Source organism: Marmota flaviventris, chromosome X (genome assembly GCF_047511675.1).
Source record: "Marmota flaviventris isolate mMarFla1 chromosome X, mMarFla1.hap1, whole genome shotgun sequence".
NCBI lineage: Eukaryota > Metazoa > Chordata > Mammalia > Rodentia > Sciuridae > Marmota > Marmota flaviventris.
In genome coordinates, this window is record NC_092518.1 from 91,016,891 (window position 1) to 91,078,030 (window position 61,140).

General features: G+C 34.7%; 1 pseudogene; it reads left to right on the forward strand.

Annotated features, from left to right (window-relative positions):
• Window positions 1–50,785: 50,785 nt before the first annotated feature.
• On the forward strand, window positions 50,786–51,226 carry LOC114090904 (ragulator complex protein LAMTOR5 pseudogene; annotated as a pseudogene).
• Window positions 51,227–61,140: the final 9,914 nt, after the last annotated feature.

The following is a 61,140-nucleotide window of genomic DNA, read 5'->3' on the forward strand; positions in this document are numbered from 1 at the left end:
AATTAAATCCAACATCTCTAAACATTGTCTCCCAACACAAAGGAGAGATATTGGAACTATAAAAACCAAAACAAATTTAAAGGAGAAAACAGAAACACAGCAGTCAAACAGAGTTGGAAAGTAATGTGAGCACCATGAAAAAACAAGGGAAAAAAGGATTACAAACAATTCAGGACAACTTAAATTTACAGGAGAACCTAGAGGCATCAGAAAAATGGACAGAGAAAGAACTCAAGGCATACCTAACTCAGATGGAATGGAATCTTAGAGAAGATATTAGACAGCAAGTCCAAACAATGAAAGAATACTTTGAAAACGAATTACATAAGCAAATTCAAATGGCAAAGAATGAACTCTACCAGGAGATAGAGATTTAAAAAAAAAGTCAAACAGTAATCCTAGAAATGCAGGAAACCATATACCAAATTAAAAACTCAAACGAGAATATTACAAATAGGCTAGATCAAATAGAAGTCAGAACATCAGTTAATGAAGACAAAGTTTATCAACTTGAAAAGAATATAGTCAACACAGAAAGGATGCTAAGAAATCACGAGCAATCCATCCAAGAGATATGGGATGTAATAAAAAAAACAAACTTGAGAGTCTTTGGGATAGAAGAAGGTATAGAGGTTCAAACCAAAGGAATGAACAATCTATTGAATGAAATAATCATAGAAAACTTCCCAGATATGAAAGATGGAATTGATTGCCAAATCCTGGAAGCCTACAGGACCCAACCATACAAAACCATAATAGACCAACTCCAAGACACATAATTATGAAGGTATCCAACATACAGAACAAGGAGAGAATAATAAAAGCTACGAGAGAAAGGAGGCAGATTACATTCAGGGGTAAACCAATTAGGTTAACAGCTGATTTTTCATCACAGACTTTGAAAGCGAGAAGATCCTGGAACAACGTATTTCAAACACTGAAAAATAATGGATTCCAAACAAGAATACTGTATCCAGCAAAATTAAGCTTCAAATTTGACAATGAAATTAAAATATTTCACGATAAACAAAAGTTAAAAGAATTCGCAGCCAGAAAACCAGCACTGCAAGGCATTTTGAGCAAAACACTACAAGAAGAGGAATTGAAAAACAGCACCCAAAACTAACAGTGGGAGGTAACTCAGTAAAGGGGGGAAAAATAACCAAAGAGGAAAAACTAGCCATATTAAAATAAATAAATAAATAAATAAGCATGACTGGAAGTACAAACCATATCTCAATAGTAACCCTAAACGTTAATGGCTTAAATTCACCAATCAAGAGACATAGGCTAGTAACCTGGATTAAAAAAACAAATCCAACAATATGCTGCCTTCAGGAGACTCATATGATAGGAAAAGACATACACAGGCTGAAGGTGAAAGGTTGGGAAAAATCATACCACTCACATGGTACTCGAAAGCAAGCAGGAGTGGCCATACTCATATCGAATAAAATCAAGTTCGAACCTAAGTTAATCAAAAGGGATAAAGAAGGACAATATATACTGTTAAAAGGAACCATTCACCAACAAAACATAACAATTATCAATATGTATGCACCAAACAATGGTGCTGCAACGTTCATAAAACAAACTCTCCTCAAGTTCAAGAGTCAAATAGAAAACAACACAATAATTATGGGTGACTTCAACACACCGCTTTCTCCATTGGACGGATCCTCCAGACAAAAGCTGAATAAAGAAACTATAGAACTCAATAACACAATCAATAACCTAGACTTAACCGACACATATAGAATATATCAACCATCATCAAGTGGATACACGTTCTTCTCAGCAGCACATGGATCCTACTCAAAGATAGACCATATATTATGCCATAGGGCAACTCTTAGTAAATATAAAGGTGTGGAGATAATACCATGCATCTTATCTGATCATAATGGAATGAAACTGGAAATCAATGATAAAAGAAAGAAGGAAAAATCCTACATCACCTGGAAAGTGAACAATATGTTACTGAATGATCAATGGGTTACAGAAGACATAAAGGAGGAAGTCAAAAAATTCTTAGAGATAAATGAAAATACAGACACAACATATCGGAATCTATGGGACACAATGAAAGCAGTTTTAAGAGGGAAATTCATTGCCTGGAGTTCATTCCTAAAAAAAAAAAAAAAAAAAAAAAACCAACAAATAAATGAACTCACACTTCATCTCAAAACCCTAGAAAAGGAAGAGCAAAACAACAGCAAATGTAGTAGAAGGCAAGAAATAATTAAAATCAGAGCGGAAATCAACGAAATTGAAACAAAAAAAACATTGAAAAAATTGATAAAACTAAAAGTTGGTTCTTCGAAAAAATAAATAAGATCGAAAGACCCTTAGCCATGCTAACGAACAGAAGAAGAGAGAGAACTCAAATTACTAACATACAGGATGAAAAAGGCAATATAACAATGGACACTACAGAAATACAGAAGATAATTAGAAAGTATTTTGAAACCCTATATTCCAATAAAATAGAAGATAGTGAAGATATCGATAAATTTCTTAAGTCATATGATTTGCCCAGATTGAGTCAGGAAGGTACACACAATTTAAACAGACCAATAACAAAGGAGGAAATAGAAGAAGCCATTAAAGACTACCAACCGAGAAAAGCCCTGGACCAGATGGGTATACAGCGGAGTTTTACAAAACCTTCAAAGAAAAATTAATACCAATACTTTTCAAGTTATTTCAAGAAATAGAAAAAGAAGGAGCTCTTTCAAATTCATTCTATGAGGCCAACATCTCCCTGATCCTGAAACCAGACAAAGACACTTCAAAGAAAGAAAACTACAGACCAATATCTCTAATGAACTTAGATGCAAAAATCCTCAATAAAATCCTGGCGAATCAAATACAAAAGCATATCAAAAAAATTGTGCACCATGATCAAGTAGGATTCATCCCTGGGATGCAAGGCTGGTTCAATATATGGAAATCAATAAATGTAATTCACCCCAACAATAGACTTAGTGATAAGAACCACATGATCATCTCGATAGATGCAGAAAAAGCATTTGACAAAGTACAGCATCCCTTTATGTTCAAAACAATAGAAAAACTAGGGATAACAGGAACTTACCTCAATATGGTAAAAGCTATATATGCTAAGCCTCAGGCTAGCATCATTCTAAATGGAGAAAAACTGAAGGCATTCCCTCTAAAATCTGGAACAAGACAGGGATGCCCTCTCTCACCACTTCTATTCAATTTAGTCCTCGAAACACTGGCCAGAGCAATTAGACAGACAAAAGAAATTAAAGGCATAAAAATAGGAAAAGAAGAACTTAAATTCTCACTATTTGCAGGTGACATGATTCTATACCTAGCAGACCCAAAAGGGTCTACAAAGAAACTATTAGAGCTAATAAATGAATTCAGCAAAGTGGCAGGATATAAAATCAACACGCATAAATCAAAGGCATTCCTGTATATCAGCGACAAATCCTCTGAAATGGAAATGAGGAATAGGAAAAGAAGAACTTAAATTCTCACTATTTGCAGATGATATGACACTATATCTAACAGACCCAAAAGGGTTTACAAAGAAACTACTAGAGCTAATAAATGAATTCAGCAATGTGTCAGGATATAAAATCAACACGCATAAATCAAAGGCATTTCTGTATATCAGCGACAAATCTTCTGAAATGGAAATGAGGACAACCACCCCATTCACAATATCCTCAAAAAAATAAAATAAAATACTTGGGAATCAACCTAACAAAAGAGGTGAAAGATTTATACAATGAAAACTACAGAACCCTAAAGAGAGAAATAGAAGATCTTAGAAGATGGAAAAATATACCCTATTCATGGATAGGAAGAAATAACATCATCAAAATGGCAATATTACCCAAAGTTCTCTATAGGTTTAATGCAATGCCAATCAAAATCCCAACGGCATTTCTTGTAGAAATAGATAAAGCAATCATGAAATTCATATGGAAAAACAAAAGACTCAGAATAGCAAAAGCAATTCTAAGCAGGAAGTGTGAATCAGGCGGTATAGCGATACCAGATTTTAAACTGTACTACAGAGCAATAGTAACAAAAACAGCATGGTACTGGTACCAAAACAGGCAGGTGGACCAATGTTACAGAATAGAGGACACAGAGACCAATCCACAAAATTACAACTAGCATGCAATGGAGGAAGGATAGCATCTTCAACAAATGGTGCTGGGAAAACTGGAAATCCATATGCAACAAAATGAAACTGAATCCCTTTCTCTCGCCATGCACAAAAATTAACTCAAAATGGATCAAAGAGCTTGATATCAAATCAGAGACTCTGCACCTGATAGAAGAAAAAGTTGGCTCCGATCTACATATTGTGGGGTCAGGCTCCAAATTCCTTAATAGGACGCCCATAGCACAAGAGTTAATAACTAGAATCAACAAATGGGACTTACTCAAACTAAAAAGTTTTTTCTCAGCAAGAGAAACAATAAGAGAGGTAAATAGGGAGCCTACATCCTGGGAACAAATTTTTACTCCTCATACTTCAGATAGAGCCCTAATCCAGAGTATACAAAGAACTCAAAAAATTAAACAATAAGATAACAAATAACCCAATCAACAAATGGGCCAAAGACCTGAACAGACACTTCTCAGAGGAGGATATACAATCAATCAACAACAAGTGCTGGAGAGTATGTGGGGAAAAGGGTACTCTTGTACATTGCTGGTGGGACTGCAAATCGGTGTGGCCAATTTGGACAGCAGTATGGAGATTCCTGGGAGAGCTGGGAATGGAACCACCATTTGACCCAGCTATTGCCCTTCTTGGACTATTCCCCGAAGACCTTAAAAGAGCGTACTACAGGGATACTGCCACATCGATGTTCATAGCAGCACAATTCACAATAGCTAGACTGTGGAACCAACCCAGGTGTCCTTCAATAGATGAATGGATAAAAAAAAATGTGGCATTTATACACAATGGAGTATTATGCAGCACTAAAAAATGACAAAATCATGGAATTTGCAGGGAAATGGATGGCATTAGAGCAGATTATGCTAAGTGAAGCTAGCCAATCCCTAAAAAACAAATGCCAAATGTCTTCTTTGATATAATGAGAGCAACTAAGAACAGAGCAGGGAGGAAGAGCATGAGGAAAAGATTAACATTAAACAGAGACAAGAGGTGGGAGGGAAAGGGAGAGAGAAGGGAAATTGCATGGAAATGGAAGGAGACCCTCATTGTTATACAAAATTACATACAAGAGGAAGTGAGGGGAAAGGAAAAAAAAACAAGGGAGAGAATCAAATTACAGCAGATGGGGTAGAGAGAGAAGATGGGAGGGGAGGGGAGGGAGGATAGTAGGGGATAGGAAAGGTAGCAGAATACAACAGTTACTAACATGGCATTATGTAAAAACGTGGATGTGTAACCGATGTGATTCTGCAATCTGTATTTGGGGTAAAAATGGGAGTTCATAACCCACTTGAATCTAATGTATGAAATATGATATGTCAAGAGCTTTGTAAAGTTTTGAACAACCAGTGATAAAAAAAGAAAACACCTGCATTACAGAGCATTTTTAGCAAAATATTCCAGAAGGAATAAATGAAAAAAAAAATGAAAATCAGCAGAAGGAGGCATTATAGTAAAGGAAAAACTAATCAAAGAGAAATCAAGTTAAGTTAAAAACCAAAATGTCTGGGAATACAAATCATGTCTTAATAATAACCCTGAATGTGAATAACCTAAACTCATCAATCAAAAGACATAAACTGGCAGATTGTATTTTAAAAAAGGGCGAACAATATGCTGCCTTCAAGTGACTCATCTCATAGAAAAAGACATACACAGACTGAAGGTGAAAGGTTGGGAAAAATCATACCCACTGATGTGGACTATGGAAGCAAGCAGAGGTTTCCATCCTCATATCAAATAAAGTAGACTTCAAGCTAAAGTTAATCAAAAGGGATAAACAAGGACATTTCATACTGCAGAAGGGAATCATTCACCAACAAGATATAACAATTATAAATGTATATGCCACAAACAATGGAGCATCTATGTTCATCAAACAAACTTCTCAAGTTCAAGAGTCAAAATGACCACAACACAGTAATTTTGGGTGGTTTTAACACACCTCTTTCACCACTGGATAGATCTTCCAAACAAAAGCTGAACAAAGAAACTATAGACCTCAATAATACAATCAATAACTTAGACTTAACTGACATATAGTATATCACATCCTTCAATGAGTAAGTACACTTTCTTCTCAGCAACACATGGGTTCTTCTCTAAAATAGACCATATATTATGTCACAAAGCAACTCTTAGCTAATACAAAACTGCCTTGCATTCTATCAGATCATAATGGAATGAAAGTAGAAATTAATAATAAAATAAAAAATAGAAGCTACTCTGACTCCTGGAGACTAAATAATATGCTATTGAATGAACAATGGATTACAGAAAACATTAAAGAAGAGATTAAAAATTCATAGAGGTAAATGAGAACACTGATACAACATATCAAAATCTCTGGGACACTATGAAGGCAGTACTAAGAAGAAAGTTCACTGAGTGGACTTCAGTCCTTAAAAGAATAAGAAGTAAACAAACAAATGACCTAACATTACATCTCAATGTCCTAGAGAAAGATGGATAGACCAACACCAAAAGCAGTAGAAGACAGGAAACAATTAAAATTAGAGCTGAAATCAATCAAATTGAAACAAAATAAACAATTGAAAAAATTCACAAAGCAAAAAGTTGATTCTTTAAAAAACATAAATAAAATTGATAAACCCTTAACTATGCTAATGAACAGAAAGAGAGAGAAAACTCAAATTATGAATATCCATAATGAAAAAGGAAATATCAGAATGGATACTATAGAAATACCAAAGATAATTAGAAATTATTTTGAAAACTTGTTCTCCAATAAAATAGAAAATATCAAGGGCATTGACAAATTTCTAGAGTCACATGATTTTACCAAATTGAATCAGGATAATATACACATGTTAAATAGATCAATTTGAAGTAATGAAATAGAAGACATCATCAGAAGCCTACCAACCAAGAAAAGCCCAGGACCAGATTGATACATAGCTGAGTTCTACAAGACCTTCAAAGAAGAACTAATACCAATATTCCTCAAATTATTCCATGAAATAGAAAAAAAGAGTGACCACATCCAAACTCATTCTATGAGGCCAATATCACCCTGATCCAAAACCAGACAAACAAACATCAAAGAAAGAAAACTTCATACCAATACTTCTAATGAACATAGATGCAAAAATTCTTAATAAAATTATGGAAAATTAAATACAAAAACATAACAAAAAGATAGTGCACCATTATCAAGTGCGGTTCATCCCAGGGAAGCAAGGATGGTTCAACATAAGAAAATCAATAAATGTAATTCATCAAATCAATAGACTTAAAGATAAGAATCATATGATCATCTCAATAGATGCAGAAAATGCATCTGACAAAATACAACACCCTTTTTCTAGTGTTCAAAACACTAGAAAAACTAGGGATAACAGGAGCGTATCTCAACATTGTAAAAGTTATCTATGCTAAACTCCAGGCTAACATCATTCTAAATGGAGAAAAATTGAAAGCATTCCCTCTAAAAACTGGAACTAGACAGGGATGCTCTCTTTCACCACTTCTATTTAACAGTTCTTGAAACTCTAGCCAGAGAAATCAGACAGATGAAAGAAATTAAAGGGATATGGATAGGAAAAGAAAAACTGAAACTATCACTATTGGCCAACATGATTCTATACCTAGAGGATCCAAAAAGTCTCATCAGAAAACTTCTAGAACTAATAAATGAATTCAGCAAAATGGCAGGATATAAAATCAAAACACACAAATTAAAGGCATTTCTGTACATCTGTGAGAAATCCTCTGAATGAGAAACTAGGAAAACTACCCATTTACAATAAATAAAAAATAAAAATACCTGGGAATCAATGAAAACTTGTACTCCAATAATCAATGAAAACTAGGGAATATTAAAGAAAGAAATTAAAGAAGACATTAGAAGATGGAAAGATCTCCTTTGTTCTTGTATAGGTAGAATTAATATTGTCAAAATTACCATGCTACCAAAAGCACTATACAGATTTAATGCAATTCCAATCAAAATCCCAATGACATTCCTCATAGAAATAGAAAAAGCAATCATGAAATTCATCTGGAAAAATAATGGACCCAGAATAGCCAAAGAAATCCTTAACAAGAAGAGTGAAGCAGGTGGCATCACTATAGCAGACCTTAAACTATACTTCAGAACAATAGTAACAAAAAATGCATGGTATTGGCACCAAAATAGACTGGTAGACCAATGGTACAGAATAGAAGACATAGAGAAAAACCCACATAAATACAGTTATCTCATGCTAGACAAAGGCACCAAAAAACATCTATTGGAGAAACCACAGCCTCTTCAATAAATGGTGCTGGGAAAACTGGAAATTCATATACAGCAAAATGAAATTAAGCCCCTATCTCTCTCCATGCACAAAACTCAATTAAATGTGGATCAAGGACCTAGGAAATAAACCAGATATCCTGTGCCTAATACAAGAAAAAGTAGGCCCAAATCTTTATCATGTTGGATTAGGCTCCAACTCCCTTAACAAGACTCCTATAGTGCAAGAAAAAAAAATTAAGAATCAATAAATGCATGGATTCACACTGAAAAGCTTCTTCTCTGCAAAAGTAATAATCAGTGAGGTGAAAAGAGAGCCTATAGAATGGGAGCAAATTTTTACCACCCACACATTAGATAGAGTAATAATCTCTAGGATATATAAAGAACTCAAAAAATTTAACATCAAAAAATCCCAAATAACCCAATCAATAAATGGGCCAAGGAACTGAACAGACACTTCTCAGAAGATGATATACAATCAATAAACATATGAAAAAATGTTCAAGATCTCTAGCAATTAGAGAAATACAAATCAAAATTAAGATTTGGGGCTGGGGATGTGGCTCAAGTGGTAGTGTGCTCGACTGGCATGCATGCAGCCCGGGTTCGATCCTCAGCAGCACATACAAACAAAGATGTTGTGTGTGCTGAAAACTAAAAAATAAATATTAAAAAAATTCTCTCTCTCTCTCTCTTTAAAAAAACTAAGATTTTATCTCACTGCAGTCAGAATGGCAGCTGTTAAGAATACAAACAACAATAAATGTTGGCGAGGATGTGGTGTGGGGGGAACAATTTGCTGTGGAACTTCAAATTGGTGCAACCAACCTGGAAAGTAGTATGGATATTCCTTAGAAAACTGGGAATAGAACCACCATTTGACCTAGCTATTACACTCCTTGATCTATTCCCATAGGAATTAAAAATAGCGTACTACAGGGACACAGCCACATCAATGTTTATAGCAGCAGAATTCACAATAGCTAAATTGTGGAACCAACCTAGATGCCCTTTAATAGATGAATGGATAAAAAAAACTGTGGTATATATACACAACTGAATATTACTCAGTATTAAAATAGAATAAAATCATGGCATTTGCAGGTAAATGAGTGGAGTTGGAGAATATCATGCTAAGTGAAGTGAGAACATCCCCAAAAAACCAAAGATCAAATTTTTTTCTCTGATATGTGGATGCTGATCCATAATAGGGGTTGGGAGGAGCAAGGGAGGAATGGAGAAACTTTAGATAGGGAAAAGGGAGGAAGGGGATGGGAGGGAGTATGGGGGTAGGAAAAATGGTGGAGTGAGATAAACATCATTACCCCAAGTACATGTATGAAGACATGAATGGTGTGACTCTACTTTTTGTACAACCAGAGACATTAAAAATTGTGCTTTATATGTGTACTATGAATTGAAATGCATTCTGCTGTCATGTATAACAAATTAGAGTAAATAAAATTTAAGAAAGAAGAGAATCTTTAAGAAAGAAAATACCAAATGAGAAATTAATAATACTTTGAGATAATATCCCAATACAATTTTATTGTATCATTCCCAAAATACTTTGTAATACCACCTCTCCCTTACACTGTCCATTTCCTCAGCAAAACTTAAATCTAACTCAGGTCAATGTTTTATCACAGGAATAAATCCAATTTGGTCATGGCATATCTTTTTGGCATGCCACTGAATTTTGTTTGCTAGTATTTTTTTTCTTTTTTAAAATTATCTTGCTTTTTTATTTTTTATTTTTATTATTTGTTTTAATTAGTTACACACGACAGTACAGTGATCTTGACATATCATACATTTGAATCAAATGGGGTATAATTTCTCATTTTTTTTGATTGTACAGGTGGCAGAATCACATTGGTCGTACAGTCACATATACACATACAGCAATAGTAGTGTCTATTTTATTCTGCTGCCCTTCCTATCCCCTCTCTCCTCCCCCCCACTTCTCTCTACCCAATCTAATGTGTCACACTTCTTTTTTTACCCCCTCACATCGTCATACATGTAATCTGTATAACGATGAGGGTCTCCTTCCATCTTCCATGCAATTCCCATTCTCCCTCCCTTTCCTCCCACCTCTCTTTCCTATCTAGAGGTAATCTTCTTCTTGTGTTCTTCCTCCCTACCTCATTTTGAGTCACCCCCCTTATATCAGAGAAGACATTGGGCATCTGTTTTGGGGGGATTGGCTGACTTCACTTAGCATAATCTGCTCTAATGCCATCCATTTCCCTGCAAATGCCATGATCTTGTTATTTTTTAGTGCTGAGTAATATTCCATTGTGTATAAATGTCACATTTTTTATCCATTCATCCATTGAAGGTCATCTAGGTTGGCTCCACAGTCTAGCTATTGTGAATTGTGCTGCTATAAACATTGATGTGGCTGTGTCCCTGTAGTATGCCATTTTCATGTCTTTTGAGTATAGTCTGAGAAGAGGAATAGCTGGGTCAAATGGTGGTTCCATTCCCAGTTTTCCAAGGAATCTTCATACTGCTTTCCAAATTGGCTGCACCAATTTGCAGTCCCACCATCAATGTATGAGTGTACCTTTTTCCCCCGCATCCTCGCCAGCACTTGTTGTTATTTGACTTCATAATGGCTGCCATTCTTACTGGAGTGAGATGGTATCTTAGAGTAGTTTTAATGTGCATTTCTCTAATTGCTAGAGATGGTAAGCATTTTTTCATGTATTTGTTGATTGATTATATATCCTCTTCTGAAAAGTGTTCAGGTCCTTGGCCCATTTGTTGATTGGGTTATTTGTGGGGTTTTTTTTGTTTTGTTTTGTTTAACTTTTTGAGTTCTTTGTATATCCTAGAGATTAGAGCTCTATCTGTTATGTGAGGGGTAAAAATTTGTTCCCAGGATGTAGGCTCCCTATTCACTTCACATATTATTTCTCTTTCTGAGAAAAAAACTTTTTAGTTTGAATTCGTCCCATTTGTTGATTCTTGGTTTTAATTCTTGTGCTATAGGCGTCTTATTAAGGAACATGGGGCCTAACACTACGTGATGGAGATTAAGGCCTACTTTTTCTTCTATTAGATGCCGAGTCTCTGATTTGATTCCTAAATCCTTGATCTATTTTGAGTTAACTTTTGTGCATGGTGAGAGATAGGGATTCAATTTCATTTTGTTGTATATGGATTTCCAGTTCTCCCAACACCATTTGTTGAAGATACTATCCTTTCTCCATTGCATGCTTTTAGCACCTTTGTCTAATATAAGGTAGTTGTAATTTTGTGGGTTGGTCTTTGTGTCCCCTATTCTGTACCATTGGTCTACCAGCCTGTTTTGGTGCCAGTACCATGCTGTTTTTGTTACTATTGCTCTGTAGCATAGTTTAAGATCTGGTATAGCGATACCACCTGTTTCACTCTTCCTGCTTAGAATTGCTTTAGCTATTCTGGGTCTCTTATTTTTCCAGATGAATTTCATAATTGCTTTTTCTATTTCTACAAGGAATGCCATTGGGATTTTGATTGGAATTGCATTGAATCTGTAAAGTGCTTTTGGTAATATAAGCCATTTTAATAATATTAATTCTGCCTATCCATGAGCAAGGTATCTTTCCATCTTCTAAGGTCTTCTTCTATTTCTCTCTTTAGGGTTCTGTAATTTTCATTGTATAAATCTTTCACCTCTTATGTTAAGTTGATTCCCAAGTATTTTTTTTTTGAGGATATTGTGAATGGAGTCATTGTTCTCATTACGATTTTAGAGGATTTGTCATTGATATACAGGAATGCCTTTGATTTATGGGTGTTGATTTTATATCCTGCCACTTTGCTGAATTCATTTACTAGTTCTAGAAGTTTCTTGGTAGAACCTTTTGGGTCTGATATATATAGGGTCATGTCAGCAGCAAATAGTGCTTTTTTTCCTATAGTTATACGTTTAATTTCTTTCATCTGTCTAATTGCTCTGGCTAGTGCTTCCAGAACTATGTTGAATAGAAATGGTGAGAGAGGGCATCCCTGTCTTGTTCCAGACTTTAGAGGGAATGCCTTCAGTTTTTCTCTGTTTAGAATGATGCTGAACTGTGGCTTAGCATAGATAGCTTTTACAATGTTGAGGTATGTTCCTGTTATCCCTAGTTTTTCTAGTGTTTTGAACATAAAAGGATGCTGTATTTTGTTGAATGCTTTTTCTACATCTATCGAGATGATCATATGGTTCTTAACTTTAAGTCTATTGATGTGGTGAATTACATTTATTGATTTCCGTATATTGAACCAGCCTTGCATCCCAGGGATGAATCCCACTTGATCATGGTGCACGATCTTTTTGATATGTTTTTGTATCCAATTTGCCAGAATTTTATTGAGGATTTTTGCATCTATATTCATTAGAGATATTGTTCTGTAGTTTTCTTTCTTTGAAGTGTCTTTGTCTGGTTTGGGAATCAGGGTGATGTTGGCCTCATAGAATGAATTTGGAAGTACTCCCTCTTTTTTGATTTCCTGGAATAGATTGAAGAGTATTGGTATTAGTTCTTCTTTAAAGGTTTTGTAAAACTCTGCTGTGTATCCGTACTGTCCTGGGCTTTTCTTGGTTGGTAATCTTTTGATGGCTTCTTCTGTTTCTTCACTTGATATTGGTCTGTTTAAGTTGTGTATTTCCTCCTGACTCAATCTGGGCAAGTCATATGACTTAATAAATTTATCAATGCCTTTACTATCTTCTATTTTATTGGAGTATAAGGTTTCAAAATAATTTCTAATTATCTTCTGTATTTCTGTAGTGTCAGTTTTGATATTGCCTTTTTCATCCCATATGCTAGTAATTTGGGTTCTCTCTCTTCTTCTCCTCACTAGCATGTCTAAGGGTCTGTCGATCTTATTTATTTTTTCAAAGAACCAACTTTTAGTTTTGTCAATTTTTTCAATTGTTTCTTTTATTTCGATTTCATTGATTTCAGCTCTGATTTTAATTATTTCTTGCCTTCTTCTGCATTTGCTGTTGATTTGCTCTTCTTTTTCTAGGGCTTTGAGATGTAGTGTGAGGTCATTTATTTGTTGGCTTTTTCTTTTTCTTTTTTTTTTTTTTTTTGAGGAATGAACTGCATGCAATGAATTTTCCTCTTAGTACTGCTTTCATAGTGTCCCATAGATTTCAATATGTTGTGTCTGCATTTTCATTTATCTCTAAGAATTTTTAAATTTCCTCTTTGATGTCTTCTGTAACCCATTGTTCACTCAGTAGCATATTATTCATTCTCCAAGTGATGTAGAAAATTTTCTTCCTTATTTTATTGTTGATTTCTGATTTCATTCCATTATGATCGGATAAAATTCATGGTATTATTTCTATTCCTTTATATTTATATTTGCTAAGAGTTGCCCTATGGTATAATATATGGTCTATGTTTGAGAAGGATCCATGTGCTGCTAATAAAAAAGTGTATCCACTTGATGATGGTTGATATTCTGTATATGTCAATTAAGTCTAGGTTATTAGTTGTGTTATTGAGTTCTATAGTTTCTTTATTTAACTTTTGTTTGGAAGATCTGTCCAGTGGTGAGAGAGGTGTGTTAAAATCACTCATGATTATTGTGTTGTGGTCTATCTGTCTCTTGAACTTGAGAAGAGTTTGTTTGATGAACATAGCTGCACCATTGTTTGGGGCATATATATTGATGATTGTTATGTCTTGTTGGTGAATGATTCCCTTTAGCAGTATATAGTCCTTCTTTATCCCTTTTGATTAACTTTGGCTTGAAGTGAATTTTATTTGATATATGTATGGACACCCCTGCTTGCTTCTGAGGTCCATGTGAGTGGTATGATTTTTCCCAACCTTTCACCTTCAGCTTGTGTATGTCTTTTCCTATCAGATGAGTCTCCTGGAGGCAGCATATTGTTGGATATGTTTTCTTAATCCAGTCTACTAGCCTATGTCTTTTGATTGGTGAGTTTAAGCCATTAACATTTAGGGTTACTATTGAGATATGGTTTATGCTTCCAGCCATATTTATTTTTTTTTTACTTGTTTTTTTTTTTGATTAGTTTTTCCCTTTACTGTGCTACCTCCCATTGTTGATTTTCATTGTTGTTTTTCATTTCCTCTTCATGTAGTGTTTTTGAGCAAAATGCTTTGCAGTGCTGGTTTTCTAGCTGCGAGTTCTTTTAACTTTTGTTTATCGTGGAAGGTTTTTATTTCATTGTCAAACATGAAGCTTAATTTTGCTGGATACAAAATTCTTGGTTGGAACCCATTATCATTCAGCGTTTAAAATATGTTGTTCCAGGATCTTCCAGCTTTCAGCATCTGTGTTGAAAAAGCAGCCGTTAACATAATTGGTTTACCTCTAAATGTAATCTGCCTCCTTTCTCTCTCTCTCTTTTTTTTTTGAGAGAGAGAGAGAGAGAATTTTAATATTTATTCTTTAGTTTTTGGCGGACACATCATCTTTGTATGTGGTGCTGAGGATCGAACCCGGGCCGCACGCATGCCAGGCGAGCATGCTACCGCTTGAGCCACTGCAGTAGCCCTGCCTCCTTTCTCTTGTGGCCTTTAAAATTCTCTCCTTTTTCTGTATGATGGACATTTTCATTATAATATGTCTTGGTGTGTGTCTCTTGTGGTTTTGTACATTTGGCATCCTGTAGGCTTCTAGGATTTGGATTTTTGTTTCATTCTTCATGTCTGGAAAGTTTTCCAAAATTATTTCATTGAACAGATTGCTCATTCCTTTGGTTTAGATCTCTATACCTTCCTCTATCCCAATGACTCTTAAGTTTTTTTTTTTGTTTGTTTGTTTTTTTTATGTTATCCCAAATCTCTTGTATGTTCTGCTCATGGTTTCTTACCAGTCTTTCTGAGTTGACTAGACTCTTTTTGAGATGATATATTTTGTTTTCGTTGTCTGATGTTCCGACTTCTAATTGGTCTACTCTATTGGTGATACTCTCATTTGAATTTTTAATTAGGTTTATAGTTTCTTTCATTTCCAGGATTTCTGTTTGTTTTATTTTATTATTATTATTATTTTTTTTTGTATAACCTCTAACTCCCTGTAGAGTTGCTCTTTTGCTTCTTGGATTTGTTTATGTAATTCATTGTCAAAGTGATCTTTCATTGTCTGCATTTGCTGTATAAGGTCTTCTTTGAGACTCCATAACATCTGAAGCATGAATATCTTGAAATCTTTATCTGACATTTTCTCTGCTGTGCCTACCAACTCTTCTATTGTTGATTTGTCCTGCATTGTTTGTGTTCCTTTTTTTCCTTGTTTTTTCATGATGCTCATGTTTCTTTCCAGCTCTGTGTGAGTGCTGTGTTCTTATTTTCTCCTATAAATTTGTTTTGCTTTTGTATAGCTCCGAGATCTCTCCTTTGTGATGGGAGACAATGTCCAGAGATGTTGGGTTCAATTGTGATTTAAAGTAAATTCATTAGTTTCATAAAAGGCATACAGATTCTGGTGGCATACAGAGAACTGAAGGTTGGTCATAGGACTTTATGTTTAGCAGGAAATATGTGAGGATATGGGGGTTAATATATCTTAGCTACCTAGGAGGAGAGCTCTAATGAAGGAGGTTATTAACAGGAGAATAGACAGGAGTATTTTGGGGTAGCTAATTACTTGGAAGGAATATAAAAACATAGAAACATTCACCTATTTGCATTTAGGAAATTACACGAAGTAGAAGTAGTAACGCTTGGGAGGTTGGGAGGGGAAGTGAAGGAGGAAAAAAAGTACAAAGAAAAGAAGAAGAAAGAGTGAAAGAAAAAAGAAAAAAAATGCACTCTTAGTATTCTGTTTTCTTCTCTTCCTGAAGGTGACGCTGTGCATTCTAGGTTGAGTCCCTGCCCTCAGGATGTAGGAAGCAATCTGTGTGGGTCTGCTCTCCCTCCCCTGCCGGGTGCCTCTCCAATCCCGGTCACTCTGGGTTGCTCCCAGTCTCTGTCCCCCACACTTCTCCTGCCTGCCAGGCCCCAATTACTGGGACTCTTTTCCCCAGCTCTGGGTTCAGTCTGGGCGTCCCTGCGCTCGTGATCAACTGAGCACTCTCTTTGTTGGGTAGTCACACAGTCATCACAGCTTTGGGGTAGAGGAATTGGAAATCAGGCACCTTTTCAGTTTCACCACACTCCGCTGCTCTACTGCTCGGCCTCTTGCTAGTTTTTTATTGAGGATTTTTGCATCTGTGTTCACCAGTAATATTCGCTAGCATTTTACTTTTTATTTGGTATCTTTTTCTCAGTTTTATATCAGAGGGATTTTGGCCCCAAAAATGAGTTTAGAAGACGTTCTTCCATTTTTTTGAAATGTGTAAGGATCAGTATTAAGTCTTCTTTAAATGTTTGGTAGAATTTAGGTGTGAAGTCATCTGCTCCTAAACTTTTCTTTATTGGGAGATTTCTAATTGCTATTTCAATCTTTCTATCTATAATATTAATAAATGAAAAGAATAAATAAAACAAAATAAAAAATGCTGTTTTCCTTTGTGTATATACCAAAAGGAAATGAATCAACATTCTGTTAATATCTCTATTTCTTCTTGATCCAGTCTTGATAGGTTGTATGTTTCCAGGAATTCATTCATTTCCACTAGGTTTTCCAATTTGTTGGCATACGATTGATTTTTTAAAAATTTCTGAGTATTGGGATATTATCTCAAAGTTTTATTAATTTCTCATTGTAATGTCTTCTCTTTCATTTCTAACTTTGAATCTTCATTTTTACTTAGTCAATATAAGTGTTTGTTGGTTATATTTTTTCAAAAACATAATTTTATTTTTGTCAATTTTTCCTATCGCCAAATTTTTCTATTTTATATATATCTGCTTTTTTATTTTTTATAGCATTATAATTATACATAGAATTTTGGTTCATTTTGACAAAAACATATCCATTTTGTTGCAAATGATAGGATATCATTCTTTTTGTGGCTGAACAATACTCCATTATTTATATATATCATATTTTATTTATCTATTCACTTATTGATGGCCATCTAGGTTGATTCCACATCTTAGCTCTTTTGAGTAGTGCAGCAACAAACATGGGTATATAGATATCTCTTTGATATTATATCATTTCCTTTGGATGTACATACCCAGAGGTGGGATAGCAAAATCAAATGGGATAGCAAAATCATATGGTATTTTTAATTTTCTAACCCTAACTTCTTACTGTTCTACATAGTGGCTTTACAAATATACATTCATATCAAGAGTACATGACTTCCCTTTTCTTCTTTTTACACTTCCTTTCCAGTATTAATTTTTACCTATTTAAAGTAGACATACTAATAGATGAGATGATATCTAATTGTAGTTTTGATTTGCCTTTCCCTGGCAACTAATGATGTTATGCATTTTTCATAAATATATTAGCCATTTGAACTTCATCCTTTGAGAAATGTTACATTATCTTGGTGAGTTTACCATTTTTCATAATGTAATGGCCTTCATTGTCTCTAGAGACTATTTTTTTACTTTAAGACTTCTTTGAATAATATACATATAGCCACTCCTGCTTTCTTTTGTTAATCATGTGAATGTATTCACTTTCAGCCTTTCCTTAAATATAAATAGAGTTAATTATAAACAGCATACATTTGGATCTTTTTAAAATCCATTTGACTTCTCTTTTTTATTGGGGAGTTTAATCCATTTACATTTAAAGTAATTTTTGATAAGGAGGATTTTTTTCTTCCCATTTTGTTAACTCTCTTCTGTTTGTCTTTTAGTTGGTTTTTCTCCTTCTATCCTTCTTTTGTATTTCATATATTTTGTTTTTATTTTTCTTATTTGGATGTGTATGTTTTGATTTCTTTCTCTTCTTTTGTGGATCATCTCCTCCTCCTCCTCCTCCTCCTCCTCCTCCTCCTCCTCCTCCTCCTCCTCCTTCATTGAACCCAAGGACACTTTTATTGAGCTACATTCCTAGACCTTTAGACCTTCTAATTTTTTATTTTGAGACAGGGTCTCACTAAGTTGCTTAGGTCTTGCTAAATTGCTGACACTGCCCTCAAATGTGTGATCCTCCTGCTTCAGTCTCCCAAGTTGCTGGAATTGTAGGCATGTGCCACCATATAACTTTATAGGTTTTTTAATTATTATTGTTAACAAGGGGCATTGCTATAATTTGGATCTGGAATGTATTCCAAAGTCCTATGTGTGAAAAGATTGATCCCCAGCTTGATTACTATTGGGAGGTAGTGGAAACTTCAAGAGATGGGGCCTATTGAAAGGATTTTATGTCATTGGGGTTATACCCTTGAAAGGAATAGTGAGACCCCAGTCATGTATCTCCCTCTTTTTTTTCTTGACCATAGTTGAGTGGTTTTGCTCCACCACATAATCCTGCCATGATGCGCCACCACAAGCCCAAAGCAATGGAGTCAACTGATCATTGGCTGAAACCTCCTGAACTATTAGCCAAAATAAGTGTTCTCCCTTATTAAATTCATTGTCTCAGGCATTTTGTTATAGTAACAGAAAGTTAACAAAGGCATGCATAAAATATAACAAGCTACTCTAAGCTGATCACTTCCCTAAATGTAAAAACTCTCCCTTTACCTCTCCTCCCTTCACCTTATATGCTACTGATATTCCAGTTTACATCTATTTACATGTTTTTACATAATTGACTTTTATAGTAGAATTAGAATCGATTTACCTACCATGGTAATACTAATACTGGTTTTGTCTATCTCTTTACTTTGCTAACAAGTTTCAAATTTATTATGTTCTCATGTTGTGTCTAGTGTCTTTTTGTTCTCTGTTTTTTTTTTTTTTGTTGTTGTTGTTGTTATGTTCTTGGATGAGTATTGAACACACGGCCTTGCATTTGCTAGGCAAACACTCTACCACTGGGCTATATTCCCAGCCCTGTTCTTTTGTTTTGACTCAAAGAACTCCCTTTATTGTTTCTTAGACTACAGATCTAGAGGTGATAAAGTCCCTCAGCTTTTGTTTGTCTGAGAAAGTCTTTATTTCCCCTTCATTTATATAAGGAGAGTTTTGCTGAATATAGATTTCTTGGATGGTAGTTTTTAATGTTTTTAAAAATTTCAGCTCTTTGTATATATCAGTTCTCTTCTGCTAACCTGCAAAGTTTCTACTGAAAAATCTGCTAATACTCTTATGGAGGTTTTCTTGAATGCAACAGCTTGCTTTTCTCTTGCGGCTTCCAAAATTATATTTGGTCTTTAACTTTTTTTAAAAAATATTTTTTTAGTTTTCAATGGATCTCTTTATTTTATTTATTTACTTGGTGCTGAGGATTGAGCCCAGGGCCTCATGCATGCCAGGCAACCACTCTACCACTGAGCCACAACTCCAGCCCTTGATTATAATATGTCCTGGAATGTTCAGTTAAGATTCATCTTATTTGGTGTCATTTAGGTTTCCTTATGCATATTTCTATTTCTTTTCATGGGTTTGCAATGTTTTCAGCCACAATTTCTTTGAGTAACTTTTCTGTTTCCCATAGACTCTAATAAGGAATATATTGGTCCAATAGAGGTTTCCAATAAGTTACTTAAGTATCTTAACTCTTTCACTGTGTTTTCCCTCCTCTGATTTGATGAATTCTGGTGATCCATTAAAATTTGCTTATACTTCATTCATTTGATCTAGTCTGCCCTCTCTATTGGATTTTTTTTCAGCTCACTTATTTTATTCTTCATTTCTATGATTTCTGTTTGATGCTTCTTAATATTTACTACATAATTTTTGAAATTCTCATTTTGTTTTTATATTGCTCTCCTGACCCCCGTGACCATCTTTGATTGTTATTATATATTCTCTATTGTATAAATCACTTATGTCTATGTCATTAGTGACAGTTTATGGAGATTTAACTTGTTATTTTTGTTTGGAACATATTTCCCTATTGCTTCATTTTCCTTGACTCTCTCTGTTGGTTTCTGAATTAGATATGACAATCCCCATTCCAGACTTGACAGGTTAACCTCATGTAAGAGATAAATCTCATCAATCTGCCTTGCCAGAGATTCTAGATGCCTCTAAAATCTTGTGCTTTCTAAGTTGTTATCTTTGTTCTTATTGGCTTCCATTGCCAAGTCCTGTTAGTGCCCTAGGACAGGCAAGATAGAAGCCACATCCTGGAGAGCAGCTGGAAAAGTTAGAAGCCACACCTGGAGAGCAGTTGGAAAACTTAAGGTGTAAGTTTGTGTTCCAGTTTCTTCTGTTCTCAGGAAAAGCTGGGATCTGGAGTTTCTCTCCCATTTGTTCCTCATTAAGCCAGGCAAAGCAACTGTGGCAAACACCTGAAGTCACATTCAGACCCTACACTCTTTCAACCCTTTGCTTTACCCTCTCATCCCTAAGAATCTAGCAAGTGCTGATATCCATCTTCTCTGAGAAGTTAGCTAGGGCAAGTTAGCTGAAAGCTTGGCTTTATTTCTGGAGTGACGCAGCAGATATGTGGGAAATAGCACACACTCATTCAGTTTCCCAGAGGACTAAATTGCCCTAGCCTGACAGCAGCCAGATACAGGCTAATTGAAGACCTAACCTATAAGCAGCAGCTCAGAAAGTCAGGATGTTAGGTTTAAAGTCAAGTCTCCTCCAGGGAAAAACCTGTGGTTTTGCCTGTTTTTGTTTTTTTTTTTTTCTGTGCTGAGCCATAGAAGTCTCATATGCCTATTTAAAACCACCTCTCTGTTCTTTGTGGTGCAGGGAAACTCAGGAATACAGAGTACCATCAACTCCCAGAGCTAGGTGATTTAGATGACAGCCCCGTAAGTGGGAGCTATAAAGTTACAGCACTCAGTGTATGGACAAACTTCTTCCAGGAAGAAACTTTGCAAGTAAGTTGGGATGGGAAGTCGGTGTGGGAAAATGCCCATGGTGCCCATTCAGGCTCCTGAAAGTCTATTGTTTTTCCTGTCCCATTGACTTCCCAATTCAGAAGATTGAGAAACTCAGTCCTCAGGTACCAATTGAGAAAAATGTTTAATCACACCCATCCTAGGGAATAACTTGGAGCTGGGTATGTTTGCTTGCTTGCTTTGCACTGAAATTGGGAACTTTTATTCCTTTCTTATTTGCTTCCTTTATCATTTATTTTCCATTTGTCCCTGCTAGAGTACTAAAAAGTGACACTAAACTCTTTTGTGTCTTCTTAGAAGAGAGAGAAGATATTGAATGCATTTTTTATATAACAGGTGATTGAATGTTACATGGCATGGTATAAATAAAAATTATTAGGTGAAATTTTGATGCTATTAAAACAAGTAAGTTGAATTCCATATATGAATACACACATATAAAAAACACTATGGAATTAGCAATGGATGTGTCAGTGAATAGGATTATGGATATTTTCACTATTAATTTGTTATTATTTTATGATTTATCTTTAATGACTATGCATTGTGTTGGTATTATAAAATAACTTAATATTAAAGTAATAATTTTAAAACCAAGTAGGTTAAACTTTATTAAATGACATGACATGATATCATCTTTTATAATTTTTTAAATTGCAAAAATGCACATATGTAATGAATCTTTTGAACAAAAGTCACTACTTTAAAATAACATTATGCCCTAATTAAAGTACATACCCCTTCTTCTCTTGACCTAAGAATACTGAAATTTACTGTACATGCAAGAAGTTTTGCATACAGGCATGGTAGCTATAGCTGAGTAATGATACAGAATTTAAATTCTTACAAACTAGGAATGCAGGATAAAGTTATTTATTTCCCTACATGATTGTATGTTATATGTTTTTTAGAGAGAAATTAAGAGGTGGGGCAGGCTTCTTATTGGACACTATGGAGCATGATTATGACTTCCCACCTCTTTTTAAAGAGAGTCAAGATTCCAACTCCATGAGGCAGTGATGACTGGTAGAAAGAGTATAGTCACTTTCTATGGAGGCAGACAAACCCGGGTTTATATTTTGCCTTCACAGCTCCCTAGTCATGTATCCCATTTCCTCACACTCCTGCCAATTTTGTGTTATTTTATTTTTCTTTAAGTCTGTAACTTTGAGCTGGTGAAAAAGATAGAATTTCATCATTGTTTATATTTATTTTTTTTAAAAATATTTTTTAGCTATTGATGGGCCTTTATTTTATTTATTTATATGTTGTGCTGAGAATCAAACCCAGTGCCTCACACATGCTAGACAAGCAGATGCTCTACCATTGAGCCAAAACCCCAGCCCTATATTTGTCCTTTTATTATTTGTATTATTGTACATTTTATCAGGCACTTTACTACTCTGATATGTTGGAGATATGAGTAGGCCCAATAAATACCATCGTACCTCCACTATAGTCATAAACACATTTAGATATACCATAATGTATGGCCATTAGCTGCCATATTATTTAGTCCAAATAATAATGCATCAATAGACCATATGAAATTTTGGATCCTCTGAGGTAAGCTTTGATTTCTTTGATTCTATCTCCCATCCTTCCAATGTTTCCATGTTTCTCTTGCTATAAACTTAAAATGATGCCAAACTAACTTGCCTATAATATTTTTATTTGTTCTAATTAGTTATACATGACAGTAGAATGCACTTTGATGTATCATACATAAATGGAATATAACTTCTCATTCTTCTGGTTGTACAAGATGTAGAACCACACCAGTCATGTATCATATATGCACATAGGGTAATAATGTCTGGCTCATATTACTATCATTACTAACCCCATAGCCCTCTCCTCCATTCACTTCCCTCTGTCCAATCCAAAGAACATCTGTTATTCCCTAGCCCCCTTATTGTGAATTGGCATCTGCATATCAGAGTTAACATTCAGCCTTTATTTTGGGGGGGGGGGGTATTGCATTATTTTGCTTAGAATTATATTCTCCAGTTCCATCCATTTACCTGCAAATGCCATAATTTCATTCTTCTTTAAGGCTGAGTCATATTCCATTGTGTATATATGCCACATTTTCTTTATCCATTCATCAGTTGAAGGGTACCTATATACCTATAATATTTTTATGTATTATAGTGCTGATCTTCTCACTTTAAATGAGTGTAATGTGGTCTCTTTTCATGTGTTTATTGAACTATTGTGTGATGTGTGTTTGTTCCTTTTATAACTTATGTGGAAGGCTTTACTACGGTCCCTATTTGCCATATGAAATTATAACACAGACTATTTAGAAAAGTTCTTATATTTGTATAGTAAGGAAGTGAATGGCAGGACTTGGATTCAAAACCAGACATATCTTTCTGAATGTGATCTGACAGAAAGCACAAATAAAAGGATATTCCGTTTTATTTTCTGCATGACATACAAAGGCTAGAAACTTAGGTCTGGAGATATGATACCACAGTCACCACTCCCTAGTAGGAAAAGGATGGAAGTCTTTATTTAGAGTGATGACAAAAATGATTTATAGCCACTGGATCCTATGATAATTTTAGGTGGCTTTATCTTCCTTTAGAGTGGCCCAATCAGACCACAGAGTGACTTACTCTGCTTTTTAATCCCTGGATAAACTGTTTCATATTGCATCTGTATTCTCAGACAAATCTTAGTGTACAATGTGGTGATGCTCTTGGGAGGTTCTCCTTATCCTTATTTAAAAATCACTTTCTTAACCTTAATTTTACACTTTCCTAAAAGAGATAATTTCTACCATCCTTTTTGAAGATGTATCAATTTAGAATTGTACTTCATATCATTATATATTTGCCATAAAATGATGCACAAAAATCTCAAAGACCTCAATGTCATTGATTGAGAACCACGTAGAACATGATTTTGCAGGTGAGTGTTTTAATCTAGTTTAATTGGGCTAATTTCCTGGATGTGGCTGGGTTTATTTGGTTGTATGTGTGACGCTTGGCTGTTGGCTAATCTGGATATTCCTCCTCCCAGATGCCTAAGGTGACTTTATTATGATCCATTTGTCTTTTGTTCTCCATTGTATTAGTCATGGCATATTCCAATGGTGATATAGTGTGGAAATTGAAGCTGAAATGCCAAAAGTTCTTCTTCATGCCTCTGATTTTACCACCATCACTAATATTCCATTATCCAATGAAATTATGTGGACAGACTCAAAATCATTGAGTAAGAAAAATATAGTCCATCTTCTGTTAAAAACTGCTAGGTCAAGAGGCAAAGAGTATATGTAAAAAAATATCTATAGGAGCTGGGGTTGTGGCTCAATAGAGCACTTGCCTAACGTGTGAGGCACTGGGTTTGATTCTCAGCATCACATATAAATAAATGAACAAAATAAAGGCCTATCAATGTCTAAAAAATATTTTTTTTAAAAAAATCTATAATTAGGGGAATTTCAGGAAGAAGAAGCTATCTCACATACCATGTAATACATAAAAGGTCCAGGCTAGACTAAAATTAAACCTATAGTGGAACTTAATTCAGTGAAGAAGCACCAGAAATCAGATGTCCAAGCACATTCTGTACATGCTATTATTTTTCACATTGCCATATAGTGGGGTAGTTCCATGTTTGAGCTTTACATTAGAAAATATAAAGATTAATTTACCCTATGACTCACAAATTTCACTCTTTGGTATGTAAATCCAAGAAAAAAAAAAGAAATTGATACAAAGACTCTTACATGAACATATACAAAAAGTTTAACTATCATGAACAAAACTAGAAATGAACAAAATTCTCATAAGTTGGTGGGTAAATATATTATGCCATAGCTAGCAATAAATCTATCAATAAAATAATAAAATACCAATCTATGCAACAATATCTCAAAACATTATGCTGAGTGAAAGAAAGCGACCCGCCGGCGTTATAGTCACGTCACCCCAATTGGATTAGGGGCAGAGCAGAGCCGCCGCCCGCATCTGGAACAGGCCCAACAACCTGCTGGCGTGGTAGTCACGTCACCCCAATTGGAGTAGGGGCAGATCAGAGCCGCCGCCCGCATCCGGAACAGGCCTAGCGACCCGCCGGCATGGTAGTCACGTCACCCCAATTGGAGTAGGGGCAGAGCAGAGCCGCCGCCCGCATCCGGAACAGGCCCAACAACCTGCTGGCGTGGTAGTCACGTCACCCCAATTGGAGTAGGGGCAGAGCAGAGCCTTCGCCCGCACCCTGAACAGGCCCAGTGACCTGCAGGCATGGTAGACATGTCACCCCAATTGGAGTAGGGGCAGAGCAGAGCCTTCGCCCGCACCCGGAACAGGCCCAGCGGCCCACCTGCGTGGTAGTCACGTCACCCCAATTGGAGTAGGGGCAGAGCAGAGCCGCCACCCGCGCCTGCAAGGTAGGCAGCCCTGCGACCGACCGGTGGAACAGGCCCAGCGGCCTGCTGGCGTGGCAGACACGTCACCCCAATTGGAGTAGGGGCAGAGCAGAGCCGCCGCCCGTGCCCGCAAGGTAGGCAGACCTGCGACCGACCAGCAGAACAGGCCCAGAGGCCTGCCAGCATGGTAGACACGTCACCCCAATTGGAGTAGGGGAAGAGCAGAGCCGCCGCCCGCACCCAGAACAGGCCCAGCAGCCTGCTGGCGTGGTAGTCACGTCACCCCAATTGGAGTAGGGGCAGAGCAGAGCCGCCGCCCACGCCCAGAACAGGCCCAGCGACCTGCCGGCGTGGTAGTCACGTCACCCCAATTGGAGTTAGGGCAGAGCAGAGCTGCCGCCCGCGCCTGCAAGGTAGGCAGACCTGCGACCGACTGGCAGGACAGGCCCAGCGGTCCGCGGGCGTGGTAGACACGTCACACCGAGTGGAGGAGGGGCAGAGCAGAGCCTCTGCCCGCGCCTGCAAGGTAGGCAGACCTGCGACCGACTGGCAGAACAGGCCCAGCAGCCCGTCAGCGTGGTACACGGATCACCCCAATTGGAGAAGGAGTACAGCTGCCACCCGCCCCTGCAAGGGAGACTTTTCAACTATACAAGAGCAATATAAATATATAGGGGGAAAATTTCAATAACACAACAGTTTCACCAAGCAGAAAGAAACGCGAGCAGTATGAAAAGACAAGGAAAGAAAAGACCACAAGCAATGCAGTTCAACTCAACTTTAGAAGAGGTAATAGCTGCAGCAGATGGAATGTCAGATAAAGAATTCAGGATATACATGCTTGAGATGATCTGGAGTCTCAAGGAAGACATTAGACAGCAAAATGAGACAAAGAAATATCACTTCGACAATGAATTACATAAACAAATCCAGGAAGCAAAAGATCAACTATACAGGGAGATAGAGGTTATAAAAAACAAACAAACAGAAATCCTAGAAATGCAGGAAGCAATAAACCAACTTAAAAACTCAATTGAGAATACTACCAGCAGAGTAGAACACTTAGAAGATAGAACATCAGACAATGAAGACAAAGTATTTCAACTTGAAAAGAACATAGACAGCTCAGCAAGACTGTTAAGAAACCATGAGCAGAACATCCAAGAAATATGGGATAACATAAAGAGACCAAACTTAAGAGTCATTGGGATACAGGAAGGTATAGAGGTCCAAACCAAAGGAATGAGCAATCTATTCAATGAAATAATACGAGAAAACTTCCCAGACTTGAAGAATGAGACAGAATCCCAAATCCTAGAAGCCTACAGGACGCCGAATGTGCAAAATCATAAGAGATCCACACCTAGACACATTATAATGAAGATGCCCAACATACAGAATAAGGAGAGAATTTTAAAAGCTACAAGAGAAAGGAAGCAGATTACATTTAGGGGTAAGCCAATCAGGATAACAGCTGATCTTTCAACACAGACTCTGAAAGCTAGAAGATCCTGGAATAACATATTTCAAACACTGAAAGAAAATGGGTTCCAACCAAGAATTGTGTATCCAGCGAAATTAAGCTTCAGGATGGAAGATGAAATTAAAACCTTCCACGATAAACAAAAGTTAAAAGAATTTGCAGCTAGAAAACCATCTCTTCAAAACATCTTTGGAAAACATTACAGGAAGAGGAAATGGAAAATAACAATGAAAACCAACAGTGGGAGGTAGTACAGTAAAGGGGGGAAAATAATCAAAGAGGAAAACAAACCATGTTTAGTAACAGAAATAAACAAATATGGCTGGAAGAACAACCCATATCTCAATAATAACCCTAAATGTTAATAGCTTAAACTCACCAATTAAGAGACACAGGCTAGTAGAATGGATCACAAAACATGACCCAACAATATGCTGCCTAGAAGAGACACATTTGATAGGAAAAGACATACATAGACTGAAGGTGAAAGGTTGGGAAAAATCATATCACTCATATGGACTTCGGAAACAAGCAGGAGTGTCCATACTCATATCAAATAAAATAGATTTCAAGCCAAAGTTAATCAAAGTGATAAAGAGAGACACTACATACTGCTCAAGGGAACCATACACCAACAAGACATACAATCATAAATATATATGCCCCAAACAATGGTGCAGCTATGTTCATCAAACAAACTCTTCTCAAGTTCAAGAGTCTAATAGACCACCATACAATAATCATGGGAGACTTCAACACACCTCTCTCGCCACTGGACAGATCTTCCAAACAAAAGTGGAATAAGGAAACTATAGAACTCAATAACACAATTAATAACCTAGACTTAATTGACATATATAGAATATACCACCCAACATCAAGCAGTTACACTTTTTTCTCAGCAGCACATGGATCCTTCTCAAAAATAGATCATATATTATGTCACAGGGCAACTCTTAGACAATATAAAGGAGTAGAGATAATACCATGCATCTTATCTGATCATAATGGAATGAAAATGGAAATCAACCATAAAACAAGGAAGAAAAAATCATGCGTCACTTGGAGAATGAACAATAGGTTACTGAATGATCAATGGGTTATGGAAGACATCAAGGAGGAAATTAAAAAATTCTTAGAGATAAATGAAAACACAGACACAACATATCGGAATCTATGGGACATATTGAAAGCAGTTCTAAGAGGAAAATTCATTGCTTGGAGTTCATTCCTTAAAAAAAGAAAAAACCAACAAATAAATGATCTCATACTTCATCTCAAAATCCTACAAAAAGAAGAGCAAAACAACAGCAAAAGAAGTAGAAGGCAAGAAATAATTAAAATCAGAGCTGAAATTAATGAAATCGAAACAAAAGAAACAATTGAAAAAATTGACAAAACTAAAAGTTGGTTCTTTGAAAAAATAAATAAAATCGACAGATCCTTAGCCATGCTAACGAAGAGAAGAAGAGAGAGAACTCAAATTACTAGCATACTGGATGAAAAAGGCAATATCACAACAGACACTTCAGAAATACAGAAGATAATCAGAAATTATTTTGAATCCTTATACTCCAATAAAATAGAAGATAGTGAAGGCATCGATAAATTTCTTAAGTCATATGATCTGCCCAGATTGAGTCAGGAGGATATAGACAACCTAAACAGACTAATATCAATTGAGGAAATAGAAGAAACCATCAAAAGACTACCAACTAAGAAAAGCCCAGGACCGGATGGGTATACAGCAGAGTTTTACAAAACCTTTAAAGAGGAACTAATACCAATACTTTTCAAGCTACTTCAGGAAATAGAAAAAGAGGGAGAACTTCCAAATTCATTGTACGAGGCCAACATCACCCTGATTCCTAAACCAGACAAAGACACTTCAAAGAAAGAAAACTACAGACCAATATCTCTAATGAACCTAGATGCAAAAATCCTCAATAAAATTCTGGCGAATCGGATACAAAAACATATCAAAAAAATTGTGCACCATGATCAAGTAGGCTTCATCCCTGGGATGCAAGGCTGGTTCAATATACGGAAATCAATAAATGTTATTCACCACATCTATAGACTTAAAAATAAGAACCGAATGATCATCTCAATAGATGCAGAAAAAGCATTCGACAAAATACAGCATCCCTTTATGTTCAAAACTCTAGAAAAACTAGGGATAACAGGAACATACCTCAATATTGTAAAAGCAATCTATGCTAAGCCTCAGGCTAGCATCATTCTGAATGGAGAAAAATTGAAGGCATTCCCTCTAAAATCTGGAACAAGACAGGGATGCCCTCTCTCACCACTTCTGTTCAACATAGTTCTTGAAACACTGGCCAGAGCAATTAGACAGACAAAAGAAATTAAAGGCATAAAAATAGGAAAAGAAGAACTTAAATTCTCACTATTTGCAGGTGACATGATTCTATACCTAGCAGACCCAAAAGGGTCTACAAAGAAACTATTAGAGCTAATAAATGAATTCAGCAAAGTGGCAGGATATAAAATCAACACGCATAAATCAAAGGCATTCCTGTATATCAGCGACAAATCCTCTGAAATGGAAATGAGGACAACCACTCCATTCACAATATCCTCAAAAAAAATAAAATACTTGGGAATCAACCTAACAAAAGAGGTGAAAGACTTATACAATGAAAACTACAGAACCCTAAAGAGAGAAATAGAAGAAGATCTTAGAAGATGGAAAAATATACCCTGTTCATGGATAGGCAGAACTAACATCATCAAAATGGCGATATTACCAAAAGTTCTCTATAGGTTTAATGCAATGCCAATCAAAATCCCAACGGCATTTCTTGTAGAAATAGAGAAAGCAATCATGAAATTCATATGGAAAAATAAAAGACCCAGAATAGCAAATACAATGCTAAGCAGGAAGTGTGAATCAGGTGGTATAGCGATACCAGATTTCAAACTATACTACAGAGCAATAGTAACAAAAACAGCATGGTACTGGTACCAAAACAGGCGGGTGGACCAATGGTACAGAATAGAGGACACAGAAACCAATCCACAAAACTACAACTATCTTATATTTGATAAAGGGGCTAAAAGCATGCAATGGAGGAAAGATAGCATCTTCAACAAATGGTGCTGGGAAAACTGGAAATCCATATGCAACAAAATGAAACTGAATCCCTTTTTCTCGCCATGCACAAAAATTAACTCAAAATGGATCAAGGAGCTAGATATCAAATCAGAGACACAGCGTCTGATAGAAGAAAAAGTTGGCTACGATCTACATACTGTGAGGTCGGGCTCCACATTCCTCAATAGGACACCCATAGCACAAGAGTTAATAACTAGAATCAACAAATGGGACTTACTCAAACTAAAAAGTTTTTTCTCAGCAAAAGAAACAATAAGAGAGGTAAATAGGGAGCCTACATCCTGGGAACAAATCTTTACTCCTCACACTTCAGATAGAGCCCTAATATCCAGAGTATACAAAGAACTCAAAAAATTAAACAATAAGATAACAAATAACCCAATCAACAAATGGGCCAAGGACCTGAACAGACACTTCTCAGAGGAGGACATACAATCAATCAACAAGTACATGAAAAAATGCTCACCATCTCTAGCAGTCAGAGAAATGCAAATCAAAACCACCCTAAGATACCATCTCACTCCAGTAAGATTGGCAGCCATTAGGAAGTCAAACAACAAGAAGTGCTGGCGAGGATGTGGGGAAAAGAGTATACTTGTACATTGCTGGTGGGACTGCAAATTGGTGCGGCCAATTTGGAAAGCAGTATGGAGATGTCTTGGAAAGCTGGGAATGGAACCACCATTCGACCCAGCTATTCCCCTTCTCGGTCTATTCCCTAAAGACCTAAAAAGAGCATGCTACAGGGACACTGCTACATCGATGTTCATAGCAGCACAATTCACAATAGCAAGACTGTGGAACCAACCTAGATGCCCTTCAATAGACGAATGGATAAAAAAAAAATGTGGCATTTATACACAATGGAGTATTACTCTGCATTAAAAAATGACAAAATCATAGAATTTGCAGGGAAATGGATGGCATTAGAGCAGATTATGCTAAGTGAAGCTAGCCAATCCCTAAAAAACAAATGCCAAATGTCTTCTTTGATATAAGGAGAGTAACTAAGAACAGAGTAGGGACGAAGAGCAGGAGAAGAAGATTAACATTAAACAGGGATGAGAGGTGGGAGGGAAAGGGAGAGAGAAGGGAAATTGCATGGAAATGGAAGGAGACCCTCAGGGTTATACAAAATTACATACAAGAGGAAGTGAGGGGAAAGGAAAAAAAATACAAGGGGGAGAAATGAATTACAGTAGAGGGGGTAGAGAGAGAATAGGGGATGGTAGGGGAGGGGAGGGGGGATAGTAGAGGATAGGAAAGGCAGCAGAATACAACAGACACTAGTATGGCAATATGTAAATCAATGGATGTGTAACTGATGTGATTCTGCAATCTGTATATGGGGTAAAAATGGGAGCTCATAACCCACTTGAATCAAAGTGTGAAATATGATATATCAAGAACTATGTAATGTTTTGAACAACCAACAATAAAAATTAAAAAAAAGAAATGATAAATATTTGAGTAGATAGATATGTATAATATGACATATATGACACAATGTATGCAGGTATTGAAGTATTACATTGTGTCCCATTAATATGTACAGTTTATTTTTTTCATGTATCAGTTTTAAAAAGGCAGAGAGGCTGAATGAATAAAATGTAAGATCCAACTATTTGCTATGTACAAGAGACTCACTTTAGCTTAAGGACGCACATGGGCTGAAAACAAGGGGTGAAAAAGTGTCACACCAATGGTAACCAAAAGAGAGCAGGTGTGTCACAGAGAGAGAAATAAGGTCATTATAATGATAAAGAGACCATTTCATCAAGAATATATAACAACTGTAAATATTTGTGCATCCAAATTGGAGTACCCAAATATATAAAACAAAGACTAACAGAACTTAAAGAAGAAATAAACACTAATAAGGCAATATTAGAGGGATTTAATACTCTGCTGTCAATAAGAACAGAATATGCAGGGAATAAACAGATAATTTGGACAACACTATAGACCAAGTGGACTTATAAAATATAAACAGAACATTCCATATAACAATAGCAGAATACACATTCTTCTCATATGTATAGTAACATTTGCCAATAGATTACATATTAGGGCATAAAACTAATCTCCTTCAAGAATATTGAAATCATATCACATGTATTCTGAATGAAATGGTATAAAATTATAAATGAGTAACAAAAGGAAAATTCACAAATACATGAAAATTAAACAACACACTTACACTTAAGTGAATTTTAGTAGGTCAATGAATAACTGAAAAGAAAAATTTTAAAATCTTGGGACAAAAATGGAAACACAACCTAACAAAATACTAAGATGCAGCAAAAGCAGTTCTAGTAGGAAACTTTATAGCTATAAAAGCCTATATTTAAAAAATATAAAGATAGCAAATACATAACTTAAGGATAATCTTAAGGAACTAGAAAAAGAACAAACTAAGATCCAATTTAGAAGAAGGAAGGAAATAATAAAGATTAGAGCAGAAATAAATGAAAAACAATAGAAAGAGCAACAAAAGTAAGATATGGTTCTTTGAAAATATGAATGAATTTGACAAACCTTTAGACTAAGAAAAAGAGGAAAGGCTTAAATGAATTAAATCAGAGATGAAAACTGAAGCATTAGAACTGACAACATAGAAATACAAAGGATCACAGGAGAATATTCTGAATAAGTATATGCCAACAAATTGGATAACCAGAATAAATGTGCAAATTCTTTGACACATGCAATCTACCAAATCTGAATTATGGGGAAACAGAAAATCTGAACAGACCAATCACAAGTAAGTGGGCTGAGTCAGCAATATAAAGTTTCCCCTCAAAAAAAGCACAGGGATAGATGGCTTGTCTGCTGAATTCTGTGAAACATTTAAGGATGAACTAATATTAATTCGCAAACTCTTCCCAAAAGTTGAAGAGAAATAAGTACTTTTAAACTCACTTTACAAAGCCAGTACTACCCTAATACCAAAACCGGATAAGGACACAATGAAAAAAGTAAACAACAGGTCAATATTCCAGATGAACATTGATATAAAAATCCTCAACAGAATAATAGCATATGGAGTTTAAGAGCACATTGAAAAAGATTATTTCCCATGACCAAATGGTATCCATCTTAGGTATACAAATATGGCTCAACATATGCAAATCTGTAAATGTGATACAACAACACTAAGAGAATAAAGGACTAAAAACATAGGATCATTTAAATGGATGCAGGAAAAGCATTTGACAAAGTTAAACATCCTTTTGTGATAGAAACTCTCAATAAATTATGTATAAAGGAAAATACCTCAACACAATAAAGGCCATGTTTGACAAGGGCACAGCTAATATCATACTCAATGGGGAAAATTGAAAGATTTTCCTCTACGATTAGGAACAAAAACAGAGGATACCCATTCTCATCACTTCTATTTGACATAGTACTGAAAGCCCTAGTCAGAGAAGCTAAGCAAGAAAAACAAATAAAAATCAACTAAATAGGATAGGGAGAAAATGCAGAGATAATAAACAAATTCAGCAAAGATGAAGGACATAAAATCAAAATAAAAAATCAGTAGCCTTTCTACACACTAATAGCAAACTTTTGGAAAGGGAAATCAAGATTTTAAAAATCTCATTTATAGTAACTACAAAAATAAAATATTTAGGAATAAATATAGCCAAGGAGGTGAAATATCTCCACAATGAAAACTATAAAACATTGATGAAAGAATTTGAAGAAGACACAAATAAATGGAAATATAGCCTGTGTAAATGGACTGAAAGAATTAATATTGTAAAAATATCCTTATTACCCAAGGTCATCTACAGATTAAATGCAATCTCTATCAAAATTTCAATGACTTCTTTTCACAAATAGAAAAAAAAAACAATATTTACACAGAACTACAAAAGACTCCAAATTGTTTTAGCTGTTTTGAGCAGACATCACAAAGCTGGAGGTAGTACAACACCTTACTTCAAAATATGCTACAAAGATATAGTAACCAAATCAGTATGGTATTAACATAAATACAGACACATAGACCAGTGGTAGAGAATACAGAAATAAACTCATGATTTTTCTGCCAACAAATGGATGGCAAAGTCACCAAGAACACACAGTAGGGAAACGACAGTCTTTTCAATAAATGGTTTTCACTGAATAGCCACCTGCAAAGGAATGAAATTAGACACTTATTTGTCACCACACACACACAAAAAAAATCAACTCAAAGAGAATAAAATACTTAAATGTTTGATCCCAAAGTGAATATACTAAGAGAATACATAAGGAAAAAACTCCATGATATTGGTCTGGGGATTTTTTTTTAAATATGACCTCAAAACACAGGCAACAAAGGCAAAAATAGACAAATTAAAAAAGGAATGATCAATAAACTAAATAGATAAGCTACAGAATAAGAGAATATTTGTGTGCTATACATCTGATAAGGAGAAAATAAATAAACTATATAAGGAAATATAACAACTTAACAGCAAGAACACAAATAACCTTGTTTTAAAATGAAGGACCTAAATAGACAGCACTCAAAATAAAGCATACAAATAGTCATCAGGTATATGGAAAAAAACATTACATCACCAATAATTGGGGAAATGCAAATTAAAGCCTCACTCATGTTAGAATGATTATTATCATAAAGCAAAACTTCTGAAACACTGGTGAAGATGTGGAGAAAAGGGAACACTTGCATGTATACAGTTGATGGTAATATGAATTTGTACAGCCATTATGGAAAACAATTCCTTAAAAAATATAACAATAGAAGTGCCATATGATCCAGCATTCCCATTACAGGTTATATATCCAAAGGAATCAATATTAGTGAGTCAAAGAGATATCTGCACTCCCATGTTTTTTGGAGCACTATTCACATTAGCCAATGTATGGAATCAATGCAAGTGTCTATTACAGTTTAAATATGAGGTGTCCCCTAAAATTTCATGTGTGAGATAATGAAAGAAAATTTAGAGGTGAAATTATTGGATTATAAGAGCTTTAACACAATCAGTGCATTAATCCCCTAATACGGATTAACTGGGTGGTAACCATAGGCAGTTAGGGTATGGCTGGAGGAGGCAGGTCATTGGGAGGGGTGCCTTTGGGGTATGCATTTTGTTTTTGGTGAGTGGAATTCTCTCTCTCTACTTCCTGGGGTACTGTGCTGAACTATTTTTCTCTGCCACACACTTCTGCCATGGTGTTCTGCTTCACTTTGGGCCCAGATCAATGAGTGCCAAATAAATTCTCCTCCTCTAAAATTGTTCTTATGAAGTCTTTTGGTTGCAGCAGTAAAAAAGCTGACTAAAACAGTGTCCATCAATGGATACATGGATAAATAAAATGTGGTATATATATAGTTATGTGGAGGATATTATGCTAAGTGAAATAAACCAGAAGCAGACAGACACATACTATATGATCTCACTCATGTATAATTTAAAAGTGTTGATCTTATAAAAGTCAAGTAAAATGGTGGTCATCAGAAGCTAGGAAGGGGCAAGGAAGGGATTGCAGAGATGTTGGTGAAAAGATAAAATATTTTACTTAGAAGAAATAAGTAAAAATAAATATTTTTTATCAAATATTTATGCACCTAAACTTAAAATCTATAAAGTAAATCTGAGAGAACTATAAAAAATTTCAAATTCAAATTGAGTTCTAGAAATAAAAAGAAGAGTTAATGAAATTAAGAATATTTTGGAAAAAAATAGTTGTAGATGGACACACTACCTTTATTTATTTATTTATTTATTTTTATATGATGCTGAAGATTGAGCCGAGTGCCTTACCCATGCTAGGCAAGTGCTCTACCATTGTGCTACTACCACAACCCCTTAAGAAGTTTTTAATTGAATAATAGTGAATTAAACATAGGAAATATAAAATAACTGAACTGGCAGTTAATCAAAGTAGAAGATGTACAGCTAAAGCAAGAAGAGAAAATATGGAAGTAGCAGCATAAATAAATAAATAAATAAATAAAATTCTATGAGTGAAAACAACCATCAGATATGACTTGGAAGTTCCAATAAAAAAAAAATGGAATCCAGAACTCTAAGGAAAAAAAGTCATTTTCCTGCTACTGTTGTGCTACCCCTGGACTGAGGAGATGACACAGATAACTATTTCTGGAGATAAAAAAAAACAAAAATCGTAAAGGGGATTATCCTCTGTCCCTACAGAAATTACACAGCCTTGCTAAAGTGAAGGACTTTTATTGGGTGATATTTTGAAGAACTTCTTTTCTGTTCTGCAGAATTCCTGTCTCACTACTGTACCTATTAGGGAGCTAGCTGATAAAGCAAAATAAGGTTGGTAGTGTCTGACCCTCTGCATAGCAGAATGTGAATGTGCAAATGAAGCTTATATATGTATCCCTTACTGACTCCCTCTTTATCCTAAAGCATAGATTGTGATAGGAAAAGAATAATAATGCTTTAGATGCTTTGTATTTCTTTTGTTTTATTTTTTCTTCTGCTAACAATCAATTATGTTGAAGCTTTTGTTTACTTATTAATTATTTTAATTTTTATTTTAATTAGCATATACACATTTGTGGGATTCCAGGTGATATATATATATATATATATATATATATGCATTTATATAAGTGTGTGTATACACACATTTATATGTATACACACACATACTATATGTATTTGAGATATGATATACCTTGGCCCATAACATTCCCCCCCTTTCTAGAAAAAATCAAATCTTTGATTTATCTTTTAAATTAGGTAATGGATTGTAATAGCCAAGCATATACATTAATTTGACTGATAAAATATATTGTTTTACTAGCTCAGGCCTTATAACAGTGCAAGCAAGAGAAAAAAAAACATGAATAACTTTTTTTTAGACCCAAAGCCATTTTGCAATTTGACCCGATTACCTATCTACACTGTCTTTAATTTTCCCCTCAAATTTTAGGGATCTCCTACTGTTGTAAGAAAAAGGATGACAACTGCTCTTGCTGTTTCAAGCTGAAGGGGGCAACATGCAGTGGAGCAAGCAGTTTGGAGTCCTGTTTTAGAAATTGGGTCAGTGGAGGGGTCCATGGTAAAAAATCTGGTTCAGGAAGAACAGGTTGTAAAGTCACCTGGGGGTGGGTGCTTCTATGAGAGGGGGGAAAAAAAGACATGAGCACTGAAATACGATTAATACAATAGCAGTTGAAGCATCTGGAACCTGTCAATGAATATTATGAAGATGATAAAATCAATAATCTCTCACCAAGAGGTGTAAGAACTGAGAATTTGTCCCCATAACAAGGCCTAACAAGGTCTAAGAAGACTTTATTTGGGGATGTAAATCTTTAACATTGTCAGAGTTATTAGGAATGTAAACACAACATTTAGTTAAGCTACTTAATGTCATCTAATTTTTGTGAAATACCCTTTTATTGGCATGACCTCTGTGTTCAGTAGAGATCCCTTTGTTAGTTAGGGCTAGATAGTTATACTAGCAAACACTGATTAAATCTACCTGTGTAGGAGGTTAGGAAGATCTGTAGGCCTTAAACTGACTAAAAACTTCTGGCTCTGGCAGTTTCTCTTGATAGTTATCCGGCATTCCTGCCTATGAATCTCTTTTCTGTTGCCTCCAATCTTACTTATTCTTGGGGGCTAACACAAATGTACATCTTAAGTTACATTAAAATAACTATTATTTCTTTTTTTAAATGACCAAGAATGTCTGTGCTTTGTTTTTAACTGTTTTTGCTCGCTGTTTAAGATCAAGCTGGTCAAACTGACCTTGCTCCTATCTATTGTTAAGGTCAGCTGAATTCCCTTGGAAGACATTCTTGGGGAACTTGTGAGCAGCCTTTTAGCTCTGCTAGTGCCATCTGCACTAGAATGGGTCAAGGTCTTCTGATCATGTGGCTTTCCTTGGAAGCATGGGGGATATTTCCCCTTTCCAATTGACCATCCTCTTTTGCAGCATGTGCAAGGTTTAGCTTTCCATTCTCCAGTGTTCTCATTAATTTCCCTGATCGGGAGGTTATGTGGCCCAGAGTTGCAAAATTTGTCCTTTTTTCCCTGGGTTCAGGCTGACTCATAGGGCAAGAGCCAAATATTAGTTTTCTTGGCCCCTTTATTTTAATCTTTTATGTCTTGGTCTTAAACATCTTACCAGTAAAAGTACTGGGTTTTAACTTACCAGTAAAAGTACCTGGTTTTAATTTTAATGCTTATAACTTTATACTTAATTTTATCCCCTTTAATTACTATTTGTCTATAGATGATGGCTTAATATCTCAAATTAGCTTAGGTTGTGTGTTCTCGAAGCAGTACCTCTGCAAAACATTAACAGGCAACAGTTATAAAGAAAATACAGAGAAATTACAAGAGTAAAAACTTATTTAGTTTGTACATAGTTTTGTACCTTGGCTAAGTTGTACATTATATCCTCTGTTTGAGATCACAGTAATCTCTACAATAAAATCAATCTTTTGAATACAACTTTAAATGAACTGAAATCTGACCTAATTTGGAAGCATTTTAACAAGTAGTAAGATGGGAGGCAGAACCTTATTTCACAAATCTTAGGTAAAGTGTTCTAGTTCTGAAGTTGATCTTTGCCTCCTTTTTTAGATATCATTTTATAAAGTTTACATATATTGTTTCCTGAGTTTATATGAATGTTAGCTAACATAATGTGACATTATATGTAAAACATGAATCAAACAAAGTCTGAGAGGTTTGAACTTTCCTTTTGCACAAGAAAGTGGCAAAATATTTTTTATATTTTATATTATTAACCTTTAAATAGATCAGGCTCTCATTATCTTTTAAAAATACCTTTAAATTTTTATATCCCAATTTAAAAGGTAACCCAAGGTTTGGTTGCAAACTATCAAATGAAATAAATAAATAAATCTCCAATAAAATTTGCCATCTTTATAAGTCTAAAATTACAGTTTCAGACAACTTTAGTTTTGGAGAACACCAGCTTGATAAAATGCTCCTTTAAACCTTTCACTTTAAAGACTTGTATATCTGAAAGATATGAATACATTTAATATGTAAAGAAGAGTAATAGTACCACAATCACATTGATGTTTTTATGTTAACCAAGTCTAGCTTTTAAAGAAAAAATCTAGACTCTGTAATATAGTACAATACTCTAAAACAACAGCTGCTATTTAACCAGAGTTGTACAAACCTTAATTTAAGACTGGTTGCTCTAGAGAATAAAACTTAACAGATGCAATATAAATAGCAAATTGATGTTTTAAGAAATCCTTATAATTTTAACATATATATCAAACTTTGATTTATATCAATACATAAATATTTGACTTTAGGAAAAAACCTTTAATAGCTTTAACTGTTTGTGTTACTTATATATAACCAACTTAGTTACACAAACCTTTTAAAATTTACCCTTCATTTACATAGACCTTTTTATTACTTAATTAGTTCCTCTTGTTGTTTAATTAGATGTATTACAATTTTACTTTACTACAAGACCTTTTTTAACCTAGAATTACAAAATATATTTTATAGTTTATTTAATCTGTTGACTTCTCTTTTTGTTTATACTCTGAAATAACTCTTATAATTTTTAAATTTAGATAAATTGCTCTATTTTAATAAGATTAAATATTTTATGTTATTTATAGTACTTTAATTGAAATGCAGTTGAATCCTTGGACCCCTTGCATATAGAATTATACCTGTTGGGACTTTAAACTCTTAGTAACCTTGTTTTTAGTGATGACACAAAGTAATTTTAATTTTTTTTCATTTACCAATTTATGAAAACACCATTTAATGTTTATGTATGTTAACCTATGGAATTTAAGGAGTTAAGAATACTTGGTGTTATATTTAACAATTAGCATTTTAACTTTGTAAACCAATTAGATGTTTCTAGCAAACACATTTATGATTAATCCCATATATGTTAAATCCAATTTACTTATTTTTAAAAACCAAGATATCAGAGAAATGCACTGAACAACATTAATCTTTTTTTCTGTTGAAGAAAAATCCTAGAAACAATGGATATTAGATATTTTATAGACATTAATATTTTATCAACAACTGTTTGAACACCTGGAAACAAAACTGTGCATTAGTAACTTTAAAGACATTTTTACTTTTTCTTTTTTGTTTCTTTACCCAATTTAAATTGAACTTTTAAATCACGTGAACAAAAGGTATTTGGATCCATTTTTTTAAATTTTAATTTATGAGCTCATATGCCAATTTCAGCATCAAACATATGTAGTAACAATAAAACATGTAGACTGACAATACACCAGTGTACACAAAGCAAATAGACAAACAAAAATCTTGTAGCTTATTTTAAAACCTGTTAAATTGAAAGCTATCCCTTGTAAATTGGCCTCTAAACAAAGAGGAGTGTAAAAAAACCTTTATAGTTGGATAAAATAACTCTGATCAGAAAAACATATTAACTTAGCATGCCTGATCCAAATCATAAATCAAAAAATATAGAATTTTAAAAGCTTTCCTGGCTTCCTTCCTGAAGTGGTCCCACTCATCAGCGGTGAAAAGAGTTAAGGGGACACAGATAAAACCCGGGGCCTTATTCCTCCTTGTAGGAACTTCCCCAAAAGGTAGCTCCATTCTAAACAGGTTTTTCTGGTCTCTTGGATAGTGGCCACCAAAATCTTAGTCTGGGATTTGGAAAGACATTTATCAGCTGGACTGTCATGGTTTAAAAAACTTTTGGGTCACCTCCAATAGTTGGAAGTTATTCTGTGAAGCCTTTAAGGTTTTTTTTTTTTTTTTTTTTTTTGTATGTGTGTGTGTGTGTGTGTGTGTGTGTGTGTGTGTGAATATCTAGGGCTGAGAGACAAAAGCCAAATTTCCTAGACAAAATTATACTTTTACATATCTTAGAAATGGTAATCCTATAAAACTGTCTAGTTATAATCTGCCCTCTATAGGAACTGACATTGTCTACTCTGGTAGCCACTTTCCCAGTTCCTAAATGAAGGCAATCTCTAGAATGCCTTTACTACCTTTAGCTTTTACTTTTAACATCTGTTGGCAGCCTTTTACATTTCAATGCAAGCTTTAGTAGTCACAGTTAAAAAACTTTTAAACCATTTTTTTCTAGGCAGATAATCAGGCCAGGTTTGATTAGGTTTCCCATGACAAGGCTAACAATTAAAACAATAGGCAGAAATAAAAGGAAGGTGAGAGACAAAAGTCTAACAAGGCATGAGTCCAAAGGTGGTGGCTCTGCCAGTCACTGTCCAATTTCACTAAGGCAAACAGTTGATAAAAACGTTACAAGCAAACTGAAATGGTTATTAACATAAACAAAATGGGAACAAACAATAACAAACAACAAATAGGCCAAGACAAAAACATAAGACAGGCACTCTCTCCTCCACATAATCCTAGCCTCCAGATCATCATCAGAAGCTTTGCTGAGTGGGACTTGACAGAGACCACAAGGTCACTTGATACACCTTTGGGCTTTACAATCAAGCACCTGAAACACATTGAAATATTTATAATTAAATGCTTGCTATCCCTCAGAGGAGAGCCCCTGATATTATTCGAAAGATTTACTATCAGGCACTTAGAACTTCTAAGGCTTTACAATCAAGTCAAACGGAGAGAATAAATGAGGTACCTCCCAACACATGCAGTTCCATCCTCCTTCAAAGCCTCTGCATTTACACATGTGCCTCACACCAGAGCTTTCATGGACAGGCCCAAATTGGTAACCACAGGAAGTCCAGACCCTCGCAAAACAGAGTTCCCAAATCTAGAAATGGAGGGCCCCTCTCTCTACTTCAGAGGATCCAGGATTCCTGCGTTCGAGAGCTACAGCCTTGACTGCAATGATCATCCCTCTGGGGCATCCAAAATGTTGAGGCAAGATGGCAATAAATCACCAAGTTGGTTTTAAAGCAGGGGACAGAAACTTTATTTACCAGTTGGCTGTCCAAATATACCAGCTGGTAGGCCAAGGGGTAGGCTGCAAGTCTATACCCTTTGACCCCCTCCTGGGGTTTGAATACACCTTTTATATTAAAGCATAAGTGGCTGTTGCTATGATTCAAAACCATAAACAAATGTCATGAGATCTAAAATTATAAGCAGAAAAGAGAGTGGGCCAAAATGTCCCTAGTTGAGTACAAGTTAAAAAATGATTACTAACATGTAGACAATCAATTATCTAGACAGGGTACATTGTCCAAGAAAAATGGAAACCAAAAAGAGAACTCTTTTACGTTGTGTAAGAATTGCCATTTTTGGTTGCCAAACATGCTATATACTAAGCAACCGTTGATGGGTACAGAGGTGAGGCATTCTATGGAGAAGCATTTCTTACATGAGGGGAGTCTCAGGGAAAAATGGAGTCTATTTAGTGGCCCATAACAACATTAAAATTTATGATCTGTATCTAGATTAATTATTACTGCATTTGGGTGTCCCATTCTCGCACCATTTGCCGAAAGACTACATTTTCTCCACTGAATTGCCTTTGTCCTTTTGTAAAAAAATCAGTTGACTTTATTTATGTGAATCGATTTCTCAGCTCTATTCTCTGTTCTTTGATCTATTTGTCTATTCTTTTCACCAATATCACACAGTCTTGGTTAATGTAGATTTATAGTTAAGACTTGAAGTCAAGTAGTGTCAGTCCTCTAACTTTGTTGCTTCTCCCCCCATCTTGTGTTGACTTTTGGGTGGATGTCAGTTTATCCACACAGTTATTTGCTAAGGTTTTGCTTGGGGTACAGTGTATTATTCATCTCAAATTTGATCATTTTTATTAGAACTATAGAACTTTAATTTTGATTTTTTTTGAGAGAGAGAATTTTTTTAATATTTATTTTTTAGTTCTCAGCATACACAACATCTTTGTTTGTATGTGGTGCTGAGGATCGAACCCAGACGGCACGCAAGCCAGGGCGAGCGCGCTACCACTTGAGCCACATTCCCAGCCCTAATTTTGATCTTTTAAAAATTATCTTTCATTTCACTCTCTAATTTTGAACATATGGAATATAGTAACAAAAAAATCTTCTTATGTCACTTCTGAGTCAGTTTTGATAGATTGATCATTCTCATTATGTATATTGTGTTTTCCCACTTCATTGAATGCCCATGAATCATTAAGTAGATTTATAGTTCAGCTGTGAATTCTCCTTTGTTAGGTGTTGAATATTTTTGTATTTCCATACATATTCTGGATTTTTTTCTGAAATATATTTAAGTTACTTGAAAATAATTTTACTTGGGTATTACTTTTGTAATTTTGGCAGGTAGGTTTCAAGTTACAGTCTGTCCAAGGTTAATTATTCCTTGTTACTGAGACAAATTTCTCATGTGTATTTAACCAAACAGCAAGTGAATTATGAGTTTTCCAGTCTCCTTGATGGGAACAGGCACTATTGCTTTTCCTACGTGAGTACTAGGTATTGTTCTCTAATAATTTCAAATTTTTCCTTTTTGTTTTCATAAGCCAGGGGTAGTTCCTCATGTGCTTATACTGATTAATATTCTTAATACTCAGTGGGACTCTTTACAGACCTAGGAAGTTATCTCTGTGAAGATTCTTCCTCTTTAGTTTTCTGTCTTATAATCTCTAGTTATATTGATTTCCTCAGATGATTACTACATCTTTCCTACTCAGGGAGTCCACTAGGCTCCAACTTAGTTCTTTCTCCCAGGAAACTCTCCATAGCCAATAAATTGGGACAACAAAGACTTACCTTGTTGGTTTCTAACCTCTCCTTTATCACTGTCCTGTGTTACTTTATGTACAGTGTGTTGAAGATCAACCATGGTTTCCTATTTTTTTTCTGATTGTTTTGGTTTTTGCACAGGAAGGTGTGACAGATAGAGTTATAGACCATCTCAAATATCTTCACATCCCAATGCCCAGAATCTATGAATGTATCTTCTTATATTACAAAAGGCCATTTATTGTTGTGAATAAGTTAAGGATCTTGAATGGGGAGATTACCCTATAATATCAGCATTGGCCCAATATAATTACAAGGGTCCTTGTAAGAAAGAAGGCAAGGTGAAAATAAAAGCAAAAGATTTGAAGATGCTACCTCCTGGATTTGAAGATAGAGGAAGAAGCTGGTCCTGCTGAAACCTTGTGTGTTTTTTACCTAGTGAAACCCATTTCAGAATTTTGATCTCCAGAACTGTAAAATGATTTATGTGTGTTGTTTCAAGCCATAAAATCTGTGGCAATATTTTATAGCAAATATAACACTGAGAGAGAGGGTAAATTTTGTTCTTGTTCTTGTACCATAGGTAGAAACAGAAGGCAATAACATTTATTCTACACAAATTATTAGGAAAAAAAGGAGGTTATGATCCCCAACTCATTAAATGAGTCTAGCATTACACTGAAATCAAAAAAGAAAAATTATCATATGAAATGAAAACTAGAGCCCAATATGCCTCATTATTTCAAAAATATTTCAGCAGATAAAACTAGCAGTATAACTGTGATCAAGTGGAATTCATCCCTAGAATGTGTGATTGATTTGCTTCCCTTCCTACAGATTCATATAGGACATGAGTTGCATCAGAAAGGAGGAAACCTAACTTGCTGGCTGCTACCTGCTTCCAGGTCCTGGGGCCACATGTGGCTAAGATAGCGACTGGCGATCAGCCAGAAGGCATTACCATGGGTTGTGACAACAAAATTGGACCACCCCTAGGATAGGCTCAGAACCTTTACGCCCTCCTGGACAGCTAGTGTCACCCATTACTGCTTGTAAGATGGGTGTACACGTGAACTCTCCCCACCCTGCTGACCTTTATCCTAATTGGCTCCTGTACATTATATTAGCTGTGTGTGTTTTCTCATTAAACGAGATCCTGCTTTGACTGGTCTCCCTGATATGTCTGATTGTCCTCCAGTGAGCCAAGAAAGGAGAGGGCCAATGCCCGACGAAGGGACGTTCACAGCAAGACTCTCCTCCCGCTGGCTCACACACACGGATACCCTTTCTAGAAGCAGGATCAGCCATCTGCTCTTGGCTCATTCTGGTCGGGGCGGGTTATCCCCATCTCTCCTGCAGATCAGGAGGGAACGAGGGCTAAAAACCTGGACAGATTCATGTCCCTGAGGCATTCCCTATGAGTGCAGCCTAACAGTGAATCAGGTGACAAAGCAGAAACAGGGTTAGCAGATACCAAGTCTCAATATCACAGAGCATATTCAGGAATGTGAAACTGAGATTAAGGTATACCTTATTTATTAACTGATTACTAAAACAGTTTTCCTTCAAAGAATCAATAAGTATAGTCACATGCCACATAAAGACATCACATAATGGACCACATATACAACAGTGGGCCTGTGTGATTGTAATGGAGCTGAAAATTCCTATTACATAGTCACAGCCATAGTAACATCATAGAACAATGTATTACTTATGTGTTTGTGGTGATACTGTTAAAAACTTACCTACCACACTTTGGTTGTATTAAAGTATAGCATGTACAATTTATGTATAGTGTACAAAACCTGATAATGATTATAAATTACTGCTACTAGTTTATGTATTCACTACAATATAATTGTATTCACTTGAGTGCACTCCTACTAATTGAAAAAATAGTGTTAAACAGTATGTCATGTTACAGTGGCACATCCTCATTCATTTCATGTTTGCCTCCTCTCTTGATTACTGTATTTTATCTTGTGTTTGATTTAATCTCCTGCTCTTTTTTCATCATGACAATGAGCAATAGGCTATACTATATGTATATGTGCATAAATACACACATATATATACATACATACACAGATATACACAGATAGACTTATATATTAGTCTAAGTGTATAATAGGCTACACTATCTATATCTTTATAAGTAGATTTTATGGTGTTCACACAATGACAAAATCCACTAATGATACATTTCTCAGAACATGCCTCCATTGTTAGGACATGCATAACTGTACTTTAAAGAATTTGCCTTCTTTTTGAAACCTAAATAGTGAATAGGAAAAATGTTGTATCAACAAAAATCACAACCAAAATCAATTACTGAGAACTGAGACTTCATTTAGGATCTTGTACTTTATGCCTGCAGTAACAGGAAGCCATTTACAGCTTTTTATTAATGATGCAATAAGTAAAAATATTTCCCTTTAGAGCAGCAATTTCTAAAGTGGTGTTCAGATGAATAGGAAGTATGCAAATGATCCACAGGTGACCAGAAAAAAAGCATTGGTACTTCTACATTATATTCATTATATCTCACATTTAATTTGCTTCAAAAAACTTCAAATATATTTTTATTTTTTGTTTTTAGATATATATGACAATAGGGCGGAAAGACAGTAGAATGAATCAGACATAACTTTCCTATGCTTGTATATGAATACACAACCAGTGTAACTCCACATCATGTTTAACCACAACAATGGGATCCAAATCATAATGGGTTGCACTTCATTTGTTTCAAAATTTGTACATTCATAACATACTTTCCCCAAATTTCCGTGACATATGTAGATGTATTACAAATGAAGCTATGTATTTTAGAGGTAGTACAAAATGTTTCTTGGAGAGGTGTGCATAGATTAAAAAGTTTGTGAACTTGCTTTACAAAATCTGAGATCACAGAGCCTCACATTACAGATGTCATCTGAGGACACAGAAACAAGGAAGCAGACAGACTAAGTGGTGACTCAGCCACTTCAATATCCTCTCAGTAGTGGCTGTCCGCCTCCCCCCACAAGAGGAGTAATCATCCCCTAGATTTGCAAAATATAGTCAATGATTCCCTTAAGCATCACATACACACACATTCACAAGCAAGGTAGACATCCTAATGATCTTATTTTAGTGCATGTATCACACACTTGCTGCCTGTAAATATACAAGTTAAATGTTTCTCCTCCCAGGGTAAGATGGCATAGTCCAGTTGTCATAGAAACCAGAAGTACATCATGTTATTATGGGTGATGCTGGTTTTCTATGACAACCAGATAGTGCAAATTCATTCTCAGAGGCCAAATTTTAACCCCTACTTCAGAAACTTGAATTCACACCCCCAATTCAATGGATAAATGAATATATATTATAGGAAGTACCAGACACACATGAAGAGATATGCATTAGAGAGAAAGCCTTCCTATCTTCCTATACAATGGTTTAAGGAATCACTTTATATAGACATGTCAACAATTTAGACTTTCTTGTCAGACACTCATCTGTGTTCCATTCCCAGTTCAGTATACCTTTTTGAGACTACCATAGCATCTTCTGGGTCTGAAAGAGATCTCAAAGACCACTGAATCCTAACTGCACTCTCACTTCCACATGATGTATAATGACACCAAATCCCAGGGAAGGGGAAAATGCAGACATATCTGAGACATTGCCATATACTCTGAATAAGTGCCTTAGGTGTGAATCACATGGCAGAATGGGTTAGAATTTCTCTACCTGCATCCAGAATCTCTGCCCACAAATTCACAAAGACATACGTCACTTGGGACTTCAGTTACCAGAAGCTAACTTTCAAATGTTCATATTAGAGCATGCTTTTACTGAACTCTGCCTCTGTGGAATATGTGGTCTATCTCAGCCAGCATAGAAAATAGATTTTTCACATAATTCATAAGATTAACTTCTCCTTCCTTTGATACCTTAAAATGATCCATAGATTAGAGCCTGAAACCAAAATCCTGTCATTCAAAAAAAGTCTGTATTCATAAGGAAGCATTTACATATTTTTTATTATTTTAAATTATGTCATGACAAAAAACACAAAGTCAAAGCTAACAAAAAGGGTAAGAATAACAAAAATAAACAATGTTCTAGTCAGAAATTAAATATTCTATATACATTTACAATGAGGCATATGCAAATTTACTAACAGAAAAATAATAAAATAAAATCAAGTTATGAGCTAATCAGTAAAACAGTATGTCATGTAATATAAAACATGTATATTAAAAAGATGTTATATATTTCTTCTTAAGACATAATTACAAGATGATCAAAAAACCCTTAAAAGATATACACAAACCTGTTGAAATAAATAGTTGCATATGGAAATGAGGGAGTAGCATTATGGGAGGTTTGGTGAAGTAAAGTTCTAGAGTTTCTTTAATTTTAAAATGTTTTATGAGGATAAATAATTGATTATTTATTTATTTATTTATTTATTTAGTACTGAGGATTGAACTCAGGGGAACTCAACCACTGAGCCACTTCAGCAGCCCTATTTTGTATTTTATTTAGAGACATGGTCTCATTGAGTTGCTTAGCACCTCACTTTTGCAGAGGCTGGCTTTGAACTCATGATCCTCTTGCCTCAGCCAGTCTGAGCCACTGGGATTATAGGTGTGCACTTACCACACTCCGCCAATAATTGATATGTTAAATTGCCTCAGTCTGGCTGGGCACAAATCACGAGCCAATCAAGCAGGAACAAACTTTATTTCCGAACTCACGAGAACGCCACCCACGAGGCCCTCTCAGGAACACCACACACCAACCGGAACTCCCACCACCAGAACTTCACCAACCAATGCGAACTCTTCAGGAATCCCCGCAAGAGCTCAACTGGAACTCAACGGGAACTCCGTGAGAACTCAAAAGTCATCATCTTAATGGCTCGCTGGCGTCACCTCTCAAGACTACTTCTGGCAAAAATGCCATGCGTCATCCCGACTCGGCTGTGGCCCTCAACATTAAATATTGCAACTAGATATTACTTTAAAAATAGTATACAAAGATGGGAATATATATATCTGGCACATGTCAAACAATTATCAAATAAGGGTAGCAATTTTAATAATAATATAAAATTCAAGGAAAATAGCTTTATAGACACTTAATAGTTTATTTCATAATAATGCTCCAGAAATCAAGGTAATTGGTTGGGGAGATAGTGAATAAAAAGAAAAACATACAGGAAGACACAAACTTCCAGTCTCTCTAGTAAACTTCTAGTCTCCTCACAACCATTAATGTCAGAGTTAATCAGTGAGCCAGCTGGAAAAGCAAAGGTATAGAAACAATAACAAAATAAAGAGACTAGAATATTGAAGCTTCAAGAAAATAGTTTCATAAATAATTCAGACCGCCTTTTTACCTGCTAATAATATCACATAATAGTACCCCCTATATACATTTTAACAAACTTTTGAACTTCCATACAACTATAAAATTCAGTTATTACTTTTGGCTAACAAGATAACTGTGTTTCATACAAACAAAATTGTCTCACCCTCTCCCCTAACAAGGACAAACAAAGTACCAATAGTAACCTCATCTAAATATGGGTGCCAATCATCATACACTTCTTGAACTAATATCAATCACTTCTCAAAAATTCATTTGCTATTTGAGCTGAATATTACAAATATTAAGGTCTGTATTCCAAATTTAACCACAAAAAATGAGATAGAAGAAAGTAGTTAACCTACTTCTTCCCATCATCCTAGATGTGAAACACATATAAAAACTTATAGTATATAATATATACTATACTTGTATAACAGTATAATTATAGAATTACAATAAGAATATCATAATTATTATATAATATTAATATAATAATATGTAAGATCTAGATTATTATTTACGACCTATTTTAGTGAATCTGACAATTTTATTGAAATATTTGCAGAATTGAAAACCTGGTACTTAATATGCACATAAAAAATACATAATAAGCAAAAGAGAAAAATACATTGCTACTGACTTCCTTATTTCTTTAGTTATACACAAGGCCATAATTAATATTTATATAACTTAATGTTCATATATTAATAAATTCCTTATTGTACACACCATTCCCTATTTCTTTTTTAAAAATGTTTTTAAGTTGTAGTTGTACACAATACCTTTGTTTTATTTATTTATTTTTATGTAGTGCTGATGATCGAATGCTGGTGCTCACATGTGCTATGTGAGCACTCTACCACTGAGCCATAACCCCAGCCCCCCAATTCCCTATTTCTTTTGCCTTCAGACAAGACTCCATCTCCTCAATGTTCTTTACCCAGGGGATAACCCATTCATTCCTGAAGGATTAGAATCCTCATTAAACTTCCCTTATTTTTGTTACAGTATCTTTGCATTAATATTTATTACTAGATATATAATTACTAAGCATTATTCCAGACAATCTTGTGGCTTATTTACATAGCCCTTCATGCTACCACCATGAAACTACAGTTTCTCCTTGATAAACAATATCAGTCACACTCAAAAGAGTGACTTCCATTATTTTCCTGTTGATTCAGTAGCATAAAGAATCTTCAATAGCCAGGGGGCCCAGAATCTACTTCATTATAACTAATATAAGCATAAAACAATATTTTCAAAAGAGAGACAGTAAGTCACCAGTATGACTCAAAAGAAAAAGAATGTGAAATTGAAAACAATGGATTGATCTCTCAAATTTTGATGAAAGAATATTATTGAAAACTTAGAATTTTATACATAATCCACCATAAGGACATATAAAACCTATAAGCAAAAAGAGTGGCACCAGGGTGGGCTTCAAGCAGGATGGAGGCAACTTTGGAGCAGCACTTGGAGGATACAATGAAGAATCCGTCCATTGTTGGAGTCCTGTGCACAGACTCAGAAGGACATAATCTGGGCTGTCGTGAGACCCTGTCAGATGAACATGCTGGGGTTATATCTGTTCTAGCCCAACAAGCAGCTAAACTAACCTCTGACCCCACTGATATTCCTGTGGTGTGCCTAGAATCAGATAATGGGAACATTATGATCCAAAAACATGATGGCATCACCGTGGCAGTGCACAAAATGGCCTCTTAATGTCTCTCATCAGTTCTCCTGCAGCCTGTCATAGGGACTCAATCCTACTATGTTAATCATCTTACAAAACTAGTTAATTTGCAGTGATTAAGCCATTCATTGAATATGCATTGGGTACTTTTCTATTTATTTTAGAGTGTATTGCTTTTTAACCAACATATCAAGATATTAATAAGGATCATGTTTTGAAGCAGCATGTCCAGATCACTTTGTCAATAAAATTTTGTTAGTTTAAATAAATCTGCTTAGAGGAAAAAAAAGAAAAAAAAAATATATACACACGCACACACACACAAAGAAATAAATAATAATGACAGTAATATAGAAAACAATCCATAGAGGAAATTAACAAAAACAAAATTAATAAAATATCCATAAAATTTATGAACCCCATGCTAGAATAATCAAGAAAGAGGAAAAACATAAGTAAGTGATATCAGGAATAAAAGGGGACCTATTATTACAGATTATCTAGACATTAAAAATAATGAAGAAGGGAGCTGGGGATGTGGTTCAGTGGTAGAGTGTTTATCTCGCATGTATGAGGCACTGGGTTCAATCCTCAGCACCACATGTGAATAAATAAATAAAATAAAGGTCCATCACAACTAAAAATATATTTTAAAAAATAATGAAGGAATATTATGAAAATCATGCCAACAAATTTTTAAATAAATGAAATTGGCAAATTTTATTGCAAAGGACAACTTAACAATACGGCAACAAGAAGAAACAAAGATATGAAGAGCTTGATGTTTAGGAGAAGATAGACCCAAATGGTCTTAATATAAATCCTTTCAAATATTGAAGTAAGAAATAATATAAAATTCACACTAAAATTTCTGAAAACAGGGGAGGAAAATATGCTTTCAAATATCATTTTTAAGGCTAGAATAACATTTCTGATATTAGCAATGATCAGGATATCACAAGTAAAGAAATGCAAAGTCAAATAACTTTCATAGTTAAATCTGAAGGTATAAGAATCTTCACTATGATATTTGCAAATCCACAAAGATACATAAATAATTATGCAATGCAATTAAGTGAGGTTTATCTCAGGAATGGAAGGTTCTTCAACATTCAATAGTCAATAATTTAAGTCACCACATTTTAGGTTAAAGGGATATATATATATATATATATATATATATATATATATATAATTTTAGTAGATGCAGAAGAACAATTTGAGAAAATTTAACAGTAGGTTGATAATTAAAAAAAACTCACCCAACAATATATAGAAGGAAACTACCTTAAACTGATAGAGAACATAGATAAGCATTCTACAACTACATCATACTTGATGTTTAAATAGTAAATGTTTTATCCCAAGATTGAAGTCAAGGGAAAGTGCTCAATTTCATCACTTCTATAAGCATTATAGTTGAAATTCTATTATATTAATGCAAAAAAGAGTAATTCAAGGTATAGCAATTAAAAAGGAGAACATTAATCAGTCATGATTTGCAAATGACATAATAGTTTATATGGAAAATTTTAACTTACAAAAGAAGTAGTAGATTACTAACTGAAATTGTCAAAGATATAGGATACAAGGTTAGTATAAAAATTCTATTTGTTTATTTTTGTGATACCAGGGATTAAACCAAGGGACACTCTACTTATTTTACTATTGAGACAAGATATCACTAATTTTCCCGGGCTGGCTTTGAACTTGTAATCCTCTTGCCTCAGCCTCCTGAGTCTCTAGGATTTTAGGTGTGCCCCACCATGCCTAGCTCTTATTTATTTTTAGTTTACTTATTATTTTAATTTGTTTTTTAGAGATACATGACAACAGAGTGTATTTTGACATATTATATATTCATGGAGCACAATTTATTCTAATTATGATCCCATTCTTGTGGTTGTACATGATATGGAGTTACACTGGTCATGTATTCATATAAGAGCATAGGAAAGTTATGTCTGATTCATTTTACTATCTTTCTTATTCCTTCCTATCCCTGCTCCCTTCCCCATTCCTTCCCTTCATTCCCCTTTGTCTAATCCAATTAAATTCTATTCTACCCCACTTCACCCTCCCTTGCTGTCTTATTTACTTCCTAAATAAGACTCCTAAAGTGCAAGAAATAAAATCAAGAATCAATAAATGGGATGGCATCAAACTAAAGAACATCTGCTTAGCAAAGAAAACAATCAAGAACATGAAGAAAGAGCCTACAGAATGGGAGAAATTCTTTAACACCTGCACTTCAAATAGAGCATTAATCTCAAAAATATATAAAGAACTCAAAAAACTTAACACAAAAAATAACCTAATCAATAATTGGGCAAAGGAAATGAACAGACACTTCACAGAAGAAATATAATCACTCAACAAATATATGAAATATATGTTCAACATCACTAGCAATTAGAGAAATACAAATTAAAACTGCACTGAGATTTCATTTTACTCCAGTCAGAATGGCAATTATCAAGAAGACAAGTAACAATAAATATTGGCAAGGATGTGGGGAAAAAGGTTCATACATACGTTGCTGGTGGACCTGTAAATTGGTGTAACCACTCTGGAAAGTAGTATGGAGATTTCTCAGAATACTTAGAATGGAACAACTGTTTGACCCACTTATCCCACTCCACAAAGGAGTTAAAATCGGCATACTACAGTGAGGCAGCCACATCAATGTTTATAGAAGCTCAATTCACAATATACAAGCTATGGAACCAACATAGGTGCCCTTCAACAGATGAAGGGATAAAGAAAATGTGGTATGTATACATAATGGAGTATTACTCAGCCATAAAGAAGAATGAAATTATGGTATTTGCTGGTAAATGGATGGAACTGGAGAAGACTATAATGCTAAGTGAAATAATCCAATCCCCCAAAATCTAAAGGCTGAATGTTTTCTCTGATAGGTGAATACTAATCTTATTTATTTTTAATAGTAGCACCAAATACTTAGAAAAATAAATTTACATAAAGAACACCACATGAAATAGAATCAAAATTATAAAATGCTTAGAAATTAACGAAAGATGGCTAAGACTACTAGAATGAAAACTACAGAACATTGCTGAAAGAAATTTTTAAAGATCTAAATAAGTGGAGATGATAGTTCATGTTTATGAATTGGAAGACTTAATAGTCTTCAGATGTCAATTCTTTCCAAAATTGCTTATGGAGTCAGTGTAATTTCAATTAAAATCACAGAAAAGTTTTTGTAGAAGTTGAAGAGCTGATTCTAAAATGCGTGTGTAACTGCAAACTTTAAATAACAAAAGCAATGACAAAGTTGAAGGACTTATCCAACCTCATATTGTAACTCTCACCATAAAGATGCAGTAATCCATATGATACTATGTTGGCCTAAAGAAAGATGTAGAGATTTTAAAAAATGCAGACTGGAGAGTCCAAAAACTGATTTACATATTCATACCAGATTGATTTAGAGAAAAGAGTTAACATAATTCAATTGGAGAAAGTATAGTCTTTTTATCAAATAGTGCCAGTAAAACTAGATATCCATATACAAAGGCTATTTAAAATTATGAATCACATACTTCATAAAAATTAATTGGAAATTAATTATAGACCTAAATGCCAAAGGTAATATGGTCAGAAAACAACATAGGATAAAAATCTTTATAAACCTGGGTGAGATAAAGATTTCAGAAAAATTACACAAAATCACCAATAAAAGATTGAAAAAATGGACATCGCTCAAATTAAAGTTTTCTTCCATTCAAAAATGTTATTAAAAATAAAATGGAGGGCTGGGTATGTGGCTCAATGGTCGAGTGCCCCTGAGTTCAAGCCACAGTACCAAAAATAATAATAATCATAAAAGGGAATGCCAGTTCAATGGGAGAAATTGTTCACAATGAATTCATCTGATAATTGACTATATTCCAGAATATATAAAGAGCCCTTTCAACTCAAAACAAGAAGAAAACAACCTAATTTAAAAATGGACAAAAGACTGAATAGAAAGCTCACAAGGGAAGCTATATGAATGGCCAGTAAATATATGAAAGTCTGTTTAACATAATTATCCATCTGAATAATATATAATTTTAAACTACAAAGAGACTATAATAAGTTTTAAAATGAATTTTAAACTAATAATGTTAAGTCCTAGAAATTAGAATATATTTTGTACTGAATGATAAATTATAATATATTAATACTAGTTGGATGTAACTCAAGTGTTCACAGAAGGAAATTCATAGTTTAAAATTTATGTTTTATAAAAGAAAATTTCAAATTAATATTTTAAGCTTCCATTTGGAGAAACTAGAAACTAAACAGCAAAAATTAAAACCATATAAAATAAAGAAGAAAAGAAATAACAAAGGTAAGGACAGATATCAGTACAATAGGATACAGTCATTAAAATAGAGCAAATCAAAAAAGACAACAGTCTGTTCTTTGAATATCATAATTAAATTGATAAACTATGAGCAAAACTGATTATAATGAAAAACAAACCACATCAAGAAAGGGAGATATCACAACAGAGCCTATGATCTTTCAAAGGATGATAATAGAATATTTTGGACAACTACACATTGATAAATTTAATAAATTAAGTGCACATATTTCATGAAAACATGAATTACAAAACTAACCACAGAAACCTAGATAATCTGAATAATCTTATGTTTGTTAAACAAATTGATTCTATAATTTAAAACATTCCCTCAAATAAAACCTCAGATCTGATGGCATCTCTGGTGTATCCTACCAAACATTTGCTGAGGATAAAGTATGTCTCTCAAACTGACAATAAAAATGAAATAGCAATCACAGACTTTCCGATGAGACTAAACCTTGAAGGCAAGTCCTGACAGAGATATACCAAGAAAATCCAATTACATAGCAATGTTCTTCATGAAAATAATTATGCAAATATTATAGGAAAAAAAGGGCTAAATAAGATGATTTGTAAAACTATGCTCATTTGCAATCATCATCAAAGAAATAAAAATATAATAGCAAAGGAATTTTCTTTCTTAATCTTTTCGAATTCACAAACTAGTAAAATAATGCACTTAGGACTGAGGTTGTAGCTCAGGGGTAGAACACTTTCCTTGAACATGTGAAGCCTGGGTTCAATCCTCAGCACCACATATAAATAAACAAAATAAAAAGGTATTGTGTCCATCTACAACTAAAGAAAAACATTTTAAAAAAGAACACACTATACATTTTGGCAATGGTATGAGAAAATGGGCACCCTAAGTCACAAAGCTACAGGTTACATAGCTGGGAAGTGGAAGAGAGCAAATCTGAACCCACTTCTCTCTCCCTTGTCAGCAGGTGAATGTACTTATTCCACTGCTCATCACCCTCTCCAGAATTTGTAATTCTTTTTGAAATACAATCTAGAACCTAATTTTGGTAGGATTACATATTGTATTTTTAAAAATGAAATCACATTTTGTATAATTATAGATTTGCATGCAGTCACAAGAAATAACACGAGAACCTTCTGTGAACACTTGAGTTACATCCAATAAGTATTAATATATTGTAATTTATCATTCAGTACAAAATATATTCTAATTTCTAGAACTTAACATTATTAGTTTAAAATTCATTTTAAAACTTATTATAGTCTCTTTGTAGTTTAAAAATATATATTATTCTGATGGAAAATTATGTTAAACAGACTTTCATATATTTATACGTTTATCTTGTTGATATTTGTTTGTGGACATATAGTCCCTAGTCTAAATGTATCAAAGTTTCCTTAACCATTACCCATTGAAAGATATCTAGGTTGTATCATAGCAGAGTTTTGTATTCTACAGCAGGTTATTTGATATTAATTCAAAATAGGTTGTTATAAGTTTAAGGAATTAAATCCAATCTCTGGGGTAATTACAAAAAGAAAAACTGAAAAACACACAAATAGAAATGAGAAGTAATGCTATCAAAATTGTACACTATAAAAATAAAAATCCACAAATGAAGGAGATAATAAAGGAATTAGGGAACACATGAGACATAAGATATGTTGAATAAAATATCTCTCTTACTGTCAAAAAGTCAGTTTAAAGGCAAACAGATTATCTCTCTGGATTACCAGATGGATTTTAAAAACATAATTCAATTGTATTCTGTCTAGAAGATACACATTGAAGATCCAAAGACAGATACAGGATAAAGATACTCTGTGCAAATAGTAACCAAAATGAGATCTAGGTAGCAATACTAATATTAGACAAAAAGTACTTTTAAAATCTTAAAAGGGCAAAAAGACATTGACTGTTCATTAAACTGTCAATCCATCAGAATAATATATCAATTAGGAAGATATATATATATATATATATATATATATATATATATATATATATGTAAAAATAACATCCCAAAATATATGAAGCAAAAAATGACAGAATTAAAAAGAGAAATAGGCAATTCTACAATAACAGTTGTAGACTTTCAATATTCCACTTTGAATAATGCAAAGAACAACTAGATGGAAGATTAATAAGGCCTTGAACTACACAATAAACCAATTAGGTCTATAGACACATACAGAACACCCCACTCAATGACAACAACAAAATACACTTTATTTTCAGTGGACATGGAACATTGTACAAGATTAACTATATGTTAAGTCACAAACAATTCCTATTATAATTTAAATATTTGAAGTCATAGTAAGTATCTTCTTGACCACAAGGAGAAGAACCTACAAATTAACAGAAGTCAAACAAAAATGCTGAACTACAAATACACTCAAGTAAACAATTGGTCAAAGAAGAAAGCACAATTTGCATTAGAACATTTTTGAGATAAATACAAATGTAAACAAACATACCAAGATGTATGGGATACAGAAATGCTCTGTGGAATATTTATACCTATAAAACCTATATTTAAAAATAAGAAAAATTGCTGGGAGTGGTGGCTCATGCCTGAAATCCCAGCAACTCGGGAAGATGAGGCAGGAGGATCATGAGTTCAAAACCAGCCTCAGCAATGGCAAGACACTAAGTAACACAGTGAGATCCTGTCTCTAAATAAAATACAAAATAGGGCTGGTGATGTGGCTCAATGGTTAAAGACCCCTGAGTTCAATCCCTGGCACAAAAAAGAATAAGAAAAATTGGGCTGAGGTTGTAGCTCAGTGGTAGAGTGCTTGCCTAGCATGTGTGAGGCACTAAGTTCAATTCTTAGCACCACATATAAATAAAATAAATGTACATTCACAACAACAAAAAAAAATAAAAAAGAAAAATTCCAAAATCAGTAAACTAACTGTAGGGCTTAAGGTGCTAAAAAAAAGGGAAAGTTAAACCCAAAGCTAGTAGAGAGAAGGAAGAAATAAAGATTAGAACAGAGACAAGTGAAATAGAAAATAAAGAAAACAATAAAGAGAACTGTCAAAACCAAAAGTTGGTCCATGAAAAGTTTGACAAAATTGACAAACCTTTACCTAGAATGATGAAGAAAAAAAGAGAAGATCCAAGTTGCAAAAACCAGAAATGAAAATGCGGACATGTTAGGGGTTGTTTTACCCCAAAAATTCACATTTTATTTTTTGTGGTGCTAGGAATTATACTCAGGGCCTCAAATATGGTAGGAAAGTGCTCTATCATTGAGTTACACCATCAGCCTCTAAATTCATATTTTTAAATCCTAAACATAATAACTCTGAATGTGATTGTATTTGGAGATAGGGCTTTTGAAAGGGTGATTAGGTTAAATGAGGTCATTAGTGTCAGTCCTGATCCAGTACATCTTGTTTTCTTATAAGAAGAGAACACAGATGGATATGCATTGAATAAAACCTTGCAAAGGCAAAGGAAGATGGCCATTCACAAACTGAAGAAAGATAATGCAGTGGACCAGAACCCTATAGGCAACTCTGGTAACACCTTGAACTTGAACTTCTGTCCTTCAAAACTGTGAGGAAGTAATTTGTTGTTTAAAGCATTCAGTCTGCAGTACCTTGTTCTGGCAACATTATCAAACTAATATAAGCCATTATTAAAAACATTATAGAAAAAAATTATTATAATAAAATAGTATGAAAAACTGTATGCCAACAAATCTGAATATCTAGAATAAATGGGTACATTCCTAGAAACCAAAAAATTACTAAACCTGCTTCAAGAAGATATAGAAAATCTGAACAGATGTATAACAAGAAAATTTTTTCTTTCATATGCAGAAGCTAGAGCAAAATAATGGAGATCCCATGAAAATAGAAGGTAAGTCAGTGGGTCAGTGAGGAGAGGAAGGGAATAGAGGGGGAGGGAGAAGGGACTGGAAAAGGGAATAACTGTGGAACGAAATTGTCCAAATTATGCTATGTACATACAGGAATATACAACACTGAATTCACCTCTATGTACATCTATAAAGCACCAATTTTAAAAAGCAATAAATAAATGAAGGAAGACCAGCAGAGTAGAAAAATGAGAATAGGGGGAATGAAGAGGGGAGAGAAAGAGAGGCATGAGGAACTGAAATGGAGTATATCAAATTTCATGAATATATGATGATTATGTCAAAATAAATCTCACTATTAAGTATAACTGTAATGGACTAATAAAATCAATTAAAGTTTTAAAAAAGTAAAGAAAAAACCCAGGACCAAATGGCTTCATTGGCAAATTCTACTAAATGTTTAGTGAAAAATTAATACCTATCCTTCTCAAAAACTTCCAAGAAATTGAAGGGAAGGGAACACATTCTAACATTCCATGAGGCCAACATTAATTATCCTTATACCAAAGCTGGAATTTACACTCTGTCATGTAGATATAGATACTAGTCCCTACTTATGAATACTTTAGAGACTGGAATGAATTTCAAATTTTAATAGCCTCAAATTTGTCCTCACTACATGGGTTGCTCAAATGACCTTAGACTAAAAGGGAGAATAAGGGACTGTTCTGACATTTCCCATGCCCTTCACTGATTAGAAGGTTCTGATCCCCTGCATCCATTCCCCCCAAAACACAAGCATTCAATTCTAAGATTGAGTCACTTAGGATTCCAGATATCATATCCTGATATACAGTGGGGTTCTGTCGGAGCTTAACTCTACTCAATATTTTGACCCCAAAGTAAAAACTGCTGCAACTACCGTCAATACAGTTGTTAGATTGGCATGTTGGTCCTTTCATTAGTGCCCTAAATTATCCTCAGAGATGCAGCCTTACAGCATACTTCAATTATTCACATGTCTCAAAATACTAAAACTTAATGCATGGAATACTGAACAAATTGCAACAGAAAACATTAAAATATTGTAATTTCTTGTGGGTTCTGGAAAAAGTTTCCACAAACTAGGTGGCTGAAGCAATACAAATTTATTCTTTCACTGTTCTATAGGCCAGAAGTCCAAAATCAAGGTGTCAGCAGGGCTATGTTTTCTACAAATAAAGAATCCTTCTTTGTATCTCCCAGCTTCTAGTGGTTCTAGGTATTACTTAGCCTGTGGTTGCATAACTACAACATTTGCGTCCACCTTCACTAGATCTTCCATTCTGTCTCCAATAAGGACACTTATCTTTGGATTTAGGGCTTATCCAGGTAATCCAAGATAATTTTATCTCAAGATCCGTAATTTCATTACATATTCAAATACCCTTTTTCCAAACAAGTTAATATTTGCAAGATTAACTTGCACATAGACACATATTCTAGGGGTCTACCATCCAAAACATTATAGTGCATATAGATATTAATCTAATGAGCAAGTCAAATGAGTACTGTGTGGGAAGCAGATTTTCTTATAACCAAATTCAATATAAAAAATTGAGGATACTCTGGTCACAACAGCATCCAGGTCTGTCATGAAACTTTCTAGGTTTATGCAAGTTTTATGTCCAAGGATTCTTGGTCACTTTGGAATAATATAAGGAGGGGAGGATTTAATGAGATGAGTCTCATAGAATTATAGAAAAGCAAACCAGACATGCAGATACTGCCACAGAAAACTTTTCATGTCAACCAGAATGTGCAAATTCTAACAAGGCAGTTAGAAAATAATGCCCCTTCAGTAGGTAGCAGAAGAAAATTCTAACCTTTATTATTTCCAAATATTTAGACAAATGTATATTGGAATGGTTAT